The 70,035-nt window shown below is 38.5% G+C and overlaps 8 protein-coding genes and 1 pseudogene across 9 annotated transcripts in view; 1 reads left to right on the forward strand and 8 right to left on the reverse strand.

The window, feature by feature from the left end:
• Positions 1–2,946: 2,946 nt before the first annotated feature.
• Positions 2,947–4,583, reverse strand: LOC146676804 (uncharacterized). Its single transcript, XM_085380496.1, has 6 exons — positions 4,541–4,583; positions 4,103–4,429; positions 3,562–3,906; positions 3,339–3,464; positions 3,159–3,214; positions 2,947–3,072 (listed from the first exon to the last, which is right to left on the reverse strand). Exons 1-6 carry the CDS (start codon positions 4,581–4,583, stop codon positions 2,947–2,949), a joined length of 1,023 nt encoding a protein of 340 aa, XP_085236622.1.
• A 6,918-nt stretch (positions 4,584–11,501) lies between these two features.
• Positions 11,502–14,662, reverse strand: LOC146676805 (uncharacterized). The gene is made up of 6 exons (XM_085383746.1): positions 14,647–14,662; positions 13,035–13,343; positions 12,185–12,529; positions 11,864–12,001; positions 11,700–11,767; positions 11,502–11,630 (listed from the first exon to the last, which is right to left on the reverse strand). Exons 1-6 carry the CDS (start codon positions 14,660–14,662, stop codon positions 11,502–11,504), a joined length of 1,005 nt encoding a protein of 334 aa, XP_085239872.1.
• A 7,596-nt stretch (positions 14,663–22,258) lies between these two features.
• On the reverse strand, positions 22,259–23,728 carry LOC146676806 (signal-regulatory protein beta-2-like). Its single transcript, XM_085383756.1, has 4 exons — positions 23,686–23,728; positions 23,247–23,576; positions 22,661–23,002; positions 22,259–22,476 (listed from the first exon to the last, which is right to left on the reverse strand). Exons 1-4 carry the CDS (start codon positions 23,726–23,728, stop codon positions 22,259–22,261), a joined length of 933 nt encoding a protein of 310 aa, XP_085239882.1.
• A 2,423-nt stretch (positions 23,729–26,151) lies between these two features.
• On the reverse strand, positions 26,152–28,426 carry LOC146676807 (signal-regulatory protein beta-2-like; annotated as a pseudogene). The gene is made up of 5 exons (XR_014912888.1): positions 28,384–28,426; positions 27,969–28,296; positions 27,352–27,698; positions 27,118–27,240; positions 26,152–27,040 (listed from the first exon to the last, which is right to left on the reverse strand). The product of XR_014912888.1 is annotated as a signal-regulatory protein beta-2-like (transcript).
• An 8,804-nt stretch (positions 28,427–37,230) lies between these two features.
• LOC146676808 (uncharacterized) lies at positions 37,231–39,967 on the reverse strand. Its single transcript, XM_085383769.1, has 6 exons — positions 39,925–39,967; positions 39,463–39,789; positions 38,821–39,162; positions 38,532–38,660; positions 38,401–38,444; positions 37,231–37,341 (listed from the first exon to the last, which is right to left on the reverse strand). The coding sequence occupies exons 1-6, from the start codon at positions 39,965–39,967 to the stop codon at positions 37,231–37,233; spliced, it is 996 nt and encodes a 331-aa protein (XP_085239895.1).
• Positions 39,968–43,846: 3,879 nt separating this feature from the next.
• Positions 43,847–45,489, reverse strand: LOC146676809 (uncharacterized). The gene is made up of 6 exons (XM_085383782.1): positions 45,429–45,489; positions 44,932–45,264; positions 44,489–44,827; positions 44,200–44,331; positions 44,072–44,100; positions 43,847–43,981 (listed from the first exon to the last, which is right to left on the reverse strand). The coding sequence occupies exons 1-6, from the start codon at positions 45,487–45,489 to the stop codon at positions 43,847–43,849; spliced, it is 1,029 nt and encodes a 342-aa protein (XP_085239908.1).
• A 1,334-nt stretch (positions 45,490–46,823) lies between these two features.
• On the reverse strand, positions 46,824–51,319 carry LOC146676810 (uncharacterized). The gene is made up of 5 exons (XM_085383795.1): positions 51,259–51,319; positions 50,762–51,094; positions 50,316–50,654; positions 50,084–50,215; positions 46,824–46,831 (listed from the first exon to the last, which is right to left on the reverse strand). The coding sequence occupies exons 1-5, from the start codon at positions 51,317–51,319 to the stop codon at positions 46,824–46,826; spliced, it is 873 nt and encodes a 290-aa protein (XP_085239921.1).
• Positions 51,320–64,131: 12,812 nt separating this feature from the next.
• On the forward strand, positions 64,132–66,638 carry LOC146676811 (uncharacterized). Its single transcript, XM_085383806.1, has 6 exons — positions 64,132–64,174; positions 64,352–64,696; positions 64,780–65,124; positions 65,312–65,431; positions 66,180–66,241; positions 66,516–66,638. The coding sequence occupies exons 1-6, from the start codon at positions 64,132–64,134 to the stop codon at positions 66,636–66,638; spliced, it is 1,038 nt and encodes a 345-aa protein (XP_085239932.1).
• A 1,235-nt stretch (positions 66,639–67,873) lies between these two features.
• Positions 67,874–70,035, reverse strand: part of LOC146676812 (immunoglobulin superfamily member 3-like) — a 2,452-nt gene continuing 290 nt past the window's right edge. The window contains exons 2-7 of the mRNA XM_085383816.1: positions 70,029–70,035; positions 69,056–69,324; positions 68,616–68,975; positions 68,329–68,457; positions 68,099–68,142; positions 67,874–68,008 (exon numbers count right to left, since the gene is read on the reverse strand). The exon at positions 70,029–70,035 is cut by the window's right edge and continues 54 nt beyond it. Coding sequence (XP_085239942.1) covers positions 67,874–68,008; positions 68,099–68,142; positions 68,329–68,457; positions 68,616–68,975; positions 69,056–69,324; positions 70,029–70,035 — 944 coding nt within the window. The remainder of the gene's footprint in view (positions 68,009–68,098; positions 68,143–68,328; positions 68,458–68,615; positions 68,976–69,055; positions 69,325–70,028) is intronic.

Below are 70,035 nucleotides of genomic sequence, written 5' to 3' on the forward strand. Positions count from 1 at the left end.
TTTCATGTCATTGTGTTTGATTTTACATTTCCTGTGCATCGTTATGTTCATCCTTGTCAGCTGTTTCCTCATGTGTCTCGACTTCCCCTGATCACCTCATGTGTGTATTTAAGTGTTTTCTATGTTTCATTGTCAGGTCGTCTGTTTGCGTTCCCATAGTGTTTTGTCATAGTTTACTCAGTGTTCATAGTTTGTCATAGTATTTTCACTGAGTTTCTTAGTCCTTTCGTTTTCTGAGTCTTCACAGTTTTCTTAGTTTTCATAGCTTCATGCTTTTTCATGTGCCAACATCCAAATAAAGGATCGTCTTCCGTTCAGCCAGCAACTCCGCCTTTTAGTGGCTGCTTCTGGGTGCTGTAAACTAAACTTATCGGCGCACCCCGCCGTGACACACAGAATCTTTCTGATTAAGTTGGATCTTATAAATATCATCTAAACATTGTCTACAATAGTGAGATAGACGCAATTAATATGAGAAAACAGATGTCCTTCAGAAGAGACGTCTTTGTTGCATCTTTGCGACTACACTAATGTTGGGACTTACTACTGCCTTTTGGCCACATATGTGAAGAAATTATTTGGACAGATTTGCAAGCTACAAATCCATGATGTGAATTTCCAAGTGTTCTATTCAATTGCAATTTGATGAGATCATTTGAATACAGTGTATTCATTGCTCAAAAAACAGTTTACGATGATCTGAGATTCACGACAGGAGAAAATCGGTACATAGTGGTCAAAACAGCATCTACATTGTCAGCAACTCAGGTAGACTATGGGCTTTAAGTGATGCTTAGTTAGTCCTAAGGCCTTATAGTACCACCAACAGTCAGACGTTGCTGCCATGTAATGAGGGCAAAGAGGAACAAAGGGGAAGGCGTATATACTGCATGTCATGTGAATTTGTATTTTATGTTCTAAAACATTTTGCAGTTAAAATCACACTGTGGGTTATTCTAGATATGTATGTCTAGAGATGTTTATTGCATAAACACATGTTGATCACATTTTGTGTTTATCTAAACTTATTTTATGCATGTTTTTACAATGAACAAAACCTTACACAGACAGAAAAAAAAATCAAATACACCTGTTTCAATTTATTTGTTGATTTTCTTCACTGACCCAAATGCAGGAATCAGGAAGCAGAAATAACTGAAAACCCTTGTTAGAGTCCAACCGACAAGAAACAAAAACAACTGGGTAGGGCAGAAGCTAAACAAAACAAAAACTTGGACTCAAGAAAAAAAAAGAGACAAACACATATGAGGAATGAGGGACAAAGACAATTTTTACATAAGAGAACATTTTTGAAATGACTAATCAATGACGAGGACAAAGGAAGCAAAACTGAACCTAATGCACAAGTTTCAAGAGACTGCCAAAATAAAACAGAAAGTAACTAACAATAAGACCAGTCTAAGACATATGAACTTGACAGAACTAAACAAGGACCACAGAGACAGGACAATGGAGACCAGATAGGCACAAGGAGACAGAAAGACAAAGTAAATTACAAACAGACTAGAAACAGTGGCTATACTACATGGCAAATGAAAGCAACCTACTAGTATTACCAAAGAGCTAGGCCTAAACAAAAATCACAAAAAGCAAACCCCTCCAAAAACTCAAACACTGGGTCAGACGGAAATGACCAGGAATATAGGGGGGTCATTAGTGAGATCAACGCTCTCCAAATCAACGCCAGAAGACGAAGGAGATGGTAATGGACTTCAGGAGGAAGTCTATTACCATCACACCACTGGTGAACATCCAAGGAAAAGACATTGTGACAGTGAACTCTTACGACATTGTGACAGTGAACTCTTACAAGTACCTGGGTGTTCACCTCAACAATAAACTGGACTGGACTACAAATACAGATGTTCTGTATAAAAAGGGCCAGAGTCGACCCCATCCGCCGAGGAGACTGAGGTCCTTCAGAAACTGCAGGACTATGCTAAGGACATTCTGTGACACTGTGGTAGCATCCACCTTTTTCTATGCAGTGGCCTCCTGGGTGAGCGGATGGTGTTAGGTGTGATAGCTGACATAAAAACAGCTAGTGCTGTCATGGGAATGTGAAGGCTGAGGTGAATCAACCACAGCAACTATTAACCCTTTAAAGCCGGTCGGAGCGGGCACGCTCCGTTTTGCGTAACTATTTTTAAATCCCCGTAGAACCAGAACCGCGTAAGCTAGCGCAATAATTTTTTTTGCATATAAAACCGGAGGAGTTATACTTACATCTTATGCCATCATCTTGTCCTAGGTCACGGTTTCCTTCCACATATAGCTTTGCAAATATTGCATAAAAAGCGCTTGCGGGAACAAAAACATGATATTCCAGAAACACGCTTTGCCGATCCGATCAGCTGTTCGTAACACTTCCTACGTTGAAACAGACATCAAAATAAATTTTCTGTTGTTGTAAACTATTTTTTGCAACTTTTTTGTATTTAAAGTTTTGAGAGATAAACCTCTTAAATTTCTCCAAGTAGAAATATGTGTAAAAAACAAAAAAACAAAAACGATTTTCAATTTTTTTGTAGTTCATTGCACTTTTTTGCAATTTATGTAGTTACTATAGACTTAATGCATACATATTATTAAAATATGGGCTATAACAGTTGTATTGATGTATAGCAACTTGAAATGCTCGCAAAAATGGCACTACAGCATGTAAAAATATAATATAAGCTCTGGCGGCCTTGGTTCTATGGTAGGTCTTAAAGGGTTAATTTGAAGTAATTCACAATCAGTGTGATGAAATCATCATAATATACTACATCATACCACTCATTTAATAACTCATAATATTATACATAAATAATTAAGACAAACAAGCAGGAAACATCATGTTTTCAGTTTTTATATTAGTTTACTTTTAGATAAAGATTACTATAAACCAACCCACAGACACTCATAGATACACTTTTACATTTTTCATTTAACTTGAGAATAAACACTTTCTTCAGTTTCCAGTTCATTCTTCTTCTTTCCTCTTGTAGATGTAACTTTCCTTCCAGAGAAGTGTAGAGCAGCATAGTTTAGATCATGTCCACTTTCAGCCTATACAAAATAATAAAATTTTTTTTTACCTCATAGAATCCTTTTAATAAAGTAAAAAAAAAAAAAGATTTGGTCATAGTACTTACACTGTTGTCCACTGTTTGGCATAAATCACTTTGCCTTGCTTGTGAAGAGCTTTTCTCTATGTTACGGTGACAAAAATAGGAATATTATCTATTTTGTCTGATTTAGAATTTTAAATTAAAGGAGTATTTAGTTTTTCTCACATTAAAGGAAAACTTTAGTGCTCCTACAACAACACTTACTTTTAAATTGTTCGCATGATGCTCTTGGGCTTCGGCAACAGATCAAAATAATATTGACAATCACAGAAATGGCCAAGCAGGCTAATGCTATCACCAGTGCAGAAAATTCAGAACCTCTTCTTTGCTCTAGAAAACCAGAAACAATCAAGAGAAACAATTAGTAATTCTGACAATAATAAGGAATCCTATATCTCATGGTTTATTTTTATAAATAAAATCATACCTATTTGCAATTTAGTTCCTTTTCCAAACAATATCTTCCCACATGTGGCTACAGCACAATAGTAAGTCCCTTCTTCTGAGGAGCTAATACTTTTATTGAACTGATAAACACAACTCTGCTGAGTCGCAGAGCTAGTCCCACATTCATGATGTCTGTTTCCATCAGTGTAGATGATGCTAGGATGAGATGGATTTGATCCTTCTCTAAACCAGAACATACTGAGACCTCTGGAACATGTATTGTTATCAAAATTAGAGAGGAGTGAACAATGAAGAGTGACTGAGCCTCCTGGAGTTGCTATCTTCTTTTGAACAACAGAATAGTTCGATGTTTTCTGGGTGTTTCCTGTGTAATATAAATATATTAATAAATGTGATTATAAAATAAACTAAAAGACAAATAGTTTGAGTTTTCAAAAACGACCAAACGTATCTTACATGTAAATGTAATGTTTTCAAAACATGCTCATTCATAAATTATTTTCTGTAGTATTCAATTTTAGCTGCTGAAGCAAACTTTTATAGTAGAATCACATTATTACCTTTTACTAACAAATATGTCGCAGTCCATTTGGTATCTTGGAGCCATGCTGTGAATCCACAGTGATACATTCCCTCGTCCTCTTGTCTTGTCCTCAAAATGGTCAGGTTGGTCAGATTCTTGCCATACTTAACATCCCATTTTGAGTTTTTGAACTCAGGTGCAAAGGCAGGTTCTGCAGAGTCCTTCACTGTCCAAATCCTTTGCAGAGAGTCTCCAGGACTCTGCTTGTACCAGTCGACTCTACGGCTGAACTCGGTCTTAGGCAGGTCACACAGCAAAGTTGCAGGTTCACCGAGTTGAACTGTAGTTACTGGAATAAGTGTGTCTAATTTAAAACAAAACAAAATCTAAACCATTACGTCACAATAATACAGGAAACCACCATGCTAACAGCATACATGTATGGAAAAAACATCCAGAATATAAAAACACTTACATGCTTGATGAATAGCAAGCAGTGCGACCCATATCACAATCATCTTGGCAACATTGCTTTTTAGGGAGCTTGTAGGTATTTCAGTCAGTGTAGGAGGTATTTTAGCACAAACCTTTTATGTCACATGTGTCAGATGAATCTGATTGGTTATCACAGAATATAGATTCAAGGGCACTTCCTGTCACATTGCTCTCTTCCAGGCTTCTGAGGGGTAAATCATCTCTTCCTTGTTCATTTGCACATTATTTCATTGATGAAGTAAATTTCTTTCCCAAAAAATGTTAGGCGCTCATTTATAGTTATTTTAGTTTCCCTATCCAATATTCATGTTCTGCTTTAATCTGTCAGCAAATTTTCCAAATGATTTTACTAGTCTTTTGTTCCCGCTACTGTCAATTTTCATTTAATAGTTGTTCTCATGACAATGACAATAAAGTTTCTGATTCTGATTCTGATTCTGATTCTGATTAAGTGTTTCTGAATTCATTTAATTGATTATTTCCACTTGCAAAGACAAAAAGAATAAAAAGAATAAAAAGGAAATACAAAAAAATCAAAGTTTGCTTTCACTTATAGATTACCATAGTTTTCATTTCCTGCGTGGGTAACTTTATTCAGCAAAACTAGGTTAAGTCATGACGTCAGCTCAAGTTGACAATTGTACAATAATAAAAACATCTTAGAAAGTTCGTTTTCTAGGTTTATCTGGGTTTAGGTGCTCTGCCTTACCTAAAAGTGAAAACACTTAGATAAATGTTGCATGCATTTATGTATACAGCCATTAGAAGTTCCTGAATTCTAAAACTTAACTTGGTCTTAACTACAGCTTGTACAAATTACTTAGTGCCATTTTCTGATGACAGATCGTTTATTGAATCTCAGAGCTTCTTAGTGGGCTAAACATATTTCCAGCAAGAGATATCCTGCTATTTGGTTTTCTTGCAATTCACTATGGAAGTGTGAAAACTGCAGTGGACAAAAAAAAAGTAGCATATTTATGGTTTATGGTTTACAAATCACAAAAAGATAAAATACTTCACATATTCTAATCATTGATTCGAGACTAGGGAGGAGACACAAACCCAGCCTAAGATGGTCACATGCTAGTTTACTCTTAGTCTACTCCCAATGCCGGAAAAATGGATGGGCTGCATCAAGAAGGGCACCTGGTGTTACAACGTTACCAAATAAAATAAAATGTGGACAAATTAACATAATTGACATAAAATGTCTCTTTTTCAGAAATTTCTGTAGAAGATACTAAAACAACAAGAACTTTTTATGTCATTTAGTTGTTTATCGATTAGCTAATTACTTCACAGTCACTGGTGTAGTGTGAAGGGCCATGATGGAGCAGAAGTTCACATTTTGCAAGGCTTTAGCATAGGCCAGATAGATGTCTGTGCTGTGTCGATGCTGGGGCCCTGGGCAAGATAGCGTACAGATGCAGAGACTCACTGGTCCTCACGTTGGGTGCTTTGTTTTTTACTTTTTCTACGTGTATATGTGTGGGTGTTTTTTATTACTATACATCGATTAGATTCTACTTACAGTCGTCAGGACCTTCTGAGTTTGGGATTACGCTGTGCAAGGAACATTACATCAGACTATCACCACTTCCACGGCATTCCGGAGGACATAACAAGAACTCCAGGGTCGCCATGGTTGGTTCTTCCCAAAGAGGAAAGCAAGGAGGCAAAAGTGTGGCTGCAGGGTTAGCCCGCTAGCACGGCTAAAGAAACAACCATTTAAGCTTACAAGTATCTTCCTCTCCAACGTCGGATCCATAAACAACAAAATAGATGAACTTAGATTACAGACTGCAGTCAACAAGTGTGTGCGGTACAGCAGCATTGTACTACTCACAGAGACTTGGCTGCAGCCATAATTCCGTACTCGGCTATTGAGCTAGCAGGCCGCATGGTCCATGGTCACAACTAGAATGCTGCTGCAGGGCTGGGGGTGGTCTGCTTGTCTCCACCCTGGGGAAAAGGGTAACATCTCCTGGGTCTAGGTGCAATTTCTTCCTCTGGGGGTGAGGGTACCTGGATGTGGGGTATAGAGTGTGTTTGGGGAGTGTGACTGGGTGTACAATGTCCATTTGTGTCTGTCTTTACGTTTGGTGAGTGCTGAGTATTTGTATATGTGTGCACGAGCGTGGGAATGAACGTTTGTGTCTGTGTGTGCCTCTTTGTCTGTGTCTATATGTCAGGTCGGATCTCAGACTCCACCTCTCTGGGAACATCTCAGGCCCTCCAAAGTATAGAGGCCTATCCCCCCTCACCACACTTCCTGCCGGTGGCTGATGCCCTCAGGTGTCGGTGCATTGGTGGTTCTTGGTGCCAGGGGCTGGGCCCTCAGGTATGTACCGGCTCACTCCCGGTGGCTGCATGGTGGGGTCTGGCACCCGTGGCTCGGTCGGGCCTCTCCCGGGGTGTGGGGGGCCGTCAGGCCTTCGGCCTCTGGCTCGGTTCACTCTGGCACAGCTGGCTACCGGCAGAGCCCGCGGGCATGCCACTGCAGCCTCCTCTGACGTCTGCTCGGTGGCTGCTAGGTGACCCCTCGCCTGGAGCTCTCCTCAGCTCTTCCCAGGAGGGTGGTACGGATGCCCCTCCGATGGTCATCCTTGGGCTCTCGCACTCTGGGGACTCTGGACGTCAGGGTCCTGGATCTCCTCCATGCCTGCTTCATGCCCTGGGCTATGGGGCTATGGATCCCCACACGCTCTAGCAGATCATTACGTGGAGAAACCTTTTGAATACAAGCGCTCTGATCCACACAGGTGTACACAGACACAAACTACACCTTTGTTGGCTGCTACCTCAAAGCACATTGTGCGCTGTCGGTCCTGCGTGCTGCACAACAACATTCAATATTTAGTATTTACTGTTATTTACTGTTAGCTAGATTAATGTGATGGTGCTGTGTTTATTATGTTGCTCTCTCTTTTCTTTTTTTTTTCTCTCAACAGGTGATCTGGGAGATTTTTTTTCATTTTAAGGGTCCTTTCTCACTGTTCCCCTTCCCCTCTGTTTTACTGTTCCGTCATCTTTCTTTCTCCCTTTCCTATCCCCCAGCCATGTCTGTCCCGTCTGTAACAACTGAAAATAAAATAAAATAAACTATAACAACAAAGGTCGATCAAATGGACCAAAACAGCAAGGCCGTGATGATCCACTTGGCATAGTAAATCCATTGGGTATCTTTGTTAGCTTTCAGACATCAATTCTGATGGCTAAAAAACCAAACGGGACAGGCAAAAAAACCAGAAAAACATGTGAGCTGACATACTGCATCTCTGTATGTGTTAGGTGTGGCTGTGTGCAGGCAGGAATAGGACCCAAGGTGCAGACTCCGGAGACAGACGTGAACTCAAAAAGGCTTTAATTTGGTACTCAAAAATATAACATAACTGAAAAAACTCAAAACAAACTTAAACCAGAGGAATGACAGAACACACAGCTAAGAAAACGGTAGATCGCGACACAGACACTAAGAAACACAGGGCTTAAATACACAGAGGGAGCAATCAGGAAATGAGTAACAGAAGGGAAACACAGCTGGGGCAAATCAGAACTGACGAGACCAAAGAAGCGTAAACTGAACACACTGAGAAAAGACGGAGACCTTCAAAGTAAAACAGGAAACACATAACACAGACTGAACAAAGACACAGACTCACATGCAGGCACTACAGAGGGAACAGAGACGTGGGATCAGGGCAGACACAAACACTGACTGAACACGGGGATATAGGAACTTAAGATACACATAGACGCGAACTAGACAAGGGGATGCAGGTGATAGGGGAGACAGGGCAAGTAAAGAAGACAGAGACCTAAGCCATAAGACAGAACTCAAAGAAACCAAAAACTAGACAGTATAAATAATATCATAAACTCAAAAACCCTGGGTCGATGACCCAGGCATCCTAACAGTATGGGTCTCCAGCTGCACCACAGCACACAAAAAGGTGCTTCAGACTCAAGGACAGCTTTTACAACACGGCAATAGCCCTAAATCAATGCTAACACCTGACCTGTTTGGCTGCCTCCCTGGACTTTTTGGGGGCTAACAAGAATAACAATAATAATATTCATATTTATAACAAGGTACAATAATAATAATAATAATAATAATAATAATAATAATAATAATAATAATAATAATAATAATAATGTGCAACAATAACACTGTGCAATAAACATACACTTATTCTTCTTTTTATTACTTACTGTGTTGTGTTGTGTTGTGTTGTGTTGTGTAGTGTTGTATGTAGTCCTGACGTGGGACAGTTTTCCACGTTTGTACTATTGTACTGTGTATGACTGTGCAATGACAATGAAGTTATCTTATCTTTATGTTTGACACACAAGGCAGTCTTAAAATCTTAATTTCGTAACTTCTGGTTCTTATAACTTGAAACTTATTACCCATACAATAAAAACTCTCCATAGAACATACTATACAGGACACAGGATGTTACAAATGGGCCTTACAGGCTCAAACATATTGCCTGGTGGTTCGGGCATCCTTGTTAGATGCCCGAACCACCTCAACTGGCTCCTTTCGATGTAAAGGAGCAGCGGCTCTACTCTGAGCCCCTCCCAGATGGCCGAACTTCTCACTCTATCCCTAAGGGAGAGACCAGCCACCCTTCAGAGGAAGCCCATTTCTGCCGCTTGTATCCACAATCTCGTTTTTTCAGTCACTACCCACAGTTCGTGACCATAGGTGAGGGTAGGGACATAGATCTACCGGTAAGTTGAGAGCTTTGCATTTACACTCAGCTCTCTCTTCAGCACAACAGACCGGTACAGCGTCCGCATGATGGCAGCCGCAGCACCAATCCGTCTGTCCACTTCCGGCTCCCTTTTCCCATCACTCGTGAACAAGACCCAGAGACACTTAAACTCTTCCACTTGGGGCAAGAACTCGTCCCTGACCCGGAGTGGGCACTCCACCCTTTTCCGGCTAAGGACCATGGCCTCAGATGTGGAGGTGTTGATTCTCATTCCCACTGCTTCACATTTGGCTGTGAACCATTCCAAAGTGAGCTGGAGGCCATCACCTGCTAAAGCCAACAGAACCACATCATCCGTGAAAAGCAGAGATGAGACTCTGAGACCACGCAAGTGAAAGCCTTCCACCACTTCACTACGCCTAGAAATTTTGTCTATAAAAATTACGAATAGAATTGATGACAACGAACAGCCCTGGCGGATCCAATCACCCACCAGGAACGCGTCAGACTTATAGCTGACAACCTTCAGGACTGTCTCTGGCTTAAGGAATACAATTTGTTTTCATCCTGGCTTGTTTTTATTATTTAACTTTTTTGTGTAAAATAGTTAATTTAACAAGATTTAAGTGAGTAACTTTTTATTCATTTTAATGCAACACACAATGTGACTGAGATGTGTTCAAAATACAAAGCTTACAACTAAAAACATACAGGTTAAAGACAAAACCCCCACAAACATTAACATTTTGTGTTATTTTATTGTAAGTAAAGTACCTTTCGGGGTCAGCACATCAGATCATCTGCCTCCATCTCACTCTGTCCCTAGTATCCCACTGTGTGTCACTGGAAGATCTCCAATTTCCTACTTCTAAATGTGTCGAACCAGATGCTTATTTTGGATTACATTAGCTTGCTCTCCAGTAATAGTTTGAGGAGTCATTTTTGATCTGTGTATGTCCTCCAACATCCACATTAAACACATATGTAGAAAATAGGTAGAAAATTAAAAACCTCCTATAGAGATTGAAAATGTGACATTCTGGGGTAAAACCGCAAAGGATTCTGGGAACACGTGGCAAGCGGTACTAGCGCACGCAGGCTTTCACATGAAAACTATCACACAAAAAGAAACACAAAAAATGACAAGAAGCTGTTGTATTATTAACTGCAATAGCCGGTCGCATGACAGCCACGGGAAGCCGACGGGTAAAGAGATCGTTTTTTATCGGATTACGTCGTGGAAGAGAAATTGTTCAGGCCGTGTTTCCGATGCGACAAAAAGCTGACGGATGGCCTGGATTGCAGCCATTCGAAGACCAAATATAACATCTCAGAACACTCAAGCTCACATGTTAGTCTGCTCCAAGCATTTCCACAAAGGTAAGTCTTCTGTTGTAGTTGTTACGTAATTTATCATAACATAATAGTTGATGTAGGTTACAAATAAGTGTTCTATTGATTTGAATTGAATTCGTTGCGCTATGCTGCTTTGTTCACTGTGGCTTTGCGGGCTAATGTTTGTTGTGTTTTGTAGGAAAACCAGCCTACAAAAGGCTGGAATGCGATCCAGACTGGGGCCCCTCTATCAACCTGGGTCATACCGAGTTTAAAGCTGCTACCACAGCCAGATTTGATCGGTTAAAAGAGAAAGCGATATCAAAACAGCCACGAAACATCCCGCATATATGTGCCCAAGGGTTGTATTGAAGCAATCAAGTCATGAATAACTGTTTTCCAGTATGTTGTTTTGTTGTTGTTTTTTTGCATTGTTGATTTGTTTTACACCGAAGCAGCTAATAAAGCATAATGAAATACAATTTTGCGTCTTTCTTGTAAGATTCTATATTAGAATGCAACAATAATGCCAGTTATAAATAAGGACAATAAATTGAATGAATTATGAAACACTCATTTTATTTCTATTAGATCTGAAAATGTTGTGTAATACTACAACCTGAAATGACAAATAGATTGCGTTGGCCTGTACAGGAGATAAAGGAAAATAATTTAACAACAGCTGTGAAATGGAATACTCCAAATCACCAAAGTAAACGGGACCTGGGCTTGTTGCAGGGATCTGAAGTTAATAAACATCTTGTGAGTGTATGCATACTTTTTAAAAATGTAAAAAGTATCCAGATAATAAAGTTTATTTATGTACATTTATAACAAAAAAAGGGTAAAACTATATTCACATAAAAGATCTCATAATAGATGTTAATCCAGGGCAGGAGCCTTGACAGCAGCATAGATGCTGTCTTCCTCTGTTGGTTTTTTATGTCTTTCCGCTGATTTACTCACTTTTTTAAAAGTTGCTGTAGAATATACCAACGTATCCTCATCTGTCTGAGGAAGCAGAACATGTTAGAGATTAAAACATGCATATAACTAACAGCTTTTTATATATTTAATTACCTGTGGAATTTCCTGATCACCACCTGAAGTTCCATTTGTTTCCAGAGCAGCTGCAGTTGTAAAAAAAAAAAAAAAAGAGAGAAGGAAATAAAACAGTCAAATGAGCTAACTTTTGCCAAATATGGTTTGACAGATTGATATACAGTGTGTGTAATTTTGCTTACCATTAGAGTACACATGTGAATTCTTCTTTAGTTTTTTGATGGAATAGACTAGAAAGGCTACAACAATCACACTTATAGCCAGAGTAGAGATAAACAGGTAAAAAAATATGTTGTCCCTTTTTGATTTGCTCCTGTCGACTGCTGCCATGGAAAGAAAAGACGTAAATCATGGATATTAAAAATGATTACAAGTATTAAAAAGTTTGGGGGGTTTCGGGGGAAGTTGATTAGGTATTACAGAATCTTGGCTAAAAAAACTAAATATAATCAAATGCACAGATTTTCTATTTCTGGCATTATATTAAAATGTGATAGAATTACCTGCAGTATCCCCTTTTTTATCCCCAGAAAATGACTCTACACACGTGGCCACCGCACAGTAATATTTCTGAGAATCAAAAGAGCTGAAGTTTCTGAAGTAGCTGTAGAAACATGCCTTTGCTGAGAGTCCCTCGGGATTCTTTTCATATTCATCTTCACCATTAACACAACTATAATTTAAATCCAGGTGTGACTGATGTGATTTGGCACTTAAACAGAACATCTTCTTATCAGTGGGACAACTTTTATTCTGAAAGTCACGGAGGATCGAACACTGCAGTGTCACTGTGTGTGCCAGATGGACAGGATCAGATGGGAGAGCTGTAGTGAAAGCAGCTTCTGGTCCTGAGAAATGGAAACAAATAAAACAATGTAAAAAATTGCTTTTGATTTTTTTAAGATACCTTGCATCTGTCCATTACCAGCCATTTCATTTTGTACAAAATCACTCTTCTTCTACAAAAAACAAGTTTGTGTGTTTCCATCCGACCAGATGCCGTTTTCTGCACCACCTTTCCAATGTCCTTACACTTATCATGACACTGTGTTTATGTGCTAAAAGAGTCCTTGTAGTCCTTGTTACTAAAACCAAAACTGTACTCACTACATTTCAACTTTTTCCCTTAAAATGGTATTGGGATTGTTTTCTCCAAAAAGACGTTTAACTTGGATCTCAAATTTTGACTTCGCAAGGTGTCCATAATAATATTGGGTATTGGGTATACTCTGTCGTAGTGAACTCATACATACACACACATATAAAGAAATAAACTATCGAACTTTACACACACAATATGCAAACATGGATTTAGGAATAAAAATATCTTGTGATATTTTTTTGTCTACTTACCTTCAACTTTCAGGAATGTTCCTTTCAAAAATATTAAGTCTCGACTTAATGTTTTCACACAGAAGTAAACTCCTGTATCACTTTCCTGTACTTTTGTAATATATAAATCAAATATTCCATCCTCTGTAGCAGTTCTAATGCGCTGATCAACCCTCTGAGAGCTAAATGACCTTCCAAAGATTTTAGGAAAATTTCCAGAAACAAGCTTGATCCAAAATAAGGTTCCCATAGACCTGCGGGGGCATGTCAGCTTTATATTCGCTCCAACATGTGCAGTCTTTGTCTCAAAAATCTGCTCTTCTGAGCAATCTGAAATAAACCAAACAAAAAGTCAGCCCAGTCAGTCATTAGCAAGTAATGGAATCATCTACACTTCAAAAATATATCAGCAGCACAGGCCTTTAATTATACTTACACACAACACTGAGCATCAGCAAGTAAAATATAATCCTCATTTCTGATGTTCTTTCTTGATACTGCTGGGATGCAAACTTAATTAAATGATTTGTCTAAATATAATCATATCGAGTGGGAGGAAACAATTGCAGAGCACTCTGATTGGCTTCTTGTTAAGTTGTTTCACTGCATTACAGGAGTGGAAACAATGTCAAATGTGTTTCCAGCATAAGCACATGAAACAACACCAATTGTAAGACGCGTCATCTTATATTTGTGGGTTTCTCAACCTGAAACCTAGAGAAAGCAAGAAAGACAGATTGGTTTAGACTGTGCCAGCTGGAAGCATATGTGGAAGAAATGATATAGAACTTGACACACACCTCCAAATAAAATCCAATACAATCATGTAAGAGACAATATGATAAACATAAAGTACATTATGTATTACTGTTACTATGTCAACCACTGTTTATAGATTAAAAAGATCTCAAATTGAGATTCTAGGTGGATTTTACGCTTTATTATTCCATTCATATTTCCGTGATTTTAAGGAGCCTTCATGTTTTCCAGTCTACGTGTCACTGTTCAGCCAGATTTTTCAGATTTTCCATGCAGGTTTAAAAAGGGTCCTGTTTTGTTTGGCTGTGGAACTATGTTAAAATTGATACTGATGACTGAACTTAATCCACAGATCTGTTTGGTTAAGTTCAGTGATCTCTCTCTCCCTAGCCACCAGCTCTAGGGAACAGACAATCTAGAGATATCCAACGTGTCCAGCTTGTCCTGTGTCAAAGTTAAACAACTAAATTAAAATAAAATAAAATATAATTTTTTTAGACTTTTAGACTTTGACTTTGGCCATGGCAAACAATCCATTATGAAAGCATGCTACTTGACAGGCATGTTATGAAACTAATCATTAGGTTGTTGGTTCAGTGTTTTAACCCATCCATTTTCTTCCACTTATCCGGAAGTGTAAGTGCTTAGGTTTGGGGGGGAGCAACCTAAGTAGAGAGTCCCAGACCTGTCTATCCCTAGCCACCAGCTCTAGCTTGTCTGGGGGAACAGACAAGCTAGAGATCTCCAGCATGTCCAGCGTGTCCTGGGTCCGCCCTGGGCCTCCTCCTGGTGGGACATGTCCAGATACTTCACTCAGGAGGTGCCCGAGCTATCTGATGCCCAGGTTCGTTAGATAGCCGAACCACCTCCTTACTTTGATGTGGAGGCATAGCGGGTCTACTCTTACTGTGCATCGCTGGAAGCGGATGAGATAAGCATTTGCTGAACGCTGATTGGTTAACAAGTCATCCAGATTAAGGAAGAGAGCCACAGTTGAGTTCATAAAATATGAAAAACACAGACAATGTAAACTGCCTCCATCTGGGAACAGAGCTCTCTGCAAGCAGATAAACCATGCCTGGACTTTCAGCGAACACACTCGCACTGCTTAACTCCCAGCTTGTTATATGGGAATATTTGAAAATGATTTAAATGTACCAGACACATGTTCTGTTTTTTTCTTGTGCTAGGTTACTTTTGTGAAACTCAGCAAAATAAGTTAGTTAGTATATAGTTTATAGTGCCAGCATTAAAAGGAAAAATAAAAAATAAATTAGAATATGCAAATCTCCCAAACTGGTCAGGTGCCTTCATGGACTTCCTGTCAGGGCATCAAAGAACCAACATAAATGGACACCTTATCAGTATTTGGTGCCCTGGGTTAAAAAGATTTTTTTTGAAGAATGGATTTACAACTCTTAACACTCTATCCGGTCTTTAAGTCTGACATCATTAGCTGTGTCTGGGCCCAACTACGCTGGAGGTCAAACGATTACTGCGGCATCACTCAGAGTTGAAAAACTGTCTAAATTCTTTTGTCTGTGATAAAATGATCAGTGTTGTTGCTCTACCAGGTGTAACAAGTAAGTTTAACATCCAGGCATCCATGAAAACAGAATTTATGAAATTTAACGGAGTTAGAAGTTAGCAGGGAGTTAGCTTGCTAGTTTCCATCTAAATTTAATATACCATGTTCTGAGTGAGGGATTTCTGAAACAAATTAAGACATACTATCACTTCCAACATAGCTGAAGACAGAAAACTAAACAATAGTGACGTTTGGCCAGCTAGTATATGATGATGTGCTAACTGATCGCTAGTGACACAGCTATGTTAGCGTAATATAAACAATGAAGCTGGAGGATGAACGCTAAGTTTTTTCACTCAATAAAAGTTAAAGTGAGGTTAAAGTGTGGTTAGGTATGCAATCGGATGGCAGGATGCTGTAAACGGACCAAACTTCAGTCAGGAGAACAACAGCAATATAAGGTTAGTCATTAATATACTGCTGCATGGGCTGGGCTGTAGCTACATTGTGAGGCTTTAAAAACTGAGCATTAAAATGAATAGCGGTAATAAAAACAGAGAGAGGCCGACAGTAATGACCTGCTGTTTTCAGGGGCTTGTTGAGATTAAATAGACATACAAAGCATTAAAACATGTTAAAAGCACAACAGCCTTATTAAACAAAGAGTAGTTTGGGCCCGGAAGCAGGATTCATCTCGTCATCACTTAAAGACCAGATAACCTGTAAGACAGCTCCAGATTCTCGAGAATCCCCAAAGAAGGAGGAAATCTGATGGAAAAAAGTGTTAATTGCACGTTCATTTCAATTGATGTACCACAAATAGGTTTTTCATACATATATGACCCATCAAGAACTGTAGATGTATGATTCCCCCACTCAATAATCGAATAGTATTAATAAAACCCAAGTTGGGTAATGTTTGTACAAAACAGAGGATTTAAGTAAAATTCTCATTTATCAAGTCAGTGTGGCAGTGTACAGAATTTGGTTTTGTTATCTAACTCAATTTTTCTTCAGCACAGCTGCACTTTCTTTACTTTCTTTTTTCCAACTCATGGGTTTAAATTTTAATGAGCACTTCAAATAATGTAGTTTCCTAAGTTTTGATATACGGCTGAGAAAGTTCTTAGATTTAAGGCAGAGAAGGCTGCTAGCTGGCTGCTAGGCTTTAGGTTGAGCTAATTTTAGGTTTAGGTTTAGGTTTTTTGTCCCACTGCATCTGCAAATTTACTGACACACTAGTTATGTTAAACCGAAATAATACGTTTGAAGACACTCAAACTCTCTGTCATCACCATCATGCAATTGTAATTAATTAGATTATTTTTAGGACAAAGAAAGCAGCAACAAGACACTATAAATGATTCACTTGCATCAAATAATTACCAAAATTATGTGTGTGGGTTTCAGGCAAAACTACTCTGGACCTACTGGCAGTAAAAATATAATAAATAACTATAGAAAATCTTTCAATGTGGAGTATTTTGTGTTAGCACTGATGTATTTTTGACCACAAGCCATAATGGTCTGACAGTGTAGTTGTTTATAAAAGGTTGCGCAAAATCACATCATTATTGGTTCAGTTTCAGTCAAAGCTAGAAATCTGAACGTTGTATATCACAGTCCTGCTCACAGCCTACATTTTTAGTCTGCCTCACCACTACTTAGAGAGAGAGAGAGATGAATACAAGCTGGAGTTTTGCTATGCAGTAAACTCGTATCCACTGATACTTTGCTGTGCCCAGCTTCTAATTATTCTAAGATAAATGTAACGAACAACACTGGATATCTTTGTTTAATCTCCCCCCAAAAAAGATTCTTTACATAATCTTTTGCAGCGAAATGCAGAAACAAATACACAGCAGTCGTCACTGACAAACAAATGATGCATGGAAACTTTGCAGCATGCATTTCCGTGGTTGGGCTTTCAAAAAAGGTGTGAGTACAAAGGGGCTTTTCTTCCTGTCTCGCTCTCGACCATCTCAGGAAGCTGGTCTTGAAGCACTGTTTTATCAGTTTTTTAAAAAGCGTGCAGAATGACGTTATATAACCGTTACAAGTATTATCCATACCAAAACAGCACAGAAAAGTAGTTAAAGGAGAAACAAAAAGTGCACATGATCACCTTCTCAGCTACACTGACCACTTTTATCACACTTATTTGTGGTTCTTCATAGCTGTTGATGGAAGAGAGGAGGTGTCAATCACTCCCCCTACCCCAACTGGGCCTCTTTGTCAATGTCTTAAAATGTTTGCTTCATTGCTGACTGTAGGTATGAAGCTTTGGTATAGTGTGTTGTCACACACCTCACTTAGCACCGAGGTGGGCATGTGGCTTGACAAAACTAATGATGAACAAATCAATAAGTATACATTTAAAAAATCCGTTGTTTAGCTAAAACGAATCTCCTGAAGCCTTCCTGTAGCTCCTCTCTCACTTCATATCCTGTTTAAGCTCACAGTGAGGCCTGTTCTGAAGAAACGCCTTCAGTGGTCGGTCAAAGGGCGGAGAAATGGCGTACCGCAGCATTTGTTTGTAACAGTAGTTGTTGCATGTGCCTCTGCTTGTTATTCTCATGAAAGAAATGTAGAGAACTTTTGGAAAGTGCGATGAACCCTAAAACAAATAAATATTTTAAAACATTTTTGACAAAGAGATTAATTGTTTTAATGACATAAAATGCCATGTGTCGACTTACAGCTGTGGAAAGCTGTGGTGGATATATATGCAATGCTTCACCCAAACCAACTCCTAAATCAAATAAATTACTATCCATCATGGATCATTTAACCACCCTCTGAACCACTTACTGGACAGGCATTAATTTCTCAAATAGACTGATTCAGTTCTGCACCCCAAGGACAGAAACAGGGCAACTTACTTAAGCACAAGTACCAGCCTACAGATTCAACAAAGTCATTGCAGTCACATTTTAAATGCTCTGCACTCGCTTCAGAACACCATTCTTACGCAAAGAACATAAACCTGGAGGTGATAAGAAATTTTTGACTGAAGTGGGGATGCATGTTTGAATAAATCTATAAATGCAAAGAGCTGAGACTTGGATAAAAGACAGTACAGATTCAGTCAGACTAGGCTGTGTCCAGCCTAGTGCAAAATATAATTTAAAAAGTAGCAATTAAAGTATTAAATTATTAAATCTCCTACATGTCCATTTTCTAATCTCTTTTTTTTCCTTTGATTGTTGCTTTTTGTTTTTTGTACACACACTACTTGCACCTGAAACCCACAGAGATAACTATAGACAGACTTGATGCATGACAACTTAGTCATTGCTGTGGTTGAGCTTTCAAACAGAGGAGTGAATACAAAGGGGTTTTCTCTCTGTGTCTCTGTTTTAATCTCAAGCAGTTGGTCTTGCACCAGTGTCTTATCTATTTTAGGACACTGAAATAACACTATATTATTACCACGAATCATATTTAAATTAGAACAGTCTAGAGAAGCTGTTGAAGGACATCTGAGAAAAGGACACACACTCAGACCTGTTCAGTCATGCTGGGACTAGTTTTACTTTACTTTGGGGTTTTTTCCTATGTAGTTGCGAAGAAATGGAGGAGGTGCTGATAATTCACTCACTCTTTTTTCTTTCTTGTTTTAATAATAGCAGCGTTTCACAGCATTGTGCAGGAGGTTTGACATCCTCAAAGAAATAAATTCCAGTGTGCATCATTTAGTACAGTTGTGGACTTTCACCCTGTCAAAATTAAAATGATCTACAATGTGCAACATTACTACAGCATGAACAAAAAAAACGGAACAATACACTACAAAATTGCAAAACTATGCTGTTTACTTAGTGTTTTAACCTTAAGAGAGCAGCATTTGTCTCTTTATAAAGGTTTAAAAAAGCCCACTCAAGTGTCTTGTAGCTCTTCACTTGCTTTATATTTGATGAGCGCTCATAGTGTGGTCTGTTCTGAGTCAACAGCTTCTGTGGTCAGCCATAGAATGGAGAAATGGTACCTAACCTAACCTTGGTCTGAAAGTAAAGATGTTATGTGCTGCTTTGCTCGTTGCTCTTGACATGCAGAACAGCATTCACTGAAACCACAAGTGAAAAGCTGAAAAGAACATATTCAGACTCCTAAACACACGTTTAGTCCTTAACATTAATAATAGTTAGTAGCTGAGACGTCTGTCTTGCTCTGGAGTTTTGTGCTACTCCTGCTAAAATAACCTTTTTGAGTGTAAGCCTTTAGCCATTACTTTGCGTTTGTCATTGGCACATAAAAAGATAAAAAGAACACTTTTTAAACAAAAACCTTTGCAGTTCATCCTGTGTTTTCTCTATATTTATACCAGTTGCTAAAATGACAAAGCTCTGCCTCAGTGACTCAATACTTCCTTCCTAACAAGCTTACAGACAAGGCCTCACTCCTGCCCTCACAGAGATCTGGGTCAGAGTTCATGTTCACTTTGCTGTCTATGTGGAAAGGTCAGGTGTTCAAATCCTTTCATTACCCAGGCTATTTTTTCTCATTCATTATATTAATTAGGTTTACATTTGATTATACTTTGACTTGAATTAAACCTGATTAATGATTAGCAGAATCACATACAAATGAACGCTGATGTAACACTCTTTATCACTTTATTATTATTGGTTTACTACTTTTTAAGTCCTTTTATCCCTCTTTTGAATGGAGATGAGTCAACCAGGGGATCTTAATCTCTCTGACATGGAAGAAGACATGTATCAAGCTTAACAGTGAAGAGTAAAATGTCGCCATTTCTAGATGACTTTTAGTAAGATCGCACTGCCTAGAACATAGCTCTCTCTCTTATGTTTTTGTTTTTTTAGTGAACATAAGTGCCTCCAATCATGTTGGACATGTCAACTCTGGACCAAGCCAGCAATTTGGTAAATATGGCTATTGGGTATTAGGATATTTCCTGAAAAGGGAAGCAAAGCAAATATTTCTGACTCCTGCATTATTCCCAGTTAAATACAATCTGAAATGCCTGTGATTTCAGACTGTGAACTACGTAGGAGTGGGAGTTTAAGTGTTAATTTGGGGCGGGTGTAGCTCGGGAGGTAGAGCAGGTCATCTACTAATCAGAAGGTTTGTGGTTTGTGTCACATATCCTTGGACAAGATGCTAACCCCTCGTTGCAGCCAATGCATATGTCATGTGTGTGAATGTTAGACAGAAAGAACTTGTTTAGAAAAATCATAGAAAAAAAATATTTGGGTGAATGAGAGAAGTTGTATAAAGAGCTTTGAGTACTTAGAGTAGAAAAGTGGTTTATAAGAACCAATGCATTTACCATTGCTTCTGTTGTGGAAGTTTTCCATTTAAATGAAGCCTGCAGACGAGCGGTGAGCGGTAGCTAACATTCTTTAATCAAACACACAAAGAACAGACAACCAAGCTTGATGAAGTCCCTGCATGACCGCGGGACAGACGGTCAGCAGAGTCTCCCTGAGTCTAGCATGGCTCTCAGTTAAATACCTTCTCCAGGAACAAAAGGCAGTACACAGCTGTTTCACACCTTAAGGTTCACACTCCCTTGCTACCTTCCAGAGTCCTCGAAGAGACAAAAGTTTCTTCCTGTGGAGTTGTCTGCTTCCTCACAACTTCCTTACTACACCCCCACCATTTGTCTTACTGTATGAGTGTGAGACTTGTTAAAATCCAGTGGCACCAAGGCATCATACAATAAAATAATGTGATTAATACATAAGTAAAAGAAATTCCTATACACTTCACAAGGACAGAAAGTCACCACCAGACCATGTGGACGCTGTTAGATTGGACTTTCACAACTCTCAGTGTAAGCCACCTGTACTGCTTTCACTCATGTTGGTGCAATGAAACAAACAGTAACTGAACTAAATGCATTTTACTTTGATTCACTGCACCAACATACATGTCATTACTTAGATGTGTTCACCAAATGTCCCCTTACAAACATACTATGCCACTTATATGGAACAAAAAAAGAAAGGATATTTTATTACAACAAGATGCATGAATGATGCAGAAAACGTCCTTTTAACTGCTCACTGTTGCACATTTCATTGTCTTTTGTACAGATGAAAATAGCTGTTCGCTTTGTATAATGTTAAATCTACAGACTTGTATGACATGTGAGTCACCTGGCTGAATCCATCCATATTGTTCAATAAATCTGAAGCTTTTTTAACGGCGGGACATGAGACAGGAAGTAAGAAAACATGACAGAGAAAAGCAACAATCAGACCACAAATGATCACACCACGATAGGAATGTTAATCTTTTCAGTTCTTAGGTGTATATCGACACATAATAAAAATAAAATAAAATAAAACATCCCCAGCAGGTTTCATAATGATCTAAATGCAACTTCAGATGAACGACAAAACATTACATTGTATCATATTTATGTTACAAAAATTAAGCTAAAATGCAGAATAAAAGACTTTGAATCCTTCCATAGGATATATTAGGAAAAGTAGAAGCAGGTACTGAAATTGATCTTAAGCAAGTTTGCTACCTCTATAAAACCAAAGACCATTGAATTTAAAGAGGGTATACTTTGTTACTATAGCTGTATGCAGAAGTAAACATTTTCATCATCAAGATGCATTTACTATAAAACACATTTAAACTCTAATATATATATAGAAAAACAGCAAAAACCCTACTATGTCTAAGCAAACATCAATTAGGTAATTTCATATCAAATACTGGTAAATATGCCTAACCGAAGACAAACGCCTCGGCAGCTGTATAGATCTGCTCCTTCTTCATAGGTTTTGCATACTTTTTTGTGCATCCATCAGCTTTCATTGTGGTAAAAACAACAACAGAAAACATCCATCTGTCCTTATTCTGGGAAAACAGAGTAAATATAATGTATTAGAAATCTCAAAATATTAGAAAAAACAAAAAGCTCAAAAAGTTCTTTACCTCTTGTTTCTTCTGATCAGTAAAACATTTCCTCTGGATATCAGCTTGAATATAGAAGATACAGGTAACAATTAATATAAATGTAAGATTTATGTGGTTCTTTTTCATAGAGAACAATGCAATTTGAATTACCTCTGCAGTGATCACTGTTTTTCTTGATCATCCAAATGAGAGCAACTATAACAATCAGACTTATAGCCAAGACAGTGCACAGTAGAAAAATTGTGCTGCTGGCCGTCTGTGACCACACTCTGGTTTCTGAAACAATATTAAAAGTAAAAACTCAAGTTATGTTGGACAAACACTAAATTGTGTTTAATATCACCTTCAGATTAGATTACTGTTAATGTAAAACCAAAGTGAGTCAATATTTAATATTCAAACTATAGACTGATGTTCTGGACTGGAGAATATTATCATTCATTAATGTGATCACAGGTACCTCGACTGTCCAGTTTTGTTCCATTTCCAAATAATATTTCTCCACATGTGGCCACAGCACAGTAGTAAGTCCCAGAATCAGAGGAGCTGATGTTCTTAGACAAGCGATAAACACAACTCTGCTCAGTCTCAGATCTTTTCTCACATTCATGATGTCTGTTTCCAGCGGTGTATATGATGCCAGGATGAGATGTATTTGCTTCCCTGAACCAGAACACATTGTGACCTCCTGGACATGTCTTTCTGTTAGAGCTGGAGAGGACTGAACACCGAAGAGTCACAGAGTCTCCTGGATGGACTTTCTCCTTAACAAAAGTGTAGTTTGATGTTTTCTGGGTGTTTCCTGATTAATAAAAATGTGTTAACAAAGCACATTGTGAAGGATTCATGTACTGCATCTATAAAATGTGTCTTTAAAATGAATTAGATGCAAATTAAATGTAAATTAAAATACATTTGTATGAGTATATTAACTGTTTTCTGATCATGCTTTTGACAATTAATAAGCTGTTGTTATAATTTATACTTTACAATTTTACAGACTGAAGCATGTGGCAAAACTCCATGAAAGAAGCGCACATCATTACCTTTTACTAACAAATACGTCCCGGTCCATTCAGTATTCCTACGCCATTCTGTGAATCCACAGTGATAGATTCCCTCGTCCTCTTGATTTGTCTTCAAAATGGTCAGGTTGGTAAAGTGTTTATTGTGATTTACCTTGAATCTAGAGTTATTAAACTCAGGTGCAAAGTCAGGTGTTGCAGATTCCCTTATTGTCCAAATTACTTTCAGAGTGTCCCCGGCACGCTGCTTGTACCAGTGGACTTCTTTACGAATGGTCTCAATCACAGGCAGTTGACATGGGATGGTTACAGTTTCCCCAAGTTGAACTGAAGTTACTGGAACAAGTGTATCTAATTTCATAGAAAACACACAGAAATCTAAAACATTAATTCACAATGACACAGGAAAACCACCAAGCAAACAGCATGTATTCAAAACGAAATCAGAAAAAGCACTTACATCCTTGATGGAGAAGAAGGAGCGTAACCCATAACACGATCATCTTGACATGTCTTTTGTTATGGACTTGTAGGTATCTCACTGTTTGTAGGAGGTACTTGGACCTTTTATGTCAAACTGTTACACCGATCTGATTGGCTGATTGGTTATCACAGAATATATAGATCAGAATCAGAGAATGAAGTGAACTTCCTGTCACTTTGTTTCATCCAGGTCTTTTAGGAGTAAAGCGTCTGTTGCTTAGCCATTTCGTCACTCATTTTAAGTATAATACAAGGCATTTTTAAAGTTTTTCCAGCAAGTTCTCCAATGATTAATTTGTCATTTGTTTCTACCTTCTGGCAATAATTCATTTCAGAATTTCTAAATAGACTTCTTGAGCTTCTTTCTACTTTAAAATGTTTAAAATGTTTATAATGTAGGTATGTAAGTGGATTCAAGTCCTATCTGGGGACATCTTAAAGCTTTGCTTTGACCCAGTACATGTTTTTATTTTCGCTTCCTGCCTGGTTAGGTTTAGGCAGTAAAACTAGGTTAGGTTCTGCATCTGAACAGACCATTTTACACCACTAAAATGTTTTAGAAAGCTGTTTCTTATGTTAGCTGAGTTATTGTGCACTACACTATCAAAAAGCAAATGCATTTATTTTTATAGCAGTTATAGGTCCCTTTATCTGGCAGCATGGTGATGTGGTAGTCAGTGCTTTTACCTCACAGCAAGAAGGTTCTAGGTTTGAATTGAGACCGAGGCCTTTCTATGTGGAGTTTGCATGTCCTCTCCGATTACACCTTACTTTCATTGTCTTAGTGGAAGAAAACAGATGGACATATCTTCCCCAGCAAACATTTTGTTCCATTTACAACAAAAAAATAAAGCAAAGTGTCAGATATCCAGTGATATGGCCCACAAATAACTACATTTACCAAATGTTAGGGAAACCTTTTTTAGGCAATTTAAAAAAATAGCTGATGGATCAGATTTTTTGTAGGTCAAGCTCTAATAATGTTATGCTTGCTCCATGCAAGGCTGTATAGCTCCAAGTTTTACGTTATAAGTAGCAACTGCTAAGATTGTGAGTGCCAAAACTGATTAAAGGAGCATTTCCAAAGGAAGTGACAGGTGACAATGTAGAGCAGCGACCATAAAAAATCTATAAAATTTGCATTTCAACATTTCAGGTGGCTGCAGCTGAAATATTTGTTGGTTACATGAAGGTATTGGGTCTAATGTTAATCTCTCGCAAATTCAAGTAGGTGATTACAATGAGATTGAAGAATGCCATTGATTGATATGTGAGAGGGTTACCTAGCTAATCGTAACTCGGATTGTCCCCTAGTATGTTTTCACAAAAAAAAAAAACCAAAACAGCTATGAAAAAGGTGTGATTTTGCACTCTCTTATTATCTTATATATATATTGGTCAGCAAACTCAGTGTTGGTTCCATTTCTGTTTGTCTTCTACATACTTCAAAACAATTCTAGGTCATTTTCCCTATAGACGATCCTGCAGTGCTGTATAACTGACAGCCAGGTGGAGGAATGCCGAACATTAGAGGAATATTTTGGGGTGTGCCTTGAGAGAAATCATCTAATTCTACACAGGGATAAAATCAAAGGATTAATGTTCAACTTGAAAGAGAAGAGTACTATTATAAAGCCCTTGTCATCCTGGAACAGGATGCTGATGTCAGGGAGGAGTCCTGACCTGAATGTCCACTTCAACAACAAACTGAACTGGAAGACCAACGGAGAGGGTAAATTTAAAAAAGAAAAAGGTAATGAGTGGACTGCATTTTATGTAATTGTAGGATTTACTGTATCAAAAACCTAAAACTGGTCTGCCTGAAATACTTTGCGACATTTTTCATTTCTGTCGTTTCTGCTTTTTATTGCACTTGATCAAAATATTAAAATACTCGAAATCTTGTCATTTGATCTTTTTCCTTACAAAGGACAGTTACAAACTCTACATTATCAGAGACAACCCACCCAGTCTGCTTGTCAGTTATTTAAGCGGTAAGATACAGTTGCACCAGTAATGGTTGTGGTCACACTCTCTATCCTCTACGCTTACTTCAGAGCGCCACTCTCACTGTGTCACAAAACACACACCGATCTGGAGGTGTCACATAAACACACTGACCTGAAAGCTTCTTCCTCAACAGAGATATATGTGCCAAAGTGACAGAAAACCCAAAAAGCAAATAAAATGCTGCATCTCAAATTCAAGACTTAAATATTTGTACAGACAGTAGAAAGATTTAGGTAATAAAACAAAAATATTTAAGAATCAATCAAGCAAGGCTTTATTCGCCACGTGCAGGTTCCCCTGCAGTGAAATAGGACCCCCGCCCCCCGACCACACACAACACAGACATCACATGGGGATATGGGGATACAGGTCGGAGATCGGTAGCGTTACAGAAAAAAAACCCACTGAAATATACACTACAATGGGAAAGTACAAGAGGAAAAAAGAGACTTCTACTCATGCTGGGCTCCTGGGAGGACAGCATGAAAGTCATTAAAAATCCATGCTGCACAATCATTTCACCCTGGAAAAAGAACAATTCAAAGAAATAATTAAAGCCAGCACTCCTGGCTAAAAAAAATCTTACATTTTTCAAAATCTGTTGAAAAATGTTGGAATATATTGTTAAAGAAAAGCATACCATTACAACTTTGCACTAGTTTCACTTTACCTGATGTTAATGACATAAATTCAAACATATCAGGTTTTCCAGTTGAACTCGCCTTTTCCAGTCACTTTTTATTTTTAACAGAATGGGAAGACAGCAGGGGAATGATGCGAGCATCCATGTGGTATGCACTTTAACTACTTTGACTTTTCAGTCATGGTGTAATCAGCTTCAGTAATGTCTGTTTTGCACTGATTTCTTAAGTACTGGTTTCAATATAGACTTAAATGAAATGAGAAAAAAGAAATAAAAACTCATCATAAGACTGCACTAGAAATGTTGCAGTATGCATGCGGTCACATTTTTATAGATAGAGGTATAGAACAACAACACATTATAGCTCATTCGCTTTAAGCAAATATCCACAATGTTATATGACATAAAGGGATGATGGGGTGGTAAACAGATCTAATCCAGTCCAAAAGCCTTGACAGCCATGTAGATCTGCTGCCGCTTCACTGCATCCTGTCTTTTGTATTTGTCAGCCTTCATCATCGTAAACACAACAGCAGAAAACATCAATGTGTCCTTTTTCTGGGAAAATACAATACAAAAATATTATAAACATTAAAACTTGAAAATCTAACACACTCTACCATTAGGTACTTTACCTGTTGGCTTTTCAAATCACCAACGTTTTATTCCAGGACAGCATCTTGAATATAGGACATATAAGTAATTAATGCAAATGTAAGATTCATAACATCTAGAACCCTGAATAACTCCAATTACCTTTGCAATAATCACTGTTGGTTTTCTTGATTGTGTAAGCGAGGACAGCAATAACAATCAGAACCAGTACAGGACACAGCAGAAAAATAACTGTTGTGGCACTCTGTGACCACATGCTGCACCCTGGGACAATATTAAAAATAAATATATGACAAAATTAAAGTTACACAATCACTTATTTTTCTGATTTTCTAAACAATAGACAGAAAGAGAAGCTGAGAGAGAAACTGGTACCTTGAATGTCCAGTTTAGTTCCTTTTCCATACAATATCTCCCCACATGTGGCCACAGCACAGTAGTAAGTCCCAGCATCAGAGGAGCTGATGTTCTTAGAGAAGCGATACGCACAGCTCTTTTCAGTCTCTGATCTTTTCTCACATTCATGATGTCCGTTTCCATTAGTATAGATAATACTAGGATGAGATCTATGTGATCCTTCTTTGAACCAGAATACCTCAAGACCCCTGGACATGTCTTATTAACTGAGCTGGAGAGAACTGAACATTGGAGAGTCACTGAGTCTCCTAGACGGGTGGTCTTCTCCTGAACAACGGTATAGTTTGATATCCTCTGGGTGTTTCCTTTGGAATATGAAACCGCATTAACAAATGATACTACAAAGAAAATTTGTATATATATATATATATTTCAAATATAACTTTAGCTGTAACATTCAGTCTAACGATTACAATGAATATATTTAGATGCATTTGGATTTATACAGAAATTTGAGAAATATAGATGATGTCCAACTGGGAAAGAAAAATCGTACTTAGAGATAACATTTCTTAACATTTATAAAGTGCATTTATAACATCTTAAAATTGCATGAAAGGAAATCACATTATTACCTTTTACTAACAAATATGTCCCCGTCCATGTAGTATCTTGGAGCCACTCTGTGAACCCACAGTGATAGATTCCCTCATCCTCTTGATTTGTTCTCAAAATCGTCAGGTTGCTAACATTTTTATCATAATCAGCCTCCCATCTTGAGTTATCAAATTCAGGTGCAAACCTAGGTGTTGCAGATTCCTTTAGTGTCCATATTATTTTCAGTGTCTCCAAGACTCTGCTTATACCAGTGGATGTCTCTGCGGCCAGTCTCAGTCTTGGGTAGAACACATGTGAAGGTTACAGGTCCCCCGAGGTGAGCTGTAGTTACTGGAACGAGTGCAGCTAAATAGAAAACGAAAATCTAAAAGTCAGACAAAGCAATGCAGGAAACAGCTTACATGTGTGGGAAAAATTTGTATAAACACTTACATCCTCGATTAACAAAGAGCAGTGCAATCCATAATCTGATCATCTTGTAAAGGCCTTGTGTTATGGACTTAGGTGCTTGACTGACTGTGGGAGGCATTGAAACATGGGCCCTTTATGTCACCCTTCAAATAGATCTGATTGGTTATCTCTGAATACAGATTCAAGAGCTCTCCCTCTTACATTGGTTGCATCCACGTATTTGAAGAGCAAATTAAATGTTTCTCATTCAGTCACTCATTTAAATTATAATCTAATTCATTTTCTATTGAATGTTGTGTTTCATCATTGTTCCATTTCTGCTTGGTTAGCTTTAGCCAGTAAAACCAAGTTAGATGCTGGATTTAAACAGAGCATTTTAAACTTAAAACCCCTCAGAAAGTTCTGTTTTTTATGTTACCTGAGTTACTGTGCGCTGAAGACACAAGCAAAGATTTTATATGCATTTATTCATACAGATGTCAGAGGTTGCTTACTTTACAATTGGTCAATCACATATTGCACAAATTATTCTTTTTGTGAAGTCCCACAGCTAGACTGTATTCTTTGTAATTCTGTGAAAATATGAAAACAAATGCATAGATCTTTTTTTATTAATCATATTAGATCACATAACTCCATCTTACTAATCAGTCTAAAGTCTTCAGATGTTGGGTACTTTGGTGATTAGTACTTCTGCCTGACATGAAATAGGTTTTGGGTTTCAAATATAGGTTGGGGCCTATATCTGCATGCCCTCTCTGGATACTCTTGCTTCATCCTCCAATCCAAAGACATGAATGGTGTTAGGTTAATTGGTCATTCTAAATTCAGTAACACGTGTCAGTGTGATAATGAGTGGTTGTCTCCCTGTCACCCATGTAAAAGGCTGTGTCCCAATTAAGAGACTGCATGCTTTAAGTACGCATTTTAAGTGCGGTTACGTCACCACCACGCGACGACGGCTGTCCCAATTCGAAGTGTACTTCAAATGCATACTCCAAATGCGCCGTCGATTTCCCCAAATATCAAGCGTGGTCCGGTGCACGCTTCGTAGTCCCATATATCCCACAATTCATAGCGCGGCGGTGGGTGTGGATAATTTTGCCGCAAAATACGGCAGAAGGGAGCGGCCGAAGAGGTTGGTTTTTTTTTTCAAAACTTTATTGAAATTATAAAGCGAACAGTCAGTCATTCCAGTTCAATTTGTACAGTAGACATACAAGGCAAATAAGAGTAACAATATACAGTACAATGAAATAAGAAGGATAAATAAATAAAGGATAAAAAAGAAAAAAAGAAAAAAAAGGGGGGGGAATGTGACAGACTTTATAACAACTTTGTATTTGAAAGTTGTGACAGCTCATTCGTTACACATTTCTGAATGAATTTCAATCGAGGATAAACCTTTTATATTGGAAGTTAATTTAAGAGAGTTCGAGTAATATTCAATTTCAATCAAAAACAAATTAAATGATGGGGTTGAGTCTTGAAATTGACATGTATGTATATGGAATTTCCCTAATAAGATGGAGCGGCCGAAGAGTGAACTGTCAAAAGTATTGAATATGACGTCACTTATTTATGTGCGAATGTTTAATAATTAAAGTCAGTCATATATCCACAAACACAACAAGCTGAAAGTCAGTGATATGTGTGTATATATATATATCATAATAATCTGACAATAATATAATATTGGCCATATTATATTTACATTACCACAGTGAGATTGCTTTAGTCTCGTGAACAACATTAACTAATTGTTATTTACTAACTAATCTTAAATGACTGTTCAGCACAGAAATGAAGCCCAACAATCATGTTTTACAGTCCTGTGGTCTCAGCCTCAGATACTCAACTAATCAAAGTGATGTCATGACAAAAATGAATGACTTACAAAACATTTTTCACTTCCGCACTTCTCGTACTTATAGTACGCACCGTACGTAGTACGCGTAGTGCGCGTACTTCAAGCGTGCAGACCCTGAATTGGGACACAGCTAAAAACTGGCAACCTCTCCAGGGTTTACTCCACCACTTGCCCTGTGACAGCCAGCCTCCTGTCACCCTGAAGTAACTAAGTGGAAGAAAACGGATTGATGGATCTTAAAAAGGCTAATTTCATAATCTTGTTTATTTGTAGCAAAATCAAACAGGGTGTTTTTTGTCCATTCTGAGGTGCCTTCTGACCTCAGTTACTCCTCCTGTCTCGGTCACGCCCTTTTCGCCGCCCGATCATCCGTGTTGGTCCATCACTGTCCTGCACAGTGTGAATGCAAAGTTATCAAGGTCAGCATTCTTTCGCTCGGCCTTACTTTTCATTCGGGCTTGGCGGGCGTCTCGTCACAGCTCTGTCAGCTGACGCTGTCTGAGAATTTTCCCCCGTGTAGTGAAACGGGCCTTAGGTTTAGTGCTCTCCGTCTCGGCTGCATGAGATCACATTCCTGCAGCTCTGTTGACATTCTCAGGTCGTTGTTGTGGGTCCAGCTGTTGCAGCATTTGGTCAGTGTCACGTATGGGGGAGAGCAGGAGTCCAGTCAGCCTCGGCTTTCAGGGCCGGCAAAGCAGCCTGTAATTAAATATGTATAGAAAAAACAGAAACAAACAAAAAACAAAAACAAGAACAAACGAACAGGAAAATGATGTTGTGTTGGCTGTGTTATTCAGAGGGGAGACAACGGGGCCAGGCCCTGTGTCAGCCTTCTCTCCCCCTTTTTTTGTTTTTTCTCTCCCGATATAATCAACTCCTAACCCACCAAGTTGACAGGACAACATGCACCTGTTAAAATTCTTAAGATCATGTTTAAAAGCCCAAAAGGAAATTTTCTTTCATTCAGTAATCACTTGTATCAATCAATCAGCAGAAAACATGTCACAATTTGAATCTTTTAACCCCTAAATTTGTCATTTCTTCACTGGTTGGTCAGACCAGTGTCTTTTTTTTTAAGTTAAATTGTTGTCCTGCAACCCAGAGAGTTTATTTGTCAGTAATGTATTTATCCTTTAACAACAGATGTATGTTTAGTTTCGCTGCTTTAGCCTTGCTGGAAAATCTTCACGTGTTCATGAGTGTAAGCTGTTTCTTCATTGCGTGTATGTGCATTTGTAGGCAAGCAGGTTAATTTTATCTTTTCTCAAACTAGGCGTTACCTTAAAAGGAGCCTTTCTCTCAGATTTCTCTGCTTGTGTGTTTTTGTTTCACCTTTTTGTTGTGATGCTCCGGACGCCTTCCCAACCTCCACAAGTCCGTTGGCCCCAATTTTATGTGTTAAAACTTCTCTTAATTTCTCCTCTAATTCTCTCCTTGCTGCTGTCTGTTTCACAGCTGCTGATTCGTGCTGGGTGTGGTTCCCATTACCTATAATTTTGCTTCGGCCGCTGTGCTTGTGGGGGCAGTTGGTCCAGGTCCGCAGCTTCCTGTATTAACACACTAAGAGATTTATTTAATTTCATTTTCATCACATGTTAAACAGATAAGCAGGCAACACGCCTACCTTGACAGCGTAAACTGTACGCCAGTCTCCCAACACAGTCCTCTCTGTACTCCTCCATAATTCTCCACTGCACACCTCTTACTATCTCTCCTTTTTATTTTTATTACACCACAGAGTAATACACCCAATTATGCCCGTCTATCTCTATGTGGCTCCAAATTCCCTCTTTATTTTAATTTCACACTCGTCAGGGGACAGGCACACAACAATTTCAACCACTGAAACGAGGAATTTAACCTTTTTATTTCTTTACTAATCTAGACTCAACCTTTGTTCGCAAAATGTGTCTTGTTCTAGTCCGGAATAAATGTGAACCCGCGATTACGCTGCGGTCCCAGTGTTATTCCGTAGCTATGCGGGGGCCCTCACCTCCCCAAGTCACCACCTCGGCATCCGGACGCCGCCGGTCCTGGCCGCGCGTCCACGAACAGGAGGGTCGCCACTCCTAGGGCAAAATTATTTCCACAGGTACACTAGGCATCAACCTTTGATCCTAAAATGTGTCTTTGCTCTAATGTCCTCCTAATCAAACACATCAACCGTCACTGTCACTGTGTTCAGACTTCACACACAGAAACACACTCAGCGCGCGCCTCACACATAGCCAGAGCGCGCCTTACACACACAGCGCGTTACACCATCAGTGAGACACACAGAGAGCGTTCCTCATCAGTGGAAGATTACACAGAAACTTCTGAGCTCAACTGTTAGATCTTCTTAAAGCACACTGCACCATAGACCAAAATACCCCTTTCTCTGCGCTTATGACCGCCACAACGGGGCAAAGTCGCATCATAAAAGTGATGCTTGCATCCCCGAAGTTATACCTGACATCATAAACCAGGTTTTGCTCTATGTACTTAAAATTTTACTTTGTATTATGACCGCAGCCCTTAAAACTCGACTGACGCCACAAACCACCGTCAAACCTCTATCCAATGTACTAAAATTAGCACCAACCACTACTGCACTCCACGGCCGCACCACCTGAACACGGCCGTATCATAAACCAAACCTACGGACGTGTTTCGCTCTCGCGTTGCCAGCGTTCAACTGCACCGTGAAGCCAGCATCTGCTTTTCCTTAAATCAACTTCTATTTCATAGCCGGCAAAAGCCAGGACGTCACTGACACCATAAACAAAATAAACAAACCTCGACTTCAATGTACTGGACTAATGGCCGCGTCTTCAGAAGAAATTCTAACGTATTATTGCTACAGAAGCCAGTATTAGACAAAATTAAATGTGGAAGGTAAAGTGGCTGCAACTAGTCCAACGTAGTATGTTATTAGTATCTCGGTAGAAGCAGTTTACTGCAACTAGTCCAACGTAGTATGTTATTAGTATCTCGGTAGAAGCAGTTTACTTAACACACTGGAATTCAGCCTCAACTTATGTTGTTAGTATCTTGCGCCAAAAACCAGACACCGACAAATTTACTGTGAAAATACATGTAACTCAGTGAACAGATTAATTTGGAAAGCCCAATATGCACATTTGGTATTTATAATACAACAGGCTGTGCTTACCTTTTTATTTTTGGACCGGTCCTCTGTTCACCTCGCCTCACGATCTCACCAAAGGCCAAATCTACACCTCCTCAGCACACCAAAGATCCGGGTCACACGGCACCAAGTTGTTGAAATCTCCCAATTCTTTGAATCTTTGGGCTGAAGGAAGGACAATACTCGGTGTATCAATGCTCAATCAACAATCATTTATTTCCATACAATTCAACAGTCAGAGCATTACAACGTCCGGACGGGAGAGATGCTTGCAGAGGTTCGACAGCATGTCTCAAAATGGTGACGGGTTGCTCAGCTTTTTATAGTCTCTAGTGGCCCCCAGCTAGTCGTAAAAGCCAAAACATCACATTCTTTCTCTGTTACAGCGCCTAAGTTATGACCTCGGCAGTTGTTTCTCTGCTTTCTGTAAGGTGGGGGTGTGGAATGTGGTCTGTCTATCTCCCCTGTCTTAGACACAGAGTCTCCTGCTTACAACCTTCTCTTCATGATTCAACAATTAAGCATGTAACACATTCACAGCAGATCAAGGATACAGAGTGATGCACACTTGTCTAATAAACTAATACGTGAATATGTTCTTTTAACTCAAAAGTATAACGAGAACTAAACTACATACAGCTCACACACTCTATATTAAAGGGTATAATATGATCTACAGCAGTATTCTAATTCAACTACTTTGATTACATATATAAGGTAACATATAATAACAGAATAATATCACACTCTGAAACTCTGTCATACACTTGTTGATGACACTCAACGATCCAGCTTCGACTGAAGCTCAGCTCAGCTGTTAAATAACTCTTCACATGGGGTTGATCGGCAACAGCTAAGTGTCAGTAACTTTCAAGTGTGGCTGGCTTGGCAGTGGGAAACTCCCTGAACCTGACATCTCCATAAAACCGCCGTACCTCCCCCCCCCCACACACACACACACCAGCTCGCACACGGGAAACGAGGGACGGGGACATGGCTGCGGCAGGTCACTCAGCGAGGACTGCAGCCATGACACATCTTACAGATGCTGTAATTTGTAAAGACTAATACCGATAACTCAGACAATATTTTTAAACTGCATTGTCATATTATCTTAGTAAAAACTTGTAAATAGTTAACACATAAATGTTAGGAAAATCTGTTTCTCTAGTCTACAAAAATAATCAGATTTTTAAACCACCCAACAGCAATATGTGTATAATAACGATGAGACAGAAAATAATCCTAACCCGATTTTTAGTAGGGGATCCTCTCCGTTATTCTATTGAGCACATTCCAATTATAAGCAGCAACTACTAAGATTTAGGTTACCAAAGGCAATTAAAGAAGCACATGGGATGACACGACAACGAGCAGAGGAAAACACAGGCTTAAATACACAGAGGAGTAACAAGGGAAGGAGAAACACATGGGGAACACAGCTGGGAGAAATCAAACACAATGAGATGCGGAGGAAGCAAAACTGAATAAATGAACATAAGATATGAGACTACAAAAGGTAAACAGGAAACATGAGACTGGCCCAGAGACATGGACTTGACACTGAGACAAGAAGACATGACAGGGGAGACAGAGATTACAGAGAAGTACAGAACACAGAGATTTTACAGTATAACAAGCTTAATCTCCCCTGCCTGAATGCTTTGCAATTTTTGCTGTTTTATAATGCACTTGACCACGATATTAAGATTACATTTTCAACTTTACTGTCACTTGAACGTTGTCATTGTGCAAAGAACGGTGATGACAAACCCAGCCTGCTTGTCCGTTACTTAAGCAGGAAGAGATGCACTAGTATACAGAGCTGAGGAGGTGGTTGTGGTTACACTCTCCATCCTCTACTCTCACTTCAGAGCACCACTCTCACAGTGCAACATAAACAAACTGACCTGGAAGCTTCTGGTGTAATTGAAACATATGTACTAATGTATGTAGTGATAGAGCAATGTGATGTGAATCATAGGAGAACGTGAATAAACGAGCTGAGACTTCAATCTGTATATCTGTACACACAGTGGAAGATTTAGGTAAATTTACAAAGACAGAAGAAAGAAAATGTTCAATCATTTGAATGACGAAAGAAAAAGAGAAAATATTTAAAGAGCTAGTCTAACTACACTTGCTGCTTGACAATAAGACAGTTCAATCAAGTAATAACCTGCAATTTCCTGAGACAGTCCTGTGTCCAGCCTATGCTTACAAATGTAGAGACAGCTGCAAACAAGAAATGTAACAACTGAAAATATACTTTAAATAATATAAATAAAGACTGAATAAAGGCTCAGACTCTTATGTCTATCATCTCCCATGTTGTAATAAGTATTTTGTTTCTGTGCACAAAACTATTTGTACACGACGGATGCAAAGATGAAGATAAACAGAGTTGATGCACAGAAGCAGCATTGCTGTGTTTGGACTTTTCTTCCTGTTTTCTTTTTGGTTTCAAAGAGCTGGTCTAGTAGCACTTTATGTATTTTTAAAAGAAAAGTGGAACGGCACTATAATAGTAACTACGCTTAGCTTTTACATCAATACAAGGAGCTGTTAGAGCATGTTTGAGGAAGGCACACACAGAGACCTGCTTAGTCATGCTGCAGTTCTTGATCACAGTCTGTGTCTGCAGATATACAACAGTTACAGTTTTTGTGGTTGATTTTCTTTTTTAAAAGACACTTTAAAAAAAAAATAAGCACATTAACGTAGCTGAAATGATCAGTTCTATTTGTTTTTTATAACTAGTCTGTTTAAGTGCCTTAAGGCTCGTCTCGCATTTTATCTAGGGAGAAAGCTCACAGTGATATCTGTTGTGAGTTAACAGATTCAGTGTTTGTTCAAAAGGCAGAGAAATTGGCCATTACAACGTTTGTCTGTCAGTGTATCTGATGAATGTGTCTTTGCTTGCTCTTTTCTTTTGACATGCAAAGGGGCATTCACTACAAGCATAAGACATAAAAAGATAGAATATAAAGACACTTATAGCTCAGATTCTAGTGTTTTTTGCTTGTTTATTTGCTTGTTTTCTTTTCTAAGCAGCAAAAAATTTAACACCGTCTCAGCGACAATTCACACCAGTATCAGTGCTCTATCAAACAGACCTACCTTTGTGGTTTTGGCTACATTTTTTATTGTGCTGCTAAGCAAAGAAGAAGATAACTTTACAAACAATGAATTTATTTATAATTAATATTTACAATAGATTTATACCATTAAGGTTAACAGAAGTGAATAATAAGCAAACTGACCAAGGCTAAATTACAAACACAAAACTCCACGCTCTGGCCAGAAGAAAAGTAGCGCTAAGCTATAAGTTGAAACAAAACTACAATGCCAAGAATTTTTTTTTAATCTTATACTCAAGTAAGACTATGTCATTAAAGAAGAGTATAATTCTACACACTTGCACTGAACTCACTCTGCCTGCTATTAATGATATAAATTCAAACATATATGTCATTTCAGGCTATGAACTATGCAGCTTTTAGTTGCTCCACAACAAAAGTAAAAGAATCAAAGAAAAAAAAGAGAGGAGAGTCACTAGCAGACTGTGGACACTGCAGGTTTTCTGTCTGATTAGCATCATCAATCCTCTGTATAGGCAGAAAAAGGCCAGAGCAGTAGTCCTTTAACAGACGCTTGGGACCCCTGTTTTGTTTTGTTTTTTAAATTAAGGTTATTTTGGAGATAGTTAATGATGATGCAATAAGCTTACTGGTGATTGACTGAACATGTTATTATTAACAGGAACAGAACAAAAAAAAAAATGAAATACAAAAAAAAAATAAAATTAAAGTCCATTGGCTCTAAGGAAACATCCTCAGTGTTGTGGGGGTAAGCATGGGAAACAGATCTAATCCGGTCCAAAATTCATGGAAATCTGCTGCCTCTTCACGGCCTTTATGTTCTTTTTATCTTGTATCACAGTAAAGATGACAGCAGAAAACACTGATGTGTCCTTTTCCTGGAAAAATAAAAAAAATATTAGAAACATCAAAACCAGAAAAACTAGTAATGCACACACACTAAACACTTTTTTACGCTTTATTCAACATTTGTACACTCTTGGTGTTCCTGGTCAAAAATGATCAAGCATTCAGTTACACCCCCCTTTGTAAGATGAACATACATACGCACTGATCCATATGTATAATGCATGCACATATGAGCACAAACATTGTTTCAGTAGTATCTAACTTTTTCTCATAGGTTGGGTATTTAATGCTCACAGGTCACTGTGTGACAGCATCATGCCAGGTCGATATACCCTGAGGGCGGCTCTTTATTACGTATTTGATTACTAGACAGGTGATTAGGAAAGAGGCCACGACACTGGCAGTAAGGATGGATTAAAGGAGCAAGTGTCAGAAGCTGAAGATGTCATGGAATATAATCCAGAACAAGAAATGACAGATGAGGAGCAATTCAGTGATGAAGAGGAAGGCCATGATGAGGCCATCGCATTTAAGTCAAAGAATGGAAACGTATCAACACCTGAGAATTAAATTGGGCCTTCAGCTGAAAAGGTCATCAGGATGACCGCAGGACCTAAAAATATGCCATATCCTGGATTGGTGATGTCAAATTCTGCTTTGAACAGAGTCCATCAAAACCATAGTGGTAAATTTGACCAACTTGGAAGGGAGACAGATTTACAAAGATAATTGGAGTGTGTCGAGCGCCATCCACTCATCTGTCAGACGCAAGTGCAGTTTGGGGGAAATTTCCTCCATACAAAAATAAAATATTTCCGTTAGAGTTTTGACAGGGAACACAGCAAGTGTTATCTTCTGTGACTGTATAAAAAATTTGAATTGTTTCACAGCAAATGTCCATGGTAACTTTGGCCCAAAGCAGTCTGTAATGTTTCATCTGATTATTGCTTATTGTCAAAGTAATGCACAAATTATGTTTTTTAGAATATGAATTCAAGGCATATTAGCTCAGCTTTTGTGAGTCCTAATGAAAAATTGTTTAACACAAAATAAACACAACATGACCGATGTACCATTATTTACTTTACCTGTTGTCTTTTGAAATCACCAGAGTTTTTCTCCAGGATAGTAGCTTGAATATAGAACATATAAATAATTATTAGAAATGTAACATTCATCCATTTTGTTAACTTCACAGACAGCTATGAACTTTGATTACCTTTGCAATAATCACTGTTGGTTTTCTTGATTGCGTAAGCGAGGAAAGCAACAACAATCAGAACCAAGATGGGACACAGCAGAAAAATAACTGTAGTGGCACTCTGTGACCACACGCTGCACCCAGGAACTAAATTAAAGGTAAAAAAACAACAAAAATAAATTTAAGGACAATATAAATTACAAAATTACCTTTTTTAAATTTTACCTTCTATGAAATCACTATGAACGTGAAACAAAAGGCACTTATTTTTCTGATATTCTAAGAAACAGATAAATGAAACCAGTACCTTGAAGTTTAGTTCCTTTTCCAAACAATATCTTCCCACATGTGGCCACAGCACAATAGTAAGTCCCTTCTTCTGAGGAGCTAATACTTTTATTGAACTGATAAACACAACTCTGCTGAGTCGCAGAGTTACTCCCACATTTATGATGTCTGTTTCCATCAGTGTAGATGATGCTAGGATGAGATGGATTTGATCCTTGTTTAAACCAGAACATACTGAGACCTCCGGAACATGTCTTGTTATCAAAATTAGAGAGGAGTGAACAATGAAGAGTGACTGAGCCTCCTGGAGGGGCTATTTTCTTTTGAACAACAGAATAGTTCGATGTTCTCTGGGTGTTTCCTGTCAAAATAAATATATTAACAAATGTGATTATAAAGAATACTGAAAGAAAAATAGAACAATAGTTTCAACATGTGTTACTTAAAAGATATATTTCACTTAAGGATCACTGGAAACATAAAAAAACCCCAAATCAAATGTATCTTAAAGGTAAATTTAATAATATTTGAAAATATTTAAATTGAAAGTTTAGTGATTTTTTTTTCTAAACATGCTCATTGATAAATTATTATCTTTAGTATTTATGTGATAAAGTTTTAGTTGCTGAAGCAAAATGTTATAGAAGAATCACATTATTACCTTTTACTAACAAATATGTCGCAGTCCATTTGGTATCTTGGAGCCACGCTGTGAATCCACAGTGATAGATTCCCTCGTCCTCTTGTCTTGTCCTCAAAATGGTCAGGTTGGTCAGATTCTTGTCATAATTAACATCCCATTTTGAGTTTTTGAACTCAGGTGCAAAGGCAGGTTCTGCAGAGTCCTTCACTGTCCAAATTCTTTGCAGAGAGTCTCCAGGACTCTGCTTGTACCAGTCGACTCTACGGCTGTACTCGGTCTTAGGCAGGTCACACAGCAAAGTTGCAGGTTCACCGAGTTGAACTGTAGTTACTGGAATAAGTGTGTCTAATTTGAAAGAAAACATACAAAACCTAAAACATTAAGTCACAATGATGCAGGAAAGCACCAGGTAAAAGTGAACGATAAAGCCAACGTACTTATATGTTGAAAATAACGTTAATAAAATAATAAAGCACTTACATCCTCGATGAAGAAGAAGCAGTATGACCCACAACGCATTCATGTTGGTATTCTCTCTTTTTAGTGACCTTGTAGAAATTTCAGTCAGTGTAGGGGGTAACATGGACCTTTTACACCACACTGTCAAATGCATCTGATTGGTTATCACAGAATAAATATTCAAGTGCAGTTCCTGTCACATGGGTCTTATCCAGGTCTTTGATGAGCAAATTGCCTTTTTCTTTATCCGGCTTCTCACTTTTTTTAAATATAACATAAGCCTTTTGTAGTTTTTGTTAGAGACAAAATTTTACTTCAACTTTCCCTGCAGTGTCTTAAAAGTTTACAATAGGATGTAGAGGAGCAGTTGTATGAACACACCTGACTTTCACTCAGAAGACTGAGGTTTGAGTCTTATCTGGAATATTTTTGTATTGACTCACTGAGTACTGTGAAGTTTAGACAATAGCTACTTGGTGTTTTTAGAAACCAAACCTACTTAGTGGGACTTGGGTTCCCATCGTGTCACCTTGCTGGTTCTATGACTCAGTGTTTCCAGTTTTCTTATTTTTGCATTTTACTATTGTTTAGTTTCCTCGTTCTTCCTGCTTTAATCATTTGTATTTCTGGTTGTGACTTCTTGTTCATTTAATCTGTTCTCATTTGTGCCTCCCTGTGTAGTCTATCGTGTATGTTTAGTTCTGTCTCATTCTTCTGTGTTCCATGTTTCTCACTTTGTTACTCTTGTCTCTCTGCTCCAGGGTCATGCATCCAGTTCTCCATTTAGTCACATCTCCGTGTCTCAGTGTCAAGTCTGTGTCTTTGTGAATGTCTTGGTTTCCTGTTTTACTTTGACAGTCTTGCATCATTTGTTAATGTTTCCAGTTTTTCTTCCTTCCCGTCTCGTTATGTGTGATTACTCCTTACTCCCAGCTGTGCTCTCCTCCTGTATCTCATTCCCTTGTTATCTCTCGGTGTGTCCCTCTGCCTGTTGTTGCCTTGCTGTGAGTTTCCTCCGTGCTTCTGGTAAATACCTAGTTTTCTGTTGCTGGTTGAGTTTTTTTTTAGTTTTCTAGTTAGAGTTTCATGTCTCTAATTTCTGGTTTAGTTCTCTTGTATTTAGTGTTGAGTTTTGTACAGCAAAATAAAGCTACGTCCTTTAGTTTATCCTTCTGTGTCTCGAGTCCTGCATTTGTGTCCTACATTATGCCTGTCACACAGCTAAACATGAAACACAGAGCATTTTACAATTTTGGAAAGGCAGTGTTCTTGGCTTTTCATGGCTACCAGGATTTCCATTCTCTGACTTCTGTAAAAGCAAAAACACAGGAATACATTTTTCCATATCATTAGAGGTTGCTTAATGTTACAATATGTTATAAGTTATAATAACATTTTACACAAATAACTTTTTTCACAAATCTTATCTGGGGGAGGAAAATTTATTTATTTATTTATTTATTTATTTATTTATTTTTTTTTGGCCTGTCCCGTTTGGCTCTTTTGCCATCAGAATTGTTGTCTAAAGGCAAAGAAAGATGCCCAACGGATTTACTTTACCAAATTGACCATCCCAGCCTTGCCGTAATGGTCCATTTGATTCACCTTTTATTGTTTATTTTATTTTCACTTACTGAATACGGGACAGACTTGACTGGGGGAAAGAAGGGGAGAAAGAAAGAGGGAAAGAGAAACAGCTGAGAAGAGGGACGGGGGAGAAGGGCAAAAGGGGGAGGAAAATTTGCAGACACAGCTGTTTGGAGACCTAAACACACTTGCATCAACTTCAAAACATGGGTATTACAACAAGACTTACCGAATATATTGTAAAAATGAATGAGTATAGCCAAGTGTTTACGCAGTTAACGAGCATGCCCAAAGCAGCAGTGTCCATAGTTCAAATCTTAATGAGTTTTGAATTTCTAGATCAGTACCGGTCCGTGGCCCGGGGGTTGGTTCTAATGTGCTGCATACCCATTAATCCACCCCATTCTCCTCTCATGTAAGTGTTCCCTCTGCCACAGTTCAATATTCCATCCCCAACCCACTGAAGTAATTATTCATCTTTTATCTACAGTCCTCTGTATATCCGTGTATCAGTCATTGAGCTGTACTAACTCTGGTTCTTGATATAGAAACCTTCATGTCAAAATGTGTGTGAAGAAAACATGTAGCATCGCAAAATTGTTGCTTAACATTGTTTTCTATGGCGTCAAAATGGCTTCTCTGTTGGTTGTAGTACTAATGCTTCAAAATGGATTACACTGTCTAATAAGCAATGTCAAAATGGATATGCCCATCTTTAGTTTTTGACCTTTCACGTGCTCTTGCTTTTCTCTTTCACAATTTTAACCATTAGAATACAAATTTCTATCTCCGATCGGGATTTCTTATTGGACTGGTGACTTCTATCCGACTATCATGCATATCATGATTGTCTGGCATCCTCTTCTGTCACACCTCTGCTTGTCCTCCTTCAAACCACTCAAAAGTAAACTCCACCCACTCCACCCTGCTGCTATCATTTTGCCACAAATCACCCCAGACACTTCCCTCCGCCCACTCCACCCTGCCTACACTCTGTTCTTCAGCTCTGTTGTGCACTCTATTGCTTTGGAAAATTGACCCTAGGTTTTTAAACTCATCCACTTTCACCACTTCTGCCTTGCACTTCTCATTTCTACTATTTCTCTGTCACTGCTCACACATCTACCGTGACTCTGTTCTCATACTTGACTTGCACAACCTTCACATACTTGCATATTAAAAACTAAGAGAACTATTAAAATGTTTCCGGGTCCTGACATTACACATTGCCATTTGCTGCCACATCTGCAGTTTTTTTTTTTTTACAATTATCATTTTAATTCATTTTAACTGAAACAACCATCAACAATTTGGCACATGAAGTTAACTTTGTGTTAAAGTATATAATCGAGTGTAGCCTTACTGTGTTTCTTTGATGGTAGTTCATTTTTTGTTTTTTCCAATACCATGTAAGTAAAATAATTTAATTGTAAAGTAAATGAACATTATTTTCTGTTAAGACAAATGGTTACATAACACCCCATGTTTTCTAAGCTTTAATATAAAGATGAAAACATTGCTGTCTAAGCCTTCAAAAGCAATGCAGTTCTTTATAATGTGATGCAATGTAAAAATGTCCACATGTCAATGAGTAGCCATTTTGAACAGTCATATTTCACAACGATGTCAAACCTACAAAAAAACCTACACTGGATGTTTAAAGCGCTTTGGGGTCCTTAGGAACTAGTAAAGCACTACACAAATACAGGCCATTTACCATTTAAATGTAGAGTCACATTGCAGAGTATTTAAAAAAGAAATAAGAACTAATATAAATGTAAAGTTAAACAGAGTCCAAAGGCTGACAGAAAAAAAAAAAAAACAAGGAACCAGGATGAATGGAGAACATGCAGAATAACTCATAGCAGCACATGAGGAATGAACTGACACTTGCGCAAAGAGGAACAGAGGGTTATATAATATGTACAAACAGAGGGCTGACTTTAATAATATAAAATAGCTTTTATTAGTCCCACAGTTGGGAAATTCACAGGGCACATAGGCATGGAACACACATTAAGTAATATTTAACACTATTAATAATTGTGTTAACGAATATTAGACAAAAGAGGGATGTGAAGCCACCAAAGAGCATCACAGCTTCTTCCCAAACCAAAAAACCCCAAAAACAAACAAACAAGAAAACAAATTTAAACAGAATAGCACACACAAAAACTGGACTTCTACAGAATACAAATGTGTGTGATGTTAGAATTGAGGAATTGCATAGTATTCAGTATGAGAAAGAAATTCTTCAGAAGGGATATCAAGCCTCAATGCTGCTAAGTCCTACAGATTCCAGTTTGCCAGAACAACTATAGTACTAATGAGCATACACTATTCAGTACATGAATAGTTAATTTATGGCTAAAACACTGACATCACTGTAGACTGTTTCTCCCTCTGTCACTTTTTCATTCCTTCGCTCTACTTTGCCATTTTTCCTCCTGTTGAAAGTTGGTACAGTATAAACCATGAGGTCCTCTTCTGTCTGAGGAAATAGATGAAGTTTATGAGATGGGAATGTTAATTATAAACACGTAGCTAAAACATTAAAACATTTTAATTTTTTCAGCTTTACCTGCTGACCTTCCTGATCACCATCACTGCCTGTTTGGAAGACAAAGACGTTTAAGATGAAAGATGCTGTAGGCTGATTACAAATAAACAAACAAATAACTAAATAAATAAATAAATAATGTCTATTACCATTCCAACAATCACAAGAGTTTTTCTTAATGGTATAGATGAGGAAACCTATAACCATCAGACTTGTAACCAAAGCAGCACATAACAAAAAGAGAGCTGTGTTGGCCGTCTGCAAATCCCACATGTTGGGTGCTGTAAAAATATAATCACCCAATAATTGTGATTATTTTGGTAACATTATCAATTAAAACAAATATATTTTATTGATCACATGGGTATGTTGTACAGAAGTAAATGGTAAATGGTAAATGGCCTGTATTTATATAGCGCTTTATAGTGTAGAATTTACCTTTAATGTCCAGTTTTGATTCATTTCCAAAAATGATCTGTCCACATATGGCCACAGCACAGTAGTAAGGCCCAGGATCAGAGGAGCTGACGTTCCTTGAGAAGCTGTAGACACATTTACGTTGTGAGGGAGCTTCAGGACTCCCACATTCATCACCACTGTTTCCATGAACATAAATGGAATGGGATTTGTCTGATCCAGCTCTGAACCAGTACACACTGGGATTTTCTGGACAACTTTTCTTCTCATACTTAGAGAGGACTGAACACCGCAGAGTCTCTTGGGCTCCTGAATGAATGCGATCAGAAGATCGCATTTGTATGACATCAGGTTCTGGTCCTTTTGAAAAAGATTAACATAAATAAATAAATGAACTTTATTGAGATGCCATTGAGTTGGACATTTTAAAATTAGACTCATAAGCACATAAACCTTTTTTTTACCTTTGATGGTCAGAAATGTTCCCTCCAAAAAGGTCATAGCAAGCTGTCTGACTTTTATGCAGTAGTAAAAACCAGTATCACTTAGTTTAGTTTTACTGATTTGCATAATAAAGGTTCCAGGTTCTTGTTTTACTGTAATATGAGACGTATTGTTAACATCGTCATAATCAAAGGTGAATGTTCCTCCCAAGAATTCAAACTGGTTTCCAGAAACAAGTCTGATCCAAAATAATGTTTCCTGGTGCAAAAGTGTTGACTGGCGAATACACGAAAGTGTCACATTTTGTCCAACATCAACAGTCTTTGTCACAAAATTGTGGTCATTTGAGCAACCTGGAAAAACAAACAAACAAAAAAAGTTATGATACTTGTAAACAAATACTATTATAAACAAGAAAGATAAACTGTCGTCTCCCACGTGCTAAATTACTGTGAGAACATGACTATATGCATGGTACTTTAAATATAACTGCAACACGTCTTTTCTACATACTTACCCCCCATTCTGGCTGTCAGCAGTAAATAAAATAAGACCATCATTTTCTTATTAAAACACATTTACATTGGAGCATATGATGATATGACCAGCTTTAAAATAGACGTGCAATGTGGGAGGGAACAATTTTAGATCAGTCTGATTGGCCTTGCTTTGCTTTCTCATTCACTATATTACCACAGTGGAAATATCAACTATATTTCCTACATAAACACATGAAACAACACCAATGAGTAGAACCAATCATGTTTAGTGTGAAGCATTTCTTTTGTGTTGTGTAATTCACACACATTAAACATAAAACATTCTTTTCATTATATGTTTAAAAAGTCTGACGTTTTCAGCTGAAACTAAATAGGTCTGTCTGACTGGGGCAAATACAAATCTACAGTGATGTGAAAGAGAAAGTACCCCCCCTTTCAATCGTAATGTGTTTCACTCACTATTCTGAAACATTATTTATCAATAGACCCTGAGATTAACAACTCAGACACACAATTTCATTATTTATGTACAACAAACTGGGTTAAATTTAAGCAGAATGGGATTCAATAGCTGGATCGGAAAACTTTTAAAACCACCATTATGTCTCTGTGGAAGAATGTTGGCACACTTTTCTTTACAATACTGCTTCAGTCGTTTAGTTCCTTGAGGTTTGCACTCTTTGACTATGTAAAGCTCTCTTGATGTCTGAATTTTGATGAGCTATCGTAAGATCTTGACTCTTTTCTTTTTCAACCATTCTGTGGAAGATCTGCTGTTGCAGGATCTTTTTGTTGTTATATGATTCAGCTTTGGTCAAGCAGTTAGATGTTTGAGAGATGGACTTACATCAGACTCTAGATTATTTTGATATACAGTGGTGTCCTGGCTACAAAATAAGCCCAAATTATCACCCATGCGTCATTGTGCTTGACAGCTATTATGACGTGTTAATGCTCATATGTTCTGTTTGTTTATCACCAAACTCATGGCACTGTCTATTATGGCTAAAAATCTCCAGCTCGATCTTCTCTGTTCAAAGAACATTGTTCCTGAAGTTTTGTGTTTGCTGAGATGAACAGTACACAGTACAGCAGTCTGCATGGTATTTGATAAAGAATAACATCAATTATAGAATCATTTATAGGAAACATGTTATCTACCCACCATGGTCACAGAACACAATCAGAACATTCTATGTACAGGATAACTGGTACAAATACATCTTAAAACAGAGGATTATATAGACAAAACATAACACTAGCCTAATACTACTAGATAATACTAACCTTTCTGTTTGGCCATCCATTAATTACAGGTGACCAATTTGTTAACAATTCTCAGGGTAAATATGAGTTGGGGTTCTTTGGGTTGTTTTTCTTTGTTTGTTTGTTTGTTTTCTTGTCTTGTTGTGTTAATGTCCTAAACAACAGGAGAAGAGAACAGGAAGCATTCATGTTTAATATAACCAAAACTCTAAATACAAACTGAGTATGATATCGTGTCAAAGTCATGCAATATGGTATCCACAGCAGTATACAATGCAAATAAAGTTAGCAGTTGTCATCATCCCCTGAGTAACCTCTAAACCACATTATGCTTGCTCAGAATTAAAAGGTATCATAATGTTGTGATGTGGAAATAGGTAGCAGCTGTACAGGTTTTATTGCTTTTTGTTTGCTTGATTTTTACTCATGGAAACAAAAGGACTGGTTGGGCTTTCAAACAAGGGTATAAATACAAAGGGGATTCTCTTTTCTCTCTTTAACATCAGATAGTTGTTATCACTGTTTTATCTATTTTAAAAAAGCAACTCGCGATTAGCATTAGCATTATTTTTATGATTGTCTGAGCAGTTAAATGCTATAAAAGGATTTGACCCCATGCCTTATTTAGATTTCATATGAATTGCTTTCTTATTCAGGGACTTTTCATCAGGCAGAAAACAATTGACTGGCTTTTTATTATTTGAGCCTACCTTTCTGCATCCTTAGGATTTGGTTTGTCTCACCTATACACACTCCATTACGACCATTTTGGATTCAGGAGACAGACATTCTCTATAATTCTAAGATTAGGCTTAAAATTTTACTCAAAAGTTTATACAAGTCAGATTGGATAACGGCTTCGACCTGAGACTGGTTCTGACAGAGGTCTCTTCCTGTTAAAAGAGAATTTGTCATTCCCACTGTCGCCAGCCGCTTGCTCTTAGGGCATTGAATGTTTTCTTTTAATGTAGTGGAGCCTTTAACTTACAATGTAAAGCACCTTGAATTACACTGAATAAAAGACCATGTTTAAACTTACCCCTTTACAGTTTCAGAACTGTGACTCTCGGCCTCATATCAACACCTACCAATGTCTCAAACCGCCTCTGTGGTTGGTCATGCCACAATAGGTGTGTCCAGGAGTGCATTTTTCCATCACACATAAAGACTCATGCTGCACAGTGTCACACATACTGATGCTTTGTCCTTGTCACACTGTTTGAAATCACCATCTATCCCCTTTGTGCAATTTTCTGCTGCCATGTGTACAGTTCCCAAATGCTATTTTCAAAGATAATGAAGTGTAAGAACTAAGAAAAGTCTGCCTAAAAAGGTAAGTGATCTCACAGTTTTCACCTGAGAGACAGATATTTTCTGACTTTTCTTTCTGACTCTGTCACTGTTTAACCTTTGGAAAAGTTGTTAGTTTAATTTTATGTAAATAAATCCTTTTATAAATTAGCCACAAATTCGAAGGCAAAGTTCTCATGTCTGCAACAGGAATCTTTTTGCGCAGTGGCTACTATTAGCCCTGCCTACTCCAACACTGGATGATATATTACAAAGTGGATTAAAGTGATAGACAGAGCAATATTCAAAAATACTGGTCTCTCAAATAGTGTGGCAAAATCCCTTTCATTTCACTTATAACCCACTTCTATATAGCATATTTGTTATTCACCCAAGTGTATCATTTTCCCAACAAACCTTGATGGATAGGATACATTTAATTATTTGAAAGTTAATTTTGGTCATAATTCAGCTGTTTTTGTAACAGACTATTTAGCTTTGTAGGGTTCAAGTAAGTCATAACCTAGTATTGCTATTTAAGCATCTCAAAGTAATGTATTGTTTTTGCTGTAAGCAAACATTAAAAATCTGCAGTTAGCTTAAACATGATAGAAACAAATGAAAAAAATACAATCAGAGAAATATGGACTGGTTCTTAAATGGACTGCTTCTTCTACTGCACTTTTCTACTCTACCTGAGCACTCAGAGTGCTTAAAGAATGTTGCATGTAAAAATGAAATAAGAAGGCCTTGTTTTTTTATCTGAAAGCAAATCTGTAATATAGTCAACTTTATTAGATCATTGTTTTTGTGGTGTATTTTAATTTTAAGGAAAGAAGACACCAATGGGGATTGTTATCATTTAGTGAAAATGTTTTACACTGAAGATCAATACTGTTAAACATACATATCAGACAAAGGCAAATAAAGCTTAAACATACATACTCTTTCAAAAGCTCCTCAAAACAGAAAGAATGAACTTCAAAACCAATGCAAGAATGAATTACCCCATAAAATTATAATAACACGCAGAGTATGGCATGATTTTAAAATATTACATAGTGTCTAATATATACGGAGCCCCACATGGGAGAAAAAAAAATTAAGACGGACTTTTGCGAGATCTCGCAAAACAAACTCAGGATCTCGCAAAAGTTGAATTCCAACAATGGTGGCAGCTACTTAGTTGTAATATTACTCTTTCTGGGTCACAAAATAAACTTTTAAGATATTTTGAGGCGTGAATGTAGTTGTGTAAACGTCAGATATCTGCTCGATTTACAAGACATCACATATTTGCAAAAGTGCTCCGACGTTTTCGGAGATCTGCCACCCACCATCTCGAAGCTAAAGGGAGGTCGAGACCTACTACAGCCGGGAGGAACACCGCTTTCCCGGCACATCGTGCCTCGACCTCCCGGTCGGCTTCGAGCTGGCGGCCTCCGAAGAATGCGGGCAAAACTTTTGCGAGATCCCGAGTTTGTTTTGCGAGATCTCACAAAAGTCCGTCTTAATTTTTTTTTTCCTCCCATGTCCCCTGCGGGGCTCCCTAAATATACAATATTACACTACTAGTAAAATAGAAGCAGAGGTGATAGCTAAATGTTAGCTTTACCACAATTTATGAGAAAATTAAAGTTCTAGTTGGTAAATGTACAATGTGTAAAATATCTGGCCAAGCACTGACATGAGTCAGTCTGCTGCCTTTCTGTCATGCCGTTGCTCAGCTTTCCACATGGTGAAGACTGCCACAGAATAGGTCACCAAATCCTTAGCTCTCTGAGGAAAATATGAGACATGTATATATGTATATATATATATATATATATATATATATATATATATATATATATATATATATATATATAGGGAGAAAGAGAGAAAATCTTAGACTTTTGATGTTAATTACAAATGCCACGAGAAAAGTATGAAACCTTTTCAAGTCTTAGATATACACTTTACCTGCCAACTTCTCTGTTGACCACTACTGGATCTTCCAGCTTCTATTAGTCGAACAAAGAGAGATAATGATATGATAGGCTAATTTAGATTATAATTTAAACCTGTAAAATTAAAACAATAATGATCGAGTGATGTAAGGAAAAACATCTGTTACCATTCCAACAATCACAAGCTTTCTCCTTGAGATTATAAATGAGGAAACCTATAACTATCAGACTTGTAACCAAAGCAGCACATAACAGAAAGAGAGCTGTGTTGGCCGTCTGCAAATCCCACATGTTGGGTGCTGTAAAATTAAAACAACCATTATTTTGGCAACATTATCAATTAAACCAAATATATTTTATTGATCACATATGTATGCTATACAAATGTTTAACATTTACCTTTAATGTCCAGTTTTGATTCATTTCCAAAAATGATCTGTCCACATATGGCCACAGCACAGTAGTAAGGCCCAGGATCCGAGGAGCTGACGTTCCTTGAGAAGCTGTAGACACATTTACGTTGTGAGGGAGCTTCAGGACTCCCACATTCATCACCACTGTTTCCATGAACATAAATGGAATGGGATTTGTCTGATCCAGCTCTGAACCAGTACACACTGGGATTTTCTGGACAACTTTTCTTCTCATACTTAGAGAGGACTGAACACTGCAGAGTCTCTTGGGCTGCTGAATGAATACGATCAGAAGATCGCATTTGTATGACATCAGGTTCTGGTCCTTTTGAAAAAGATTAACATAAATAAATAAATGAACTTTATTGAGATGCCATTGAATTGAACATTTTAAAATTAGACTCATAAGCACATAAACCTTTTTTTATTTACCTTTGATGGTCAGAAATGTTCCCTCCAAAAAGGTCATAGCAAGCTGTCTGACTTTTATGCAGTAGTAAAAACCAGTATCACTTAGTTTAGTTTTACTGATTTGCATAATAAAGGTTCCAGGTTCTTGTTTTACTGTAATATGAGACGTATTGTTAACATCGTCATAATCAAAGGTGAATGTTCCTCCCAAGAATTCAAACTGGTTTCCAGAAACAAGTCTGATCCAAAATAATGTTTCCTGGTGCAAAAGTGTTGACTGGCGAATACACGAAAGTGTCACATTTTGTCCAACATCAACAGTCTTTGTCACAAAATTGTGGTCATTTGTGCAACCTGGAAAAACAAACAAACAAAAAAAGTTATGATACTTGTAAACAAATACTATTATAAACAAGAAAGATAAACTGTCGTCTGCCACGTGCTAAATTACTGTGAGAACATGACTATATGCATGGTACTTTAAATATAACTGCAATACGTCTTTTCTACATACTTACCCCCCATTCTGGCTGTCAGCAGTAAATAAAATAGGACCATCATTTTCTTATTAAAACACATTTACATTGGAGCATATGATGATATGACCAGCTTTAAAATAGACGTGCAATGTGGGAGGGAACAATTTTAGATCAGTCTGATTGGCCTTGCTTTGCTTTCTCATTCACTATATTACCACAGTGGAAATATCAACTATATTTCCTACATAAACACATGAAACAACACCAATGAGTAGAACCAATCATGTTTAGTGTGAAGCATTTCTTTTGTGTTGTGTAATTCACACACATTAAACATAAAAAGCTCTTTTCATTATATATATTTAGAAAGTTTTCAACTGAAACTAAATAAATGAACTAAAATAGGTCTATACAAAGATAAGATAAGACAGTTTTCAGCTAAATAAAAGATGTTTGTCTGACAAAGCAAAGACAGACTTGCAGTAATGTGAATCAGATCAATCTCTTTCAGTTCTAAGCTTTTTGTATATCATGAGTTAATAAATACTCTGTTCTTACCATTTTCTAAAATGTATTAAATACAGTCTCAGATGAACAACAACTCATGGTATATTAGACAATTTAATGATTTATGTAGCAAAAATTGAACAAAAATGCTCAGGTTAACCTCACCTCATTCTAATATATTGTGTTTGTTATGCATCAAATGTGACACTGTGCATTATGACGATACATCTGTACTTTATCTATCCACAGGACATTGTGAATAATCTTTTTCATTATAGAATGATGTCTTCCTTGGCATTGTGTTCACACACTAAAAAATACCTCCAAACTTTCAAAACTTTTTTTTTTTTTTTGCCTGTCCCATTTGGTTCTTTAGCCATCAGAATTGTTGTCTGAAGACCAACAAGGATACCCAATGGATTTACTTTGCCAAATGGATCATCGTGGCATTGCCGTATTGGTCCATTTGATCGACCTTTGTTTTTATTATTTATTATATTTTATTTTCAGATGTCACAGACGGGACAGACATGAGTGAGGGATAGGAAAGGGAGAAAGAAAGAGGAAGGAAAAGAAAAAAATCTCCTGGATCACCTGTTGAGAGAAGAAGAATAGAAAACAAGCAAAAAAAAAAACCCAAAGCAACATACTAAACACAACACCATCGCATTAATCTAGCTAAGTGTAAACAGCAGTAAATACTAAATATTCAATGTTGTTGTGCAGCACGCAGGACAGACAGCGCACAATGTGCTTTGAAGTAGCAGCCAAGAAAGGTGTAATTTAAGTGTACGAGCAGTGAATACCTGTGTGGATCAGCGCGCTTGTATTCAAATGGTTTCCACATGTAATGGTCTGCAAGAGGATGTAGCGAGCCATAGCCCCGTCCCCCAGGGCATGAAGCAAGCATGGAGGAGATCCAGGCCCCAGACATCCAGAGGCCCCAGAGTGCGAGAGCCCAAGGAGGACCACCGGAGGGACAGCCGTGCCACCCTCATGGGAAGGGCTGAGGATCCCCAGACGAGGTGTCACCCAGTAGCCACCGAGCAGAAGCTAGAGGGGGCTCTGCCGGCAGGCAGCTGTGCCAGAGTGAACCGAGCCGCAGGCCCAGAGGCCGGAGGCCCGAGGGCCCCCCGCACCCCGGAGGAGGCCTGACCGAGCAACAGGCGCCAGGCCCTGCCAGGTAGCCACCGGGAGTGAGCCGGTACATACCTGAGTGCCCAGCCCCGGACACCAAGAACCACCAATGCACCGACCCCTGAGGGCATCAGTCACTGGCAGGGAGTGTGGTGAGGGGAGATAGGCCTTGGAGGGCCTGGGAGTTCCCAGAGAGGTGGAGTCTAAGACCCGACCTGACATAAAGACACAGACAAACAGGCACACACAGACACAAACATGCATTCCCACCCTCATGCACACATATACAAACACTCAGCACTCCCCCAACGTAAGGATTGACATAAATGGACATGTACACACAATCACACTCCCCAAACATACTCTATACCCCGGGTCCAGGTACCCTCGCCCCCAGAGGGGGAAACAGAACCCAGACCCAAGAGATGTTACCCTTCCCCCCGGGGTGGAGGCAAGCAGACCGTCCCAGGCTCCGCAGCAGCAGGGAGGACAATCGGACAGCTAACATCTCCTCCCAGCCCCCCCGCCCCGATGGCTAGCAGAGAACGGGGGTGTGTGAAGACCCCATACCTCCCTCCTCCCGCTCATGTGTAGTGTTGCTGCGTGTTGTTCTAAAGTGCATTTAAAACAAGGGACAGCATGGTGCTGCTGCCAGAGAGCAGCAGGTGTTAGCACGGCCCCTCCCGAGAACCCTCAAGAGGTAGGTTTGAGTACACAGACCGTCCACTGGACGCCGTTAACGTGCCCACCCTCAAGGCCCTATATATATATGTGCGTGTTATGAGAGTGTAAGTAATGTGGATGTCTAAGTTGTGAGATAAAATTGAGGCACAGGTGGCCAGAAGGGGACAGGGGGGGGGGGGATTTCTCCCCTGCACCCTTGTGACACACCCGCACCCCAAGGCCCTACCTGTGTGGGTGAGTGTGGTGGAGCGGGAAGAGGGAGGTAGCCGGGGATGGGGAGGAAAAGGAGGGAGGGGAGGATGCCCCTCCCTAGGGCCAGCTCCCCCGCTGACCCCAGTAGGCACCCCCGTCCTCTGGTACCCACCAAGGCAAGGGAGCCCAGGTCCATCCAGACCGGGGCCTACGGTAGCACTGCCAAGCCCCACAGGACCCGGGGCAGCCCACCCTACCCCACCGCAGAGGAAACTGTACCCACCCCAACATTCAATCGTCTCCCAGACTACACAAGACAACAGACACCCAGGTTAAGTTTATTCTCCACCTCTCTTATGTCTCTCCCCCACCTGCAGAGTGGACTCCTGCAAGGATGGAACAACCTCCCCGCCAGTTGAAGAGCCCCCCAGTTAGGCCGATGCACAAGAGGCCCCCTGCGCCAGGGCTGAGCCCCCGTGCACCCACCCGCTCATAACCTCGGTGACACACTGACGAGGACCGAAGCCCCCAAGGCCCAGCCAGAGCCCCAGCACGGAGGCGAAGCACCCCCGAACCCCAAACACCTACGCCTGCCCCGGATCCACTCAGGGGCAGCCAGGCCACCAGCCCAGTAACCTACGTCCACCAGTACAGACCATCCTCCAGCCCCGCTGCACGCAGCCACGAGGAGAACAACCTCTAAGAGCGACCAGAGCCACTAACCAGGTTATGAACACAACCCCCGGGTTAAGCCCTCCAGGGATAACGTCTCTAGGGGTCCTCCAGGCGCCCTAAGCCCGTCCCAACTCCACATCAACCACAATAGCTAAGGCGGGACCAAAACATGACCCCCTACCCCCGCTAGGTGATGGAGCCGATCAAAGGAGCCCAGAGGGATTGATCTAATGTGGTGGCAGAGGCTATATCGAGACTAATGTGATCTATTAGAAGGTTTCTATATTGGCTAGAATTAAGATTATTTTTATTTTTCCAGTTCATGAGGACCGTTTTCTTGGCGATGCATAGGGCAGTAAAAACCATGTGGACTGTATTAGTTTCTGTAGTGACCTCATCCAATTTTCCCAACAAGCATACTAAAGGGGAGGTTGGAATTTTACATTTCAGACACTTTGATAAGTCTTCACATATCTCGTGCCAAAACTTCTGCACTGGTGGACAGAAACAAAGAGCGTGAATGTAATTGTCTGGTGTATTGCCTTGACAGTGTGAGCAGTTGTTGGAAGATGTAAAGCCCATGTTGAACATCCGATGACCTGTATAGTGCACTCTATGTAGTGTTTTGTATTGTATTAATTGCAGACTGGGATTTTTAATCAATTTAAAGGTTTTTAAGCAAATCTGAGACAAGAAGTTTTGGTCTAAGCTGACTGATAAATCTGCTTCCCACTTTGCAATAGGAAGGGATATTGATTCATCTAATTTAGAAAGTGTTCTGTATATTTTAGATAATAATTTGGGGGATTTAAGAGTAAGGAAATGGGCCGCACTTGGTGGTGTTTGTAATTCAACTTGACTGAGGTTAAATTTCTTTTTTACTATGGATTTAATTTGTTGATATTCTAAAAATCTTTTCTTGTTGATCCCATATTGTGCAACTAGTCTGTCAAATGGAATAAATTCTGTTCCCTCTAATATATGTTCTAAGTATTTAATTCCTTTACAACTCCATTCTGGGAAGTTAATCATATTATTGTTTTGTAATATGTCAGGGTTATTCCAGATAGGTGTACGTTTGCATGGGATTAATGAAGACTCCGTTATTTTTAGAAACTCCCACCATGCTGTCAGAGAAAAGCTGATGTTGATACTTTTAAAGCATTCATGTATTTTGATGTTTGAGCTAATAAATGGTAGGTCTGAAATCTCTAGATCCTTGCATAGTGCCTGTTCAACATCTAGCCAGGGCTCATCTAAGAAGGTATGTTTTAACCATTCTGAGATGAACTGAAGCCTGTTGGCTAAGAAGTATTGGTGAAAATTAGGCAGATCTAATCCTCCTCTATCCTTGGTTCTTTGTAGCGTTTTTAAGCTGATACGCGGGGGTTTATCTTTCCAAAGGAATTTGGAAATATATGAATCCAGAGATCTGAACCAATCTTGTGATGGTTTGTTAGGGATCATCAAAAATAAGTAATTTATTTTTGGCAAGATCATCATTTTTATAGTGGCGACCCTTCCCATGAGTGATATGGGTAAAGATTTCCATCTAGTCAGATCGCCTTCTACTTTCTTTAGAAGTGGGATGTGGTTTAATTTAGTTAAGTCTGAAAGCTTAGGAGAAACATTAATACCTAAATATTTAATATTTCCAGATTGTAGTGGGGCAGAGGAAGAATTATGGAAGGAGCAGTTAATGGGAAGAACAGTAGATTTTGGCCAGTTAATTGAATAATCTGAAACTCTTGAAAACCAGTTTATTAGAGTAATTACCTCAGAGAGGTTGGTTTGTGTGTTTTGCAGAAAAAGCAACACATCATCCGCATAGAGACTGATTTTAGGGCGATCGTGGCTCAAGAGTTGGGAGTTCGCCTTGTAATCGTAAGGTTGCCGGTTCGAGCCCCGGCTCGGACAGTCTCGGTCGTTGTGTCCTTGGGCAAGACACTTCACCCGTTGCCTACTGGTGGTGGTCAGAGGGCCCGGTGGCGCCAGTGTTCAGCAGCCTCGCCTCTGTCAGTGCGCCCCAGGGTGGCTGTGGCTACAATGTAGCTGCCATCACCAGTGTGTGAATGGGTGGATGACTGGATGTGTAAAGCGCTTTGGGGTCCTTAGGGACTAGTAAAGCGCTATATAAATACAGGCCATTTACCATTTATGTTCTTACATTTTATGCCCTTAATTGTTGTAGCCTGTCTAAATGCTGCTGCTAGAGGTTCGATAAAAATTGCAAAAAGTGAAGGGGAGAGTGGGCAACCCTGTCTGGTGCCCCTCAGGAGACAGAAGCTGGAGGATGTCTGGTCATTTGTTCTGATACGAGCTGTTGGGGAATTGTATAATATTCTTATCCAGTTTATGAAAGAGTTTCCAAAACCAAATTTGTGTAAAGTTGCGAATAAAAATTTCCAGTTAACTCTGTCAAATGCTTTTTCTGCATCTAGAGATAATATTATGGTTTTGATGTTTTTATTGTATGAGTAGTCTATTAAATTAAGTAATCTACGAGTGTTTGTTGAGGAGTGCCGACCTTTTATGAAACCAGTTTGGTCAGGATGAATTAAGAGGGGGGTTATTTTCTCTAATCTCTTTGAGAGAGCTTTGCAGATTATTTTAAGGTCTACATTTAAAAGAGAAATTGGACGATAGCTTGAGGAAAATAAAGGGTTTTTGCCTGGTTTTAGCAGGAGACTAATGTTGTCAGAATTCATATTTGGTGGTAGTCTGCCATTTTCCTCGATTTCCTGCAACATTCTGTGGAATACTGGTGCCAAAATTGTCCAGAATTCTTTGTAGAATTCTGCAGGGAAGCCGTCTGGACCTGGAGCCTTATTATTGGGCATACTTATCAGGGCTTCCTGGAGTTCACCTGGCGTCAGTGGCGAATCCAGTGCCATTGCTTGACTGTCTAGTAATTTTGGAAGAGTTACGTTGTCAAGAAACAAATCAATTTCATTTTTAGATGGCTTTATTTGTGGTGAATATAAAGTTTCATAGAAATCCCTAAAAATGTTGTTTATTCTTCCAGGGTCATATATTGTGTTCCCCGATAAATCTTTAGCAGCACATATAGTTGTTTTTTCTTTATTTATTTTTAACTGGTTAGCTAGAAATCGACCTGATTTGTTACTGTGTTCAAAATTCTGCAAGCGAAGTCTTTGTATAAGGAATTGTGTTTTTTTATTAATAATTTCATTTAATTCTAGTTTTGTTTTGCGTATTTTGTTCAATGTTTCCTGATCTTGGTCGCACGCGTAGGCTTCTTCTAGTGATTTGATGGTTTTTTCTAATTCCTGAATATTTTTGTTTTCTTCTTTCTTTTTGTGTGATGAGAAAGAAATTATTTTACCTCTCATCACAGCTCTCCCTGCTTCCCATAGAACAGAAGCAGATATTCTGGGAGTGTCATTAAAGTCTAAATATGAAGTCCATTCCTTTTTAAAATATTTAATAAAGTCTTCATCTTTAAGCAGTGATGTATTAAATCTCCAGTTTTTACTTGGCGTAGTATTATTCTTGTGCATTAGTGTTAAAGATACAGGAGCATGATCGCTGACAGCTATAGGATGAATCTCAGTGTCTGAAATGTCACTCAGCAGTGAGCTGCTGACCAGAAAATAATCCAGACGAGAGTAGGAGTGATGAACATGTGAGAAAAAAGTATATTCCTTACTGTTGGGGTGAAGGGAGCGCCATGCATCGCGAAGGCCAAAGTCGCTCATATACTGTTTGATTATATTTGTGGACTGCCAATTGCGCTGAGTTCCTGTTGTGTTGAGCCTATCCATTTCTTCATTTAGTCCAAGGTTGAGGTCGCCGCCAAGAATGAGTGTGCAATCCAAGTGTTCAGAGAGTGCACTAAAAAATCCGTGGAAGAATGAGGGTTCGTCAACATTTGGACCATATATACTTACAATACATAGTTTTTTGTTCAATATTGATAGTTTAATAATTAGAAATCTACCCTCTGGATCTATAACTGTATTGAGTACTGTAAAATTAACATTTTTATGTATTAAAATTGCTACTCCCCTTTGTCTAGAATTATAACAGGCTGCAAACACGTTAGGAAACTCAGGTGTTTTAAGTTCTTTTAACCCTTTAAGACCTACCATAGAACCAAGTCCGCCAGAGCTTATATTATATTTTTACATGCTGTGGAGCCATTTTTTGGAGCATTTCAAGTTGCTATACATCAATACAACCATTATAGCCCAAATTTTAATAATATGTCTACATTAAGTGCATAGTAATTACATAAATTGCAAAAAAGTGCAATAAACTACAAAAAAATTTAAAATCGTTTTTGTTTTTTTAACATATATTTCTAGTTAGAGAAATTTAAGAGGTTTATCCCTCAAAACTGTAAATACAAAAAAGTTGCACAAACTAGTTTCCCACCAAAGGAAATTTATTTTGAGTGTTTTCATAGTTTTATTTTTGAGATACACCAATTTTCATATACTACAGGAAAAACGAAAAAATATATTATAGTGCAAATTTACAAAATAACAGCATATGCATCAAAATAAACTATTTCCAGCAGTGCAATATGAGTCCTCAGCATCCCAGAAACGACACAGAAAGTCATGAAGTCAAACATAACTTTTAAAAACACAAGTATAAGCTCATGAGGCCACGATGGTAAAAAACTACATTTCCGCAAAATGACGTCACTTCCGGTTTCGGGCAGGTCATGCGGTCATGTGATAGTTCGCGCTGATGGACGTAGGAAGTGTTACAAACAGCTGATCGGATCGGCAAGCGTGTTTCTGGAATATTATGTTTTTGTTGCTACAAGCGCTTTTTATGCAGTTTTTGCAAAGCTATATGTGGAAGGAAACTGTGACCAAGGACAAGCTGATGGCATCAGATGTAAGTACAATTCCTCCGGTTTCATATGCAAAAAAAATTATTGCGCTAGCTCACGTGGTTGCAGTGCTACCGGGATTTAAAAATAGTTACGCAAAATGGAGCGTGTCCGCTCCGACCGGTTTTAAAGGGTTAAACCTGTGACAGGTCTGTGAGTTTCTTGTAATAAAACAACATCTGCCTGTAGTTTTTTAAGCTGGTTAAATATCTTTAACCTCTTTCCTCTGGAGCCAGCTCCATTTACCAGAGGTGGGACCAAGTCATTGTTTTGCAAGTCTCAAGTAAGTCTCAAGTCTTTATCCTCAAGTCTCAAGTCAAGTCTCAAGTAATGTCAGGCAAGTCAGAGTCGAGTCTCAAGTCACTGGTGTAAAAGTTCAAGTAAAGTCACAAGTCTGAAACTTTGAATTTCAAGTCCTTTCGAATATTTAAAAAAAATATGAAAAAAGCATGTTGCAGTTATATGCTAAATGTAAATATTAGACCATGTAATTTTAAAATCTGTGTTTTTCTCAACACATGACAAAATAGTGAACTTAGAAAATATACACAAATTGTGAAATTGCACCTCTTTAAAATGCAGCTCAATTAAACCTAGCTCCAAGAATAATTTTCACCGACAGTTCTGAGATAAGCTGCATGTTATTCTTGGATGCGGTTGTAGGACCGGCTTTAAAATCGCATGACAAAAATATCATACACATTAAAAAAAACTGTATCACCAACGTAGCCTGGAAAACATTTGCTAGTTAGATGAAGTCAGCTATCTCATCTTAGCATATTTATATGCATATTTATAATCATACGGTTCTTGGAGTGAGTGCATACACTCATGAAGTTTAGTAACTTCCGGTCACTGCAACAAGCCCAGGTACAGTTTACCGACGGATGGGTACAGGACCTTGAAATGTACCGTGTAGAACGAAAGACCATCGTACGTATCATAAGTTTACCAGTCTCACAAATCGTCTTCATAAATACACATTCGTTAACCGTTTATTAATAGGACCTTTGAGCTCAACGGTAATTAATTAGTAGTGGAAATAATTTCTGGTACCCATCACAGAAATGTAGCAGTGACAACAATATTGTATGCTGTAATCGTACTGGGCAATTAGTGATACAAAAAACCTGTTTTATCCTGTGAATAAAAGTATATGTTTTTGTCAATGTACCATAATAACAGAGGAGAAACGCAATATTGTGTCAGGACAATTCACTATTTATGCACAATAAATAAAGGAGCATAGCGCGACAATTTCTGTTCAGCGCCAGACTTGCTTGTAACCTATATCACCAATTATGTTAAGAAAATGACGTATTAACTACTACAAAACACTGACCTTCGTGTAAATGCTTGGAGCAGACTAACCTGTGAGCTGGAGTGTTCTGGGACGTTATATTTGGTCTTTGAATGGCTGCAATCCAGTCGCCTCTTTGTTACTTCGGAAACATGGCTTGAACAATTTCTCTTCAACGAGGTAATCCGATAACAACCGATCTCTTTACCCGTCGGCTTCCCGTGGCTGTCATGCGACCAGCTATTGCAGTTAATAATACAACAGCTTCTTGACATTTTTGTGTTTCTTTTTATCGCTGTGTGACTGATTTTAATTGAAAGCCTGCGTGCGCTACTACCGCTTGCCACGAGTTCCCAGAATCCTTTGCGGTTCTACCCGTGAATGACGTCACATTTTCAATCTCCATATAATATGCATGTTAAATTTTATATTTGGGGTAAAATATCAAGTCTTTTCAAGTAAACCGGTTCAAGTCCAATTCAAGTCCCAAGTCATTGGTGTAAAAGTCCAAGTCAAGTCACAAGTCTTAGAACATTTTTTCAAGTCAAGTCTAAAGTCATAAAATTAATGACTCGAGTCTGACTCGAGTCCAAGTCATGTGACTCGAGTCCACACCTCTGCCATTTACATTCCATGTGACAAACCTCAGCATGCCCATAATTGTGTGTGTATGTCTAATGATGTACACTGGGTGTTTCGTTTAGACAGGTGGAGAGAATGTGGAAACATCACTTGTTTGTAAATAGAAAGAGAAAAAAAAAAGTGTGGTGAGAGGCTCCATAAGTCTTACTATGTGTGTGAATATTCAAGCGTGGCTTGCTTATGTGTCCTGCAAGTCTGTGCGTGCTGTGAGGCTGTTGTGAATGTGCTGCCGTTGAGCGGATGTGTTTGCGTGATCGTGGTGTGAAAATATGGAGAAATAGAGGGTGTTGTTTGTAGGTGAGTGGGGGAAGTAGGTGATCACAGCAGTGAAAGACAAGAGAAAGAAAGAAACCACATGAACTGTGAGCGACAACAAAAAAAAGAAACGAAACGGAAACATTCCAATTAAAGTAATGACGGAGGGTGACGGTGTTATATCTGCTATGACATCATACTGATGTTACTAGGTTAAACACATGTTAAAGGAGAAAGTGTGAATGAATAAGAAAAGAGTGTAGCGGGTTCTTATCTGGAGTGCAGTCAATATAACCACGGTGTGGTGCCGGGGTCGCGGTAGAGCTGTCCGTCCACGTAGAGCCGGTCCACGGCGATGACAGCACGGTAGCCTTTCTGGATAAAGCTACGTCGAACTGGGAACAGGACCTTGCGTCGCTCTTTCAAAACTTTTGTTTTTACAGAGGTGGCTTATGATCAACTAAGTGTATTTGATTAGCATTACCCGGCTGCTACTTGCTCCTTAATCCCTGTGGAAGCAGTAGGGGTATGCCTCTGTTAAATAAATAATGGCACAGTGTTTCATGCCTTGTCCCGGGATTTATGTACGTATTAGAGCAGCGGTCTCCAACCTTTTTTGCACTACGGACCGGTTTATGCCCGACAATATTTTCATGGACCGGCCTTTAAGGTGTCGCGGATAAATACAACAAAATAAAACTAGTACCAGTACCGAAAAAAAGAAAATTTATTCATAACACACACGAAAAGACCCAGGAAAACTGAGTAAATGATAAAAACGATAACAAAATAACGCTGAAAACCGATAAAAACCCTGAAAACTATACATTTCACACCTGAGCCTCAACTCTCGCGGCCCGGTACCAAACGACTCATGGACCGGTACCGGTCCGAGGCCCGGGGGTTGGGGACCGTTGTATTAGAGTATTCAGGATTTTAACTGGTTAAAATCCTGAATAACTGACGGTTTGCCTCCTTTAAAAACATGTACTGATTGGTTCTTCAAAAGTTAAACACTGTCTGTATACAACTTTAGCATTATTTCCATTCAGTTTTGTTTTCAGTTCAGTATTTATGATGGTGTTAGCCTTGTTTTCAGAAAAAAAAAACCAAGACATCATTTGACTACAATATTACATAAGCAAGCAAGCTAAGTCTGATCCACAAAGGAAAACATTCTGTGCGATACATGTTTTTATTAAACATTTGAACATAATACCACACAAACACTTGTAGAGGATATAAAGTCAGAGAGATGCATGTTTTTAAAACGACAAGGAGCAGGCGCATCTAGTTCACGTAGAGCGGCTGCAAAACAACAACATACAAGCAGAGCTCAGCAGGCAGCACAACAAATTTTGGATCCTTCGCTCTTAGTTAGCGGTGAGCACAGCACATGCCACGTCTGATGTGAAAGGGCCTTTATGCTGCGCAGTGTGACTCACAGCAATGGTCCTAGGTCTGCCCTGACTTTGTGTTAAAGTAATACTAAATTAATAATGGTATTTCTGAGCATTTGTATAGGACAACTTTATCCTTTCAAACCTTACTCATGTCATATCTCATGTAGAGATCCTCCAACTTCAAACCATGTTACCCTACCAGGACCTGAAGCTCAGTAAAGAACCCCACCGACAGCCAAACCCACCTGTTGTCTGATTGGGTTGTTAAATTTGTGATTGACATGACACTGACCAATCAGCTGAAAGGAAGAAAAACCGGGTCAAAATTCATACTTGCAAGTTGAAACTCACCCATAAGCAGGGAACTTGAGTCCAGAGTTTTATAGGTAGTTTTTTGCTTTGTATCTGTAAGCAGATCTTAACAAAAATAATTTGTAAATATGTTTTACAAACACAAATCGTTTTTTACACACACACGCACACACACTATTTTTCATCTACAAATACACGAACAGATGATTTTCAGATATTTTGGTGTGCAAGGTTACAAAACTCTCAACTCACAACTACGCAGTTGATTTACAAGTACAAAATATTTATGACCACAATTTGAGCCCATAGACTCCCACATATAAACTTGACACAGAGACAGGACTGAACTCAGACTTACAAACTTACATATGTGGCCTATACACCTTTTGAAAGTGTGAGATGAGAATGTGTGGTTTTGGATACATTTCCTCTTATTGTCCCCTGAAGCTTCGACACTTTTCTTCAACCTCACAAGTGAACAAATGCAAAGTAGCTCACAGTGCTCGAGAAATCCTCTTTTTTTTCTGTAAGTATTAAATGAGATATCTAATTTGAAATCATTTTTAATCTTTGAAATAAAGGGAACAATTTCTCACACGGTAATTCTTTCTAAACTAATGTATTAGATTTTGGCACATGGACTGTATAATGTCTGTGTGTGAAAAGGGCAGAAGTACCAAAAATCTGCATTCTTCTAAATGACGAGGAGGGTTGAAACGCTTAGTGGGGCAAACTGTGAGAAAAAAATAACTGCCATTCTTTAAGTGGTCAGAATAAAGGAAGTGATAACTTCTAACACACACCTATGTGTATTTTTACTAAATAGGCAGAAGGCAATTTCTGACATTTCCGCCAATGACCTGTTTGTGCTTTAGAAACACTCCTCATCGTGTGACTATTTGGGCAAAGAGAGAACATTAGCGCGAAGCTGCAGTACAATGACCTTACAACTGACTGTTTTCATTCTGCTTTTTACACCAGGTAAGTGCAGTTCTTTTTCAGTGTGAAAGACATGATGCAAATCTTCTGTTTGTAATGTGCGGTGTCTGAAAACTCCAATATATCTTAGCCATAGTTGTGTACTAATGTTTCTACAGGTAATTCCATTGATATTGTCCTGTAATGTTGAAACTTTTCTTATTTTCCTTTGTTTCACAGCCCTGATTCTGGCTGCTGACCTTCTTCCACCGATTTCTTTGACTGCTGTTGAACCTGGTGACAATGTTACTTTAGTGTGTAATGTCTCTGGGGTGGAAATGAAATATTTCTACTGGCATAAACAGCCTCTTGGACATATGGTCCAAACTGTTGCCAAAGTCATCCGTGGCCAAAGCACTATTTCTGAGGAATTCAAGGATTCACGTTTCACAGTTATAAAAAAGGCATCTCAGTATTTTCTAACTATCAGAAATGTCAGTAAAGAGGATGAAGCAACATATTTCTGTCACACTGGAACAAATTATTCTCCTAAATTCAGTGGAGGAACATTCTTGTTTGTGAATGGTAAAATATGTCAGTCTCACTGATCACCTTCAATTTTTAATTAACTAAAAATAGTTTATGTTATGAATTTGTCTGATTCACAGATCACAGTAACCAGAAATGTGTCTACGTGAAACAAAGTCCACAGAGGGCATCGGTTCTTCTGGGACACTCAGTGACACTAAATTGTTCGCTTCTCTCGAAGAACAAAGAAACTGCTGTCCAGTGTTCAGATGAACACACAGTGTACTGGTTGAGAGCTGGACCAGAAGGATTTGATTTAAACATCATTAACACTCACAGGAACAGCAGAACTGAAGATGTGAAGAGAAGTTGTGTCTTCAGCCTGTCCAAAACGATACAGAACTCCTCTGATGCTGGGACTTACTATTGTGCTGTGGTCACATGTGGAAAGATCCTGTTTGGTAATGGAACTCAAGTAGAGACACGTATGTAGTGAACATTGGTATTTAAATCAGAAACTAGCTTGCTTTTTTTTTTTTTAGAAAATTGTTTTACTCATTTCATCAGTAAATCAATATTTGTATCAATATCTTATAGGCTGATTTCGAATACACGAGCATAACTCCCAATAGTCTGTATAAAATAAATATGATAAATTTCCATAAAAATCAGGACCTGAATTAGAACCTGTTGTCCTTGCTCTTGGAGTACTGCTGGCCTGCTGTGTTTCTGTGATTGCCTTTCTTATTTTCTACATAAAACAAAGCAGCACAACAAAGGAGCACTGCAGAGGTAGGTTAATACATACACACACACAAAATACACACACACACCCATATATATATATGTATATATATATATATATATATATATATATATAGACTGCTCCACCTTCCCAACAGTTATAGAAAAGATCCTTAGCAAGTTACCTTGCCAACTTGGGTCAGTAAATTTCTCCTAACCCTAAGTAAGGAATCCACAAAGGACTTAGAAACAGTATATTTCACGTGTGTTTCATTACACGCTGAATACATCATTCCAGTTAAGCCAAAAGAACTTTATTGCCTTCTAAAAGCCTGTCAGTAAAATGTCACAAACAGGACAGGAGACAGGGTGCAACCCTAATCACCTGATTGCCCCGTGTGTATTTAAGTCCTCCGTCTTCCTGTGTTCAGGGTTGCATCGTCTGTGTTACCTGCCACCATGTTGTCACAGTCGTCACAGTCATAGTCATTGTTGTTTATAGTTGAGTTTAGCCACTGTCCTTGTTGTTTTGTCACGCCACCTTGTATCAGCCATAATAATGGCTCGCCTTTTGTATAAAGTTCACTTCCATCTCCTTGCCTGTGTCTGCTCCTGGATTCACCTCACTCACTCCACTCGGTCTGCCCTGCAGACAGTGACATCCAGGTCCCAACCACTAGATGCATTCTGTCTGTTTATAAGTGGCCCTTAATAAAACAGTGTCATGACAGCTGTAACCATATTCCTCATATGTAAACTCAAAAATTCAAAACTCCTTTACCTTTTCTCTTTATAGGGGAAATGCATGCCTCCAGTCATTTTGGACAGGACGTGTCAAATGTGGCTCAAGCAGTTTTGGTAAATATACCTTTGGACATGCTGCAGTATGTCTTGTGGAGAGGACATGCATAATATCATACTCACAGCATATAAGTTATATATTATAATCTTGTTTTGCCATTTTGTTAAATGTGTTCCAATATCATTATATAATAAACTGGAATAAAGTTACAAGGTAAACAGCAAAGTCTTAAATTAAATATGTAACTTATTAATAATTCTAATCTCAGTAATCTCATTTAAATTCATCCTGATTCTCCACCCATCAAATCTGAAATATGTGTCATTTCAGCCTATGAACTATTCATCGGTGCATTTCTCTGCAACAAGTGTAAAAAGAGGGAAGAAGAGGAGAGAGTCACTGCAAGACTATGTGTACACTGATGTTAAAGACCACCAGCAATGCTCTGTATAAGCCAAGGGCAGAAGCCAGATGCTCTGACCTTTTTAACTTTTGCTAACAAAAGTTTAATATTTGGAGACCATTCCCCAATGCAAATACTGTTTATTATCTAAAGACTCCGATCAGCTCATGTGGGAGAGAACGTCTTCTTAAGTTCCATGTATATATCCATATGCTTATGCTTATGCTTAGGGTCACATGGGGGATGGAGCTTATTTCAGCTGCCATAGGGTGAGAGGAAGAGCACATCTTGGACAGATCACCAATCAGTCATGGTAAATGGTAAATGGCCTGCATTTGTATAGCACTTTACTCAGTCCCTAAGGACCCCAAAGCGCTTTACACTACATTCAGTCATTCACCCATTCACACACACACTCACACACTGGTGATGGCAGCTACATTGTAGCCACAGCTGCCATGGGGTACACTGACAGAGGCGAGGCGACAGAGCGCTACACGTCCACATTCACACCAACCAACTCAATTACAGGATGTCTTTTGCCTTTGACTTTAAAAAGGTGCAAAACAACAGACATTTGTTGTGGACAAGAGTTTGGCAAATGTTTTTTTATTTACATAAGTGGAGACATTTTTACAATATGAATAAATTCTGTATGATAAAGACTGGTCCAGATTTGTACAATAAATCATACAATAAGCTCACTGCTGCAGTTTTTTGTCTTGATACAGATTGTAATGTAAGGTTCTTAAAACCACTGATCGTTTCTAATGTTGAAATCTGTAAACGTCTCTGATATACGGTTACTCTGGATAAAGTGCCTTTACGTGTAGAAAAACTGCAGGTGGGATATAAAGTTGCATTTCCTCAGTATAATAACCATGACCACAAAAATAGACTAGAAATATTCATTTATTTTATTTAAATCAAATAAAATTTGTAACTTTGTTGTAAAAAAATTAAGAAATGTGGGAAAGGGGAGCACTGGAAACTATGTATATTACGTAGCTGGGCATCTCATCACGTGTATTGTTTTAATTAGTTTTTTGAAGTATTTGGAGGATTTTTTTTCTTTACAGCAGGTTGAAAGGAGATGGCATGAGATGAGAGAACAACAAATACCACTCATGGCCAGATTAGACAAGAATGTTGTAATTTCTGGCTGAATGGAAGAATGAGATTCATTCAGTATACAATACTGAGTACTACAGCTTATAGGCATTAAAGATAAGCCAACATCAACAAGGTGATCACATACCAAGTGATGCTAAACAGGTTTGCTAATTCAGTGATCCAGCCCTAAAGTCTTGCAAGTCATGTTGATCTTCTGCATCTTCACTGCTTTTGCACCTTTTAATGCACCTCTGTTAGCTTTCATCATGGTAAAGACAGCAGCAGAAAACAACCACGTGTCCTTATTCTGGGAAAAAGATAAATAAAAATATTTGCAATATTGAATGCTAAACACCAATACATTTTGATTATTTTACAGAGATAATCCAAGCTTTACCTGTTGATTTTTCTGACTGCTGAATCTTTTCTGTGGAACAGCACCTTGTTTATGGAATATATCGATAAATATTAATAGAAATGCAAAACTTTGTACTTTAATTATTTTTAGCTAAAACACTGTGGTAAACTTTAATTGCCTGAGAAATGATCACTAAGGTTTTTCTTGATGAGGACAGCTATAACTTTTTGTTTAAATTTGATGGGATAGCTATGATTAACTTATATTACCTTCACAATAATCCCTGCTGTTTTTCTTTGACATGCGAATCAGGACAGCTATAACAATCAGACATATAGTCAAGACAGCACACAGCAGAAGAATAACTGTACTGGCACCCTGTGACCACGTACAGTCTCCTGGAACAATAACAAAAGAAGAAATACAGTAACAGATGAGTAAAAGTCAACCTACTGATTAGATTCCTATAAATGTGAAATTTTACACCCAAAAACTAATTATGGTCTATACACTTACATTTTTAAATATTCAAATGAACAGATCATGGTACACCTACCTTGAATATTCACTTTAGTTCCATTTCCAAATAATATCTCCCCACATATGTCCACAGCACAGTAGTAAGTCCCAGCATCAGAGGAGCTGACGTTCTTAGAGAAGCGATAAACACATCTCTTCTGAGTCTCAGATCGATTCTCACATTCATCATGTGTATTTCCATGAGTATAGATGATGTTTGGATGAGATTTATTTGATTCGGCTCTGAACCAAAAGACACTAAGATCTTCTGAACATGTTGCTTTGTCAAAGACAGAGATGATCGAACATTGCAGAGTCACTGATTCTCCTGGATGGAGTGGGTCTAATACTGGAGGCCACTGAACAACAGTATAGTTTGATGTCATCTGAGTATTTCCTGTGTATTACAAAAGATACGGAGATGCTTTAAAGCTTATAGTAGAAACTTTAAAGTTTGTAAAAGTAGCTCAGTCTTACCTTTTACTGACAAATACGTCTCACTCCACTGAATGGGATACATCCAATCAGCTATTCCACAGTGATAGATTCCCTCATCCTCTTGGACTGTCTTCAGAACGGTCAGGTTGCAAACATTATTAGCATTTTCCACATTAAATCTCTTTCTAGAAAACTCAGGACTATATTCAGGTGGTGCTGATTTTGACAATGTCACAATTAATTTAAGACCATCTCCAGCACTCTGCTTGTACCAGTGGACTGTTATACTGCCGAATTCTTTAACCCTCCTGCCATCCTTTAAAAAACTCACACCCATCACCCTAGGGACCATTCTCAGCCACGCCATAAAAAGACCATATATCCATATTTTATTCCACTTTAAATTAGCCAACCTTGTAAAACTACTTCTCCCTGAAATATTCATGTAAAGTTTTAATTATATTTTCGTTGTTTTAACCCTTCAAATCCCAGTGTTATTACATGAGCGCCCTGTGTTATAAGCCCCAAAAACCAAAAAACGAAACTAAATATTTCCACAAAAAACCAGTTGAAGTAATATGTGATTGTCATTATAAGTAGGCCTTTAGATGGACCAAAGATTGGCACCAACATACATTTTGACCTGCCATTATTTTTTTTGCATTTTTTTTGCAATTTAAAAATTAAAACTTCAAGGCCCTGAGTCTTCATTGACATCCAAGAAAAGAAGAAAAAATAAAATCATATGATGATAATTTGGGGTTGAAAAATAGCGTTTATAATGGAAGTCAATGGGCAGAAAATGGTCCCCAGGGTGATGGGTGTGGGGATTTCTGCTGCTCAGCCATTTTAGGCTGATTTAAGGAATTCACACTGGAATATTAACATTGACAGGTAAAAACTATCCTGTGGCAAGTTTAGTTATATTCCACTGAACACAGTGGAAATGGCAGCCATTTAACACATAGCAGTGGCACAAAAAGGTCCCAAGAAGGCAGGAGGGTTAATGGGCAAAGCAC

The sequence above is a fragment of the Rhamphochromis longiceps genome, linkage group LG2 (genome assembly GCF_057381845.1).
Source record: "Rhamphochromis longiceps isolate RC_006_pf linkage group LG2, R_longiceps_female_GT1.1, whole genome shotgun sequence".
Classification (NCBI taxonomy): Eukaryota; Metazoa; Chordata; class Actinopteri; order Cichliformes; family Cichlidae; genus Rhamphochromis; species Rhamphochromis longiceps.

Coding starts and splice junctions, on each gene's coding strand:
- LOC146676804 (XM_085380496.1), bottom strand. CDS start 4,583: ATGATTGTGATATGGGTCGCACTGCTTGCTATTCATCAAGCAT. Junction 4,430..4,540: donor GCTTGCTATTCATCAAGCAT/GTAAGTGTTTTT, acceptor GTTTTAAATTAG/ACACACTTATTCCAGTAACT. Junction 3,465..3,561: donor AGGAACTAAATTGCAAATAG/GTATGATTTTAT, acceptor CTGGTTTTCTAG/AGCAAAGAAGAGGTTCTGAA.
- LOC146676811 (XM_085383806.1), top strand. CDS start 64,132: ATGACCTTACAACTGACTGTTTTCATTCTGCTTTTTACACCAG. Junction 64,175..64,351: donor CATTCTGCTTTTTACACCAG/GTAAGTGCAGTT, acceptor TTTGTTTCACAG/CCCTGATTCTGGCTGCTGAC. Junction 64,697..64,779: donor AACATTCTTGTTTGTGAATG/GTAAAATATGTC, acceptor TCTGATTCACAG/ATCACAGTAACCAGAAATGT.
- LOC146676808 (XM_085383769.1), bottom strand. CDS start 39,967: ATGAATGCGTTGTGGGTCATACTGCTTCTTCTTCATCGAGGAT. Junction 39,163..39,462: donor GACATATTTGTTAGTAAAAG/GTAATAATGTGA, acceptor TTATTTTGACAG/GAAACACCCAGAGAACATCG. Junction 38,661..38,820: donor AAAAGGAACTAAACTTCAAG/GTACTGGTTTCA, acceptor CCTTTAATTTAG/TTCCTGGGTGCAGCGTGTGG.
- LOC146676810 (XM_085383795.1), bottom strand. CDS start 51,319: ATGTGTTTTAATAAGAAAATGATGGTCCTATTTTATTTACTGCTGACA. Junction 51,095..51,258: donor GCTGACAGCCAGAATGGGGG/GTAAGTATGTAG, acceptor TTGTTTTTCCAG/GTTGCACAAATGACCACAAT. Junction 50,216..50,315: donor ATCAAAACTGGACATTAAAG/GTAAATGTTAAA, acceptor TTAATTTTACAG/CACCCAACATGTGGGATTTG.
- LOC146676806 (XM_085383756.1), bottom strand. CDS start 23,728: ATGATCGTGTTATGGGTTACGCTCCTTCTTCTCCATCAAGGAT. Junction 23,577..23,685: donor CCTTCTTCTCCATCAAGGAT/GTAAGTGCTTTT, acceptor CTATGAAATTAG/ATACACTTGTTCCAGTAACT. Junction 23,003..23,246: donor GACGTATTTGTTAGTAAAAG/GTAATGATGTGC, acceptor TTTATTAATCAG/GAAACACCCAGAAAACATCA.
- LOC146676805 (XM_085383746.1), bottom strand. Junction 12,002..12,184: donor TAAAAAAGGGGATACTGCAG/GTAATTCTATCA, acceptor CCATGGCAGCAG/TCGACAGGAGCAAATCAAAA. Junction 11,631..11,699: donor GTGATCAGGAAATTCCACAG/GTAATTAAATAT, acceptor CTGCTTCCTCAG/ACAGATGAGGATACGTTGGT.
- LOC146676809 (XM_085383782.1), bottom strand. CDS start 45,489: ATGTGTTTTAATAAGAAAATGATGGTCTTATTTTATTTACTGCTGACA. Junction 44,828..44,931: donor AACATTTCTGACCATCAAAG/GTAAAAAAAAGG, acceptor CTTTTTCAAAAG/GACCAGAACCTGATGTCATA. Junction 44,101..44,199: donor CTCTTGTGATTGTTGGAATG/GTAATAGACATT, acceptor TCTTCCAAACAG/GCAGTGATGGTGATCAGGAA.